The 72089-nt window shown below is 35.6% G+C and overlaps 2 protein-coding genes and 1 long non-coding RNA gene across 4 annotated transcripts; 2 read left to right on the top strand and 1 right to left on the bottom strand.

Moving 5' to 3' along the window:
• The first annotated feature begins 43406 nt into the window (after positions 1 to 43406).
• Positions 43407 to 45357, top strand: LOC107850241 (F-box protein At1g53790). The gene is made up of 2 exons (XM_016694643.2): positions 43407 to 43968; positions 44053 to 45357. Exons 1-2 carry the CDS (start codon positions 43797 to 43799, stop codon positions 44361 to 44363), a joined length of 483 nt encoding a protein of 160 aa, XP_016550129.1. The 5' UTR covers positions 43407 to 43796; the 3' UTR covers positions 44364 to 45357.
• Positions 44484 to 45233, top strand: LOC107862945 (F-box protein At4g22390-like). Its single transcript, XM_016708664.1, has one exon. The coding sequence runs from the start codon at positions 44484 to 44486 to the stop codon at positions 45231 to 45233; it is 750 nt and encodes a 249-aa protein (XP_016564150.1).
• Positions 45358 to 45914: 557 nt separating the features above from the next.
• On the bottom strand, positions 45915 to 47803 carry LOC124889528. 2 transcript variants are annotated; one of them, XR_007048594.1, is made up of 4 exons: positions 47271 to 47803; positions 46925 to 47111; positions 46412 to 46618; positions 45915 to 46194 (listed from the first exon to the last, which is right to left on the bottom strand). It is a non-coding gene; the product is annotated as an uncharacterized LOC124889528 (long non-coding RNA). The 2 variants fall into 2 exon arrangements; XR_007048590.1 differs by having other exon boundaries at positions 45915 to 46618.
• Positions 47804 to 72089: the final 24286 nt, after the last annotated feature.

Below are 72089 nucleotides of genomic sequence, written 5' to 3'. Positions count from 1 at the left end.
TTTATTTCTCTCTTGATTCCTTATGCTGAGAAAGACAAGTAGTGCCCAAAATGCGTCATCATATCCATTGTATGCTTAGTCTTAACATTCTCAAAGATTGATCTGAAGGTCTTTCTTTGGTTGTAACTTGGCTTTTGGATAGGGTTAGAAAGAAAGGATGGCATGAGGCCCAAACGACACTTGAAGTGGGTTAGAACTTACAACTTTTGGAATCGACTCAAACAAATGAGGATTAACTCATGCCCCAGTTTCTTTTGACCGGATGATTCTAAATTATTTATTTGCTTGGACCGAACCCTTAGTAGGGAAGCCTACGTATCTCACCCCCGAGAGAGGAGAATCAGGTCATGCGTAGTTCTGACAGCTTGTTCTTTTGCTTGATTCTGATTTCCTTTTCTTTTATTTTATTGACTCTCTTCTTTTTGAAATTTTTTGACTCTATTTTTCTTGACACTCTTCTTTTTTCTTCCTTTTTGACACATTTTCTCTTTTTTTTTTAGACATATTTTCTTTTTCTTCTCTTTTTTTTTTTTTAACATTTTCTGACTCTATTGGTTTGCTCGACACTTTTCTTTTGAGCTTTGCTAACTCTATCTTGATTCCAAAAGAGGGGTATGAAAGAAAATAGGACTAAAGCTCAAATGGGGTAAACAAAGGATGACATGATGTTTGGATAGCAGAATGAAATGCCTTCATCATATCAATCTTTGAAAATGCAAGTACATATCATGCAATATGGAAGTGAGAGATGAAGATCAATTGTGATATTTTTTAAGCATTATCTTTAACTGAGTCTGTGCTTCACTACTCTTGCACTTTGTTCAATATATCACTCCACTTTTTTGTACAATCCTCACATCGAATGACTCATGCTTTTGTGGAGTCGATTTTTCTGTCCCTCGGTATCACATACCCGCTATTTGATCTAATTGAGCCATGTTTTTCAATTGATGACCAAGTTATTCTTGTGATTCTCAAAATAATTACCTTAATTTTCAAAGAAGGCTTGAACTTGTCACCAAATGTCTCAGCACACTACCTATTTTCTCAGTTGCTCTCTTTTTCTAACTTTAACCCTCTGATTCAATGTTCATGCTTAAATTGAATTTTAAGATCAGGCTGAAAATTTTGCTAGCATGTCATATCACTAGAATTAACCTAAATGTACTATGTAAATAAAATAAACAAACAACACATTTAAAACACAAAGGAAAAAGGGACACTTCATTTAATTAAAATAAAAGATAGAAGGGTTTGAACATAACGACAAATGGACAAAACAAGATAGATCCTGAACTACAACCCTGGAACAATTCGGATAACAGAAAATAAAACAAAACAAACTACCAGACCTCTTCCTAGTAGGGAGAGGGGTAACTTCTCAATTGTCTCGGCCTGACATCTTAGCCACTGGTTTGTATATCAGCATGACTAGAGTTTTCCTCATCGTCAATGTTAGGCACCATAATCAATTTGTCTTGAATCATCTTTTCAATTTCTCTTTTCAAAGCACGACAATCTTTAATACTGTGACCCTGAACATCAGAATGATATGCACATCCTACATTAGGATCAAAACTTCTTGAATGTGGGTCAGGAGTATACCCAAGGGGAGGAGTGATCATGTCCTGCTGTCTCAATCTCTGGAACAAACTAGCATAGGACTCCCCAATAAGAGTGAAATTATCCTTTTCCTTCCTCCCCTTTCCGAACTCTGGCCTCGTATGAAACTTGGATTTAGAGGTTCCTTGTTAAATTCGTGGGGGTCGAGGACGATGTTGAGGGATAGGTGCATGCCATTGTGGATAAGAAGACAAAAACTGGCTTTACGATTTTGGTGGAAGACTCAAGGTATTTGCAGGGTCAAAGGTGGGGAACGGAGGTGGAGGCAGCCCACTGGCCCAAGCTCGGTACATTCCCATCATTTGTTGTCTAAGTCTCAAATTCTCTTCCTTTAAACTCTCAATTTCCTAGCTCCTTGTTTCATCCATGATGCTACTCTCTATATCTTTGTTGGACAAAACTAAACTTTCCTTGGATTTGGTGTGATATGGAGGAATACCAAGGAAGCCAAAAACCAACCACCTTAAACTAACTGAACAAGAGGCAACAAATATGTTAGAGTTCAACATTTTTCTTCAAAAACTTTTTTCTCTTAGAAAAGATCGCCGAACCCAAGAAAGGCGCCTACGTATCTCACCCCCGAAAGAGGAGAATCAGGTGTGCATAGTTCGTGAAGTTTTGCCAAAATAGCCAATTAAACTCTTATTTTTTGAAACATCAAAAATAACAAATTGTCAAAAGAATTGACAATTTTTTTTCAGGTTTAAACTCCCTATACAAAACAAAACTTTCGATTTTTGAATTTCATGTGAAAATAAAACTTGAACCTATTAAAGGAAAATCTTTTCGTTGTTTCCTTTTGAAGATGCATATGAAACCTACTCTAAATACAGAGTGAAGAAAAAATATTTTTGAATTTTTGAAATAAGATTCCCGAACCAACAATAGGCTGCCTACCTATCTCACTCCCAAGAGAGGAGAATCAGGGGTGCGTAGTTCGTCCAGATTGGACAATTAATGATTAACTAATAGATTGACCCTAACTTAAGAGACACAACCAAAGACAAACAAGTAAAATCTTTTTTTGGATTTTTAATTAGACACTTCAACTAAAACTAACACCAATAATTATGAAGGAAAATCTTTTTGGCATTTTCACTATATAAGAATGTACAAAGCTCCTATTGAGAGGAAAAAATATTTTTGAAGTTTTCGAATTATGAATGCTTACTAAAGAAATAAAAGAAATTTTTTTTAACGTTTTTGATTTTGTGAGAAATGAGTGCAAAAAGTAAAAAATATATTTTTTTTAATTTTTAAATTGTGAAAAATAAAAGCCATAAAGAACCCTAAAAACTACCAAATCTTTTTTTTTTCTTCACTCTTTTTTTCTTCTTTTTTTTCCAACAATTTCTTGCCTGCACACTTTGCTTCTAACTCATGTTTTTGCCCAAACTAGTCGGTCAAATAACCTTGTTACCCTCAAAGATGCAACATTTAGCACGTAGGGATGCCTTAGAGGTGAGTCTCCTACAAAGGACCAAGTGGGCCCTACTAGGTCTTCAATATGATGCTTATAAGCATGACCTAAAGGCTGACCTACGTTGGGGTTCACTAACAAGGCTGTTCGGGGGAGCGTATGGTCGATAGTGGCTGCTTTGCTTTCCACCTACTCCATAACACCGATGGCTTTCCCCCTAAAATAAGGGTGACTCAACTAAAGGTCGTGTACAACACGTGTACTACGGACTTGTTGCAGAAAGAAGGTCTGGGGGTAGACATATGATGCCAGATATAAAAAAGGTAACACATAGGATAAATACTGTACACAAAGAGCACAAAAACATTCCACAATGATAAAACAATAACACAAAACAACACAAACAAAATGTTTATATACCTATAGTGCCAAACAAAGCCGATACGACTCCAAAATAAGCTCGAATTCTGAACAAGTCTCCAGTAGAGTCGCCAGAGCTGTCACCCCCCTTTTTGACCAAAAAAAGATATGTATTTTAAGTTCGAGAGGGTTTTATTATTAAGGTGACAAAAATGAAAAAAATTTGTTTTGAAAAAAAAAGGATTATTTACATTATTTTTCTTATTCAGAGTCGCCACTTGGCATAATCTGGTGTGAAAAGTCACCTTTGGAAATCTTTTTTGAAATGGTTTGACTCTAAAAAACTGATCCGCGAACAAAGATTCCGGCTAAGGAATTCTGTTGACCGAGGGGAAGGTGTTAGGCACCCTTCGATCCCGTGGTTCGACCACGGTCGCTTGGTGGAGCGTATCGGCTAATTTGACATTACAAATGTACAAACCACATAAACACACAAAACAAGCAAAAAACAAATCACACAAAATTCAAAACAAACCAAAATAATGTTCAGTCCAAATTATACAATCCAAAATAAAAGAGGTGTTGAAATATAAAACCTATTCTATTCTAAACTAATCCTAAACTAAACTCCAACTGACGTTCCGGGCCTTGATCACGAGCCTCCTTTGCGTAAATGCTACTTCGGGTCATTCCCTGGATAAATCAATACAAATCCTTTAGGGTATTCCCTGGTCAAATGAGTACAATTTAAACTTTTTGTGCAATAAAGTAGAAAGTACAATTCACGCACATATTCAAACACTCCAACAAATCGTTATTCCTAAATTTGCCTACCCGGCCTACGTTTGCCTACCAAGTTCAATATATCACAATTCTATCATGTTCAACATTATCAGTACATCAAAATTAATCAATATTCATTTTCCTCCATTTTAATCCCCACCCTAATTCATTCTCAACCACATGATTAACCCATTTCAATACACAATCCACCGATCGAGAATAACAAAAATTCACCAATCATGCTAGCACATCACACACCCAAATGACACCAACAGTTCACATCAACAAACAAACCATGGTATCGAATCATACGCAATCACAATCACATAAGAATTAAATGAAAGAGAAGAAAGAATTGGACCTTAAATTTGAAGCTTTCAAACTCAATGTTATTCGAATAAAGAGAGTCCGCACCCGGAAACCTCGAGCCAAACCTTAACAGCAACAATCCAACTCGACAAATAATGATCCGTTCATCGTCATTTTTCACGTCGTTACTGTTCACCGGTACTGTTCACCAGTTACTGTTCACCAACGCCCTTTTTTTTTTGTTGTTATTGTTGTTGTTCTTGTGAGGAAGATTATTTTGTGATTGTTGTTATTGTGGAGAAGATGATGATCAAAGAATGGGCCCCCCTTTTTCCCTCTTAGAATTTTTCTTTTATAATGGGCGTGGATTTGTTATCATGTGGGAATTTTAGTGGGTCCCCTATATATTCTTTCTTTGTGGACAAGAAAAAGGAGGAGGGGATTATATGGGTAGTTAGGGTGGTGATGGTGATGTGTCATTTTTAATAGGGAGGGATTATTAGAAGAAGATAAAACTAGTTAGGAATTGTTATTTTTTATCTTTTGTTGAAGGGGTTATCACACGGGTGAGGGCACACACTAAGACGAGGATAAAATGGTAAGAATGCTTTCGGGGAGGGACAAAATTATGTGTCTACAGGTGTCAATACCACGCCACTGGTAAGGACAAGCTGTGAGTGACCCTTATATAATAGGTTACTTTAATGAGAATGGTGGGAACCATCATATAACAGGTTACGACACCTTATCTACCCTTATATAATAGGCTATAATGTCTTAACCTACTCTGGCTACGTAGTTCTAGAACACAAGGATTGCTTCTAAGAATCACACCCTCATAAAACAGATGAGTTCCCATCCTTGGATTCACTCGGTGCTAATTTCTACTCCCATCTTAATAGACACTGATCATGATTATACTGAACTAAGCATGGGCTGAGTTTACTGAATTCCGTTGACTGACGAAATGGTACTGATAATTGACTGAGTTCATGAGATCACTGAGATTTTCCTGAGTCATGAGACTGACTGAGTTTTACTAAACATCGCTTGACAGAGGGTATCGTGAAAACATGAATTGGCTTTAGGACATAGCTATATTTTGTTTCGGGTACAAGTACTCCTATGAATCGATAGAAGGAAACTGATAAGGCATGACGTTATTAAGTACATGACCAATATCAACTTTCTATAATATAGTAAATGGGGATTTTTATGAGTCACTTGATAATCATAATAACATCTCATGACATAAGCTTGAAGCACAATAATGACTATATGTCCATAATTCACTCACTAAGACATTTCATCATACAACTTGCATGCATTAACTTGTATACTATTGGGGAGTTCATGTTAACATGGTATAATAACATTATTCCATTCACATAGGCATGTTGTCAAACGTATTGGGAGCATGCTTTGGTTAAATCATAATCAATGCATAAAATCGGCATAGGTATACAAATAAACTTGCAAATTGAGGGGTTTATTATGAATATTATGTATATCATCACATACTAGGATTAATTATTGTAAACTTGCAATATAAACATGAATCAAACCCAACAACAACCTACCCACAAATTTCAATTTAAGAAAATCAGGAGAACTCATAAAAATACATTCTTTGTATTTTGAAAAGAGATTCTTGTGAATTAACACTGTGCATACCTTAGAAAGGAAACCTTGAAAGATTGATGGAGATTTCTTGTGATTTTTCCCCTTGAATTTGAGAGCTAGGGTTCTTGTTCTTAAAGAGAGTTGATTTATTTCTTGAGAGATGTGAGTAAACAATGAGATACTAGGTCTTTTAGGGGTTTAATTTAGTGTATATGATGACTAAGGGCCGTGGAAAAAGATTGAAATACCCTTGAATGAATTTTAAAACGGAAGATGAAAACTAGAAATCCCAATTTTTGGCCTTGGCACAACGCGCCAGGATCGCGAACCCTCACTGGAATTTGGACAATTAGGAATCTGCATTGTGGTGCGACTCAGAGCATCACGTTGCCACTTTGTTTACGACCTGGAAGTTTGGGTCAACGTGAGGACATCGTGGAGGCTCACTGGAAATTGATTATTATAATTTTAACGTGTGGCGTGATGCGCCACTGACTAAAATGATGTTGGTTTACGATTGGGACTTAAAATAGCCATAACTTCTTACCCGGTTATGGGATTTAGGCCAGTTTGGTATCAATGGAAAGCTTATTCAATTTTCCACATGACAAGAAGTAAAAATCTTGAAAATTCCATGTGTAAAATAGTGTATTCATCTTAAAAGAAAGTCTTTAACATTTTTGAGATGATTTTTAATCTCTGTAAAATACGAGGTATTACAATTTACCCCTGAAGACACGGAGGTCAAATACTGAAAAACTGGGCACAAAGGCAACACCTAGGGCGGCACCTTAGTTAGAGCCTTTTCTACCCTGGGTGGCGCCTTGGTTAGAGCCTTTGCTATTCTGGACGGCACCCCCCTTATAGCCTTTGGCTACTGGTTCGAAATCCAAACGTGCCCTAAATGAATTTTGAAAATTCCAAAACTCACCCAAGATGTACTCTTTCCTTGCCTCATCGCAATGCAACTTGAAAATTAGAAAATGGAGGTAGGAAAGGTTGCAATATAATTTATCAAAATTTGAAAGCTTAAGGAACGGAAAAGTTCCAACACTTAGCCAATTTTTTAAGTGTTAAGCTTCTCTTGGCATGTTTTAAAAGCTCTAACGACTAGAAAAATTTACGGGGTCTTACATGTCCTTCACAGTCCCAAGACTTAGTCAGAAATGTACAAGAGTTATCTACTACAACATGGACTGATAATAAAATAAAAAATACGAACACTAACATCAACCAGGATGAAAGTGCAGAAGATAGTGCTGAATATCGTCATCAATCTAGTAACTGCAAACTAATCTGCATCCAGTCTACACCACAAGAAGGAATGTAGACATGTAGGGTCAGTACAATCACACATACTGGTAGGCATCATCGTCCGACCATGTTAATCCATATAATCATAAAATAGAATTAAGGAAAATAAATCATGACATCTTGAATGGAATATAATTCAACTAAGGTTGTATAACATTATTATGTTACCTATATAACTTACATCATCGAAATACTCTTCCAACTCCATCAACATTATATTCACTAATAACATACTCTAGCCTCATTAATTCACACAATCAATCACAATCCAATGCTAATATATAACTATTCCTCTTTAATCAATAATATAGTTTTTGAGATTAAAGTTAAGTTTTTATGTCTTTATCTACCTCAACTCTATACCCACAGGCCCAGACATGTTTTTTTCCAATCAATTTTAAATTATGAAAATACAAAATGACACGAACTTCTACTCATTAAACCTAGCCTACCTAGACGCCAAGATTTTGGAAGAAACAAGCAGCAACAAAGATGTTCTTTCCTTTCCTTCATGCGTTGAAATAATCAATCATCTAAAATTGCTTAATTGTTTAACTCAAGTTTTATATCATTTCCTAAGTTCAATTAATCATTAATTATCTCTTTCAATCTTAACCCATCTCCATCAATGGAGTTTTTATGCTAAAAGACTCATCTTTATGGAATTTAAGGTTTCTAACCATCAAAATTCATAATCAAGTTTATGAAATTCATGATTTATATTTTAGAATCAGCTCTAGGTCATGTTAAAAACACCCATGAGAATTCCCTATAATAATTCCTCCATTAAAGGTTTTTTTAAGGATTCTAAAATGTTAAAGATTTAAAAGACAAAGAAAATAATGAAAAAACTTACCTCAACAAAGGAATTTAGTCTTAAGTTTTGGAAAATCACCTCTCTAGGGTTTGAGAATGAAATTTGGGGTTATTATACCAAAAGTATGGCTGATGATTTAAATATCATCAGAATTTTCGCTACAGTGAAATCCCGTTTTAGCTCGAACAGTGCTCAGTAAAACAGTCATAACGTTTTTCTCCATATTCGGAATGAAGAACGGTTTGTTGAGTTGGAAAGACAACTCACATATATTTTTTGGTAGGTATTGGGACTCATAACTCTTTATATTCTATGAGATATTATCGTTTGAAGTTGACCCTAATAGAACCCATATCGAAACTATATCGTAAAAAAAGTTTTATACTTATCTTTGTGTTAGGGGTATTGTACTACATTAATTCATACCTAAAGAACTTTCAACCTAAATTATTAATATTATCACTCATGAATAATTAAATATATCGGGCTTAATTCTATCTAGACACATCCGAAGGCTAAAATCTTCACTGGAAAGTTTGAGGTGACATAATAAATAAACTATTGGCTATTTTGGACACAAGTTAATATTGAGGAATGAAAATTAAGAATTTTCATGAATTTATTACGAATAATTTAGTAAAGAAATGGGTCATTATACTTGGGATTAGAGTTTATACACGTAGGAACGATAGTTCAAAGTCTAGCTCGAAAATACAGGTTTTAAAACTTTATTTTATTTTACTCGATTTTAAATTAAAAATTAAATAGAATAATACATCCAAGTAATTCATTTTTTTGGGGGAGGTTGGAGGATAATTGGAGTAAACACCATTAGATTGTATATTGCAAGTCATAGCAATACTTCTAGGTTGCAACTATTTGCAACTTAAAAAAATGAATCAATAGGACTTTTAAAACAAACAAAATTCTTCAAAAATATTTTTTCCAATTTTATTAATAAATATATCTTTTAAAATAGATGTTAGTAATTAATTAATGTCAATCACTCCTTATTTCTCTCAAAGAAACTCTTTTTATCCAAAAACGATTTTTTTCTTCTCAAAAAGTGACTTCTCCAAATATGATTTTTTTTCTTCAATTACTCCTAATTTTTTTTATCTTAATCATCGAATTTTTTTATTAAAGTACAGGTTTACACCTTTTTTTCTTTTTCCTCTAAAAATGAGAAATCAAATTCTGAGAGAAACCCAATATTATCCAAAAATTTTATCACAATCATCGAAAATAATTCATGAAAATACCAGTTTATATATTTTAATTGCAACATCGAAAAAAAAATTATCAAAATCATTGATGTTTATTTCAATACCACTTTCATCCACTAAAATTCTTAATAAATATGCATCATTCTTGTATATCATTTTATATATCAATTTCATAGATCAAAAATTATTTTGTCTATGATATTGGTAGGTAACATGGTTAAACTTAATTGAAAAAAAAATACTAAATGAAATATAAACTGATTTCTTATAAATATCATTCCTCATTTCAATATCATTTTCATATACAATTCATTTACTAAAATATGTACATATTTCTTGCATACTAACATGAGAAAATTGAAGGAAAGATGTCATTTAAGTCTTGAATGAAAGATTGGTGACATTGACCAACCTAAAGGGTCAAACATAATTAGGAAACTTGATTATTGTGGACTTGATTAGTATTTTCAAAACTTTCTAATCTTTTCAAAAATACAAATCAACTCACACCCCCTCCTCTCTAAATAAACTGTCTCTCCCCCCTCTCTCTCTCGACGTTTCTCAGAACCAATAATTTTGCAAATTTATCTTTTCAATCCCCAAAGACGTCAAACTCCGGTGATAAATAGTTGGGCTTTGAGTTCATTTTTGACTTTCAACCATCAATCGATGTGACAGTCTTGCTCTTCAGCCACAGCAGCTTCGAATTCTTCATTGTCCCTTTTCTTCTTTCACAGTTAAAAAATTATGGCATTATTACTTTTGAAGAAAATGAGGAACTTGAGCCAACTTCTCTTCTAGTATTGGTTAACAATTTTAATATTTGTTGCTTCAATTTGAAATGCAGTTTGAATAAAATCCTAATTTCTAGTATTTCTTCTCTTCTCTTTTCGGAGTGAATTATAATTGTTTGTTATATTTTTTTGAAGTTTGATTTTTGTTGTTTATGTTTATAAAAACAAAAAAATGATGTTGGTGTTTTTCATGTTGTGCCCATTGCTGGGTTAATTTGTTCTTGGTAACAATGGTGATATTATTGTTATTCTATTGAACAAAATCATGCTACAATATTTTTTTTAATAGATTAACCATCTGATGCAATAGATTAACCATCTGATGCAACAGATTAACTATCTAATATAATAGATTTAGCATATGATGAAATAGATTAACCATCTAATGCAATAGAGGAACCATCGAATTAAAAATCTGATGTAACAGATTAACCATATAATACAACAGATTAACCATCTAATACAATATATTAACCATATGTTGCAATATATTAACCATCTGATGCAACAGAGGAACCATCGAATAAAAATTTTGATGCAATAGATTAACCATTTGATGCAATATATTAACCATCTGATGCAATATATTAACCATATATTTGTAATGCCCCGAGAGTACACCCTGGGAGTCACACGGTGCTTATAGTACTGAGGGACCACAAGCTAACCCATGAGCTGGTACCTGCTACGAGCATTGAATAATATCATAATACATGCGAAAGAATAACTGTATAGCCATAAGGTTTTATTGCTGAATCAATACTGTAATATGAATCTAAAGTAACAACTATCTAAATCTGATGAACTATTGACAAATTGAATAACTAACTGACATGTCAACTGAAATCCGAATACTGAATAACGACTGTAAAGTCTGAAAAGCCTCTATACTATAAGACTGTGAGTTGATGGTACAACCCTAACTAACTCCAATTAATACTTGACTGAAAGCATGAAATAAAATAATCCATCCTCGAATGATAAAGACTCACCACTGCTATTGTACTGTTGATATCCTGAGAAGTCTAAGCGTGATCTGGAAACTAGGCGTCTGAACCTATGATATGATACATCATAGCTCAAGAGAAAGGTATGCAACCAGTACTTTTAATGTACAGGTACGCTAATATGCATAGTTTTATGAGCAAAAATAATAACTATCTGAATATACATGTAAGCATGGAGTACTGAATAGAGTGCATGAAATCTGAAGATACTAAAAATATGTGAAATCTGTAAATACTATGTATGCATAAAAGTCTGTAAATACTAAAGGTATGTAAAATCTGTAGATACTTAGGATGTATGACCAAGCATATAACCTGAAATGAGTAAAATCTATAAATTGAAAATACTGAAATAACTGATATCTGCAAGCTTTGGTCAAATAATACTGATATTGAATTATTGGTCTGATTATTAGATTGAGCTTGTGGGAGGTATCATCTAACCAAAATTCCCCAATCTAAGATAATTGGGATCCATCCTGTAACCCAAGTTGGAAGTGTTTTAATACCGTTTCACGGGTACTAATGCTGGCAATGTGGATCCACTAGTCTGGTATACTGGGTTGTCCCAAAGGACTAAGGGTGTCAAGCCTAATCTGACGGGTGACCCCTGCGAGATAGAAAAGCCTAAACTGACGGGTGACTTCTCATATCCTATGCTGGCTACGTAGTTCTGGAGTATAGGGACTGGTACTAATGACTAAGCCTATCTGACGGGGATATGTCATCTCTACACTCACTCGGTGCTAAATCCTACTTCCAGCTAAAAGACACTAAAATACTAGACTGTTCTGAGCCTTACTGATTATGATATCTGACTATTTTGAAAATGCTAATATTTAATCTGAAGTTGTTCTGAAAATACTGAGACTAGACTATGTAAATAGCTATGGTTTTTGGATATTCAATACCCCAGAACTCAAAATAATGAGAGTAAAATATAATAATTTAAGCTTGAAAGGACTTGGCATAGAAGCATTGTTCAATATTCCTCTTTGTAGGCATTCTATCAAACATTTCGTATGCATGGTTTAGTAAAATCATAGGAATAGTATAAAACTTGTAGCAATAGCAAGAATTCAACATGAATAGCACTAAATCATGATTTAATTCAAGGAATGATAACATTAAAACATGGGGAATTTAATAACAACACTAATTTCATTTATACATGGTGTAAAATCATAGTTCATGAAGATTCATGGGTGAAATCATAATTTAAAATCAAAACAACTTAAAAAGATCTTAAATTTGAAATTAAAATGGGATACTTGGATTCCATGGATGGAAGGAATCCATGGATGAACATCTAACATACCTGGGTTAAGGGATTTGAGATGATTGATGGCGAGTTCTTGAGATTTGACCTTGAATTTGAGAGCTAGGGTTCTTGTGTTCTTGAAAAGGATAGATCCCCTTTTTAGTAATTTGAGAATAATGAGCCTATTATGCCCTATTAGGCCTTAATTTAGTGTTTAGGATGAGTTTAGGGCTTGGGAAAATGACCAAATAGACCCTTGAAAAAATTAAAATCGGAGCTGGAAAACTGAAAGACTTGATTTTTGGCATTGGCGCGATGCGTCAGTATCGCACCAAGCCACTGGAATTGGACAATCGAGACCTTGAACTTCTCTGCGATGCGTATCCATCGTGGTAAGCCTTTGAAATGCCATTTTAACCACCTCCATGATGCGTCATTATCGCGGAGTCTTACTGGAAACTGCCAAATGCAAAATTGGCCTGCCCCTTGATGCGCCATGATCGTGGTACCTCACTGGAAACTGACAATTCCTATTTATACTGGCTCTGTGATGCGCCAATGGCTAAACTGATGGTGTTTAATTACTAAAACTTAAAATAGCCATAACTTCTTGCTCGGTTATCAGAATTAGGGAAATTTTATTTCATTGAAAAGCTAATTGAATTTCCTATGCAGTGGCAAGCTCTAAACTAAAAAATAATGAGTATTTTGAAAATTTTATATATGAATACTTATTTATTGGGACTTAAATCATGCTAGGGAAATACGAGGTATTACAATATCTCCCCCTTGGGATCATTCATCCTCAAATGAGACTGGTTAAGTTGAGGAAAACTGATGGACTGAGTTTACACACTGAACATTCATATCTGATGCATGGAATGCATGACTGAACTGATTCATGAATGCACGATTGACATGAACATGATGTACAACTGAAATTGAGCATGAAATAGAGAAATCTTAAGAATATTAGTACCTTATACCAAATCTGAATTCGTGGAGAAAAGATGAGGGTACTTGGTCCACATATCTTCTTCTGCTTCCCAAGTGGCTCCCTCAACGAACTGATTTAGCCAAAGAACTTTGACTAATGGAAATTTTTTGTTCCTTAGTCTACGAACTTGATGATCAAGAATTTTGAATGGAACTTCCTCATAGGAAAGTCTGTTTTAAACATCTACACTTTCTAAGGGAATAACTACAGCTGGATCACCAATACAATTCTTTAATAATGAAACATGGAACACTGGGTGTTTTGAAGCTAGATCTGAAGGCAACTCAAGCTCATAAGCTACTTTACCGAAGCGACTGAGAATTCTGAAGGGGCCGGTATATCGGGGACTGAGTTTCCCTTTCTTCCTGAATCTCTTCACTCCTTTCATGGGAGAGATTTTCAAGTACACAAAATCACCGACCTCAAACTCGAGATCTTTTCTCCTTACATTTGCATATGATTTCTGTCTGCTCTAGGCATCCCTAAGACTTTCTTTGATTAACTAAACCTTCTATAACACATCAAACAGCAAGTCAGGCCCTACTACTGTGGCCTCACCCACTTCAAACCAACCAATTGGAGATCTACATCTCTTACCACAAAGAGCTTCAAATAGAGCCATTTGGATACTGGAATAATAGTTGTTATTATAAACGAATTCAATTAAAGGCAGGTGGTCATCCTAACTACCCTTGAAATCAACAGTGCACGCTCTCGCATATCCTCAAGAGTCTGAATGGTCCTTTATGCTTGACTGTCTATCTGAGGCTGAACCAAGACCCATTTGAAATGCTTTCCAAAAGTGAGAGGTAAACTAGGTACCTCTATCTGAGATAATAGGTAAGGGAACACCATGCAACCTAACTAATTCTCTAAGATAGAGTTTGGTATAGTCTTTGACTGAATAAAAGGTATGAACTAGCACAAAGTGAGATAATTTTGTCATCCTGTCTATGATAACCCAAATATAATCATGTTGACGACGAGTATGAGGCAAACTCGTTACAAAGTACATGTCCAATTCTTCCCATTTCCATGTGGGAATATGGAACTCCTGCATGGACCCACTAGGCTTCTGGTGCTCAATTTTAACCTGTTGCCATATAGAGTACTTTGCTACAAACTCTACAATATCCCTCTTCATCCCACTCCACCAATATATCTCCCATAAATCATGGTACATCTTAGTGGCCCCTGGATAAATAGAGTAACGTGCACCATGCATCTCTGCAAGGATTCATTACCTCAAATCATCTACACCAGGCACACAATCTACCTTAACAATGCAACACACCTCCTATCCCTTGGGAGAAAACCTCCACTTTCTTATCTTTGGTTGATTATTTTAGCTCAACTAAACTGGGATCTCTACCCTGCTTTTCCTTCACCTCAGAAACTAGAGATGATTCTGAACTACTTTGTGCCTATACACTACCTTCTGCTAAATTGATTAAGTAGACAAATAGTCAGGCAAGCTGATGGATTTCCTAAGCTAACTTCTTCTTACCATCCTCAACCTGAGCTACACTACCCATAGACAGTCTACTGAGAGCATTAGCCACCATATTAGCTTTGCCTGGATGATACAGAACACTCACTTCATAATTCTTTAATAACTCCAACCATCTTCTCCCACGTAAATTCAAATCTTTCTGAGAGAACACATACTGAAGGCTTTGTGATCAGTGAACACATCAACATGCACCCCATACAAATAATGCCTCCATATCTTAAAGGCAAATACTACAACTGATAGCTCAAGGTCATGATTTGGATAATTTTTCTCATGGGGCTTAAGTTGTCTAGAGTCATAGGCTATGAACTTACCTCTCTGCATGAGGACACAACCCAATCCTACTCTAGAAGCATCACAGCATACAATAAACCTGTCTGAACTATTTGGCAAGGTAAGAACTGGGGCTGAGGTAAGTAGAGTCTTCAACTCCTAAAAACTCTTCTATCAGGAATCTGACCACTAAAACTTAACTTTTTCCAGAGTCAATATAGACATGGGGGATGCAATAGAAGAAAAATTTCAACAAACTGACGGTAATAGCCAGCTAAATCCAAGAAACTCCTGATATCTGATAGAGAGATGAGTCTAGGCTAGTTTCTCACCACCTCGGTCTTTTGAGGATCAATTCTAATGCCAACACCAGAAATAATATGGCATAGAAAAGCTACTAATCTTAGACAGAATTCAAACTTATTGAATTTAGTGAACAACTAATGAGCTCTAAGAGTCTGTAACACTATACTGAGATGGTCTGCATAATCATTTTTGCTATGAGAGTAAACAAGAATGTCATTAATAAACACTATAATGAACATGTCCAATTACTACTTGATCACTCGGTTCATTAAGTCCATACGGCATTTGTGAGACCAAAGGACATGACCAAAAATTTAAAGTGACCATACCGAGTTTGGAAAGATATTTTTGGAATGTCATGTTCCCTAAATCTGAGCTGATGATAGCCTGATCTGAGGTCTATCTTGAAAAAGTAGCTGGCACCCTGAAGTTGGTTAAACAAGTCATCGATTCTAGAAAGTGGATATTTATTCTTGACTGTGACTGTGTTCAAATAATGGTAGACAATACACATTATGAGAGAAGCGTCTTTCTTATACATGAATAAAAATGGTGCACCCTACGGAGAGACGATGGGTCTGATGAATCCCCTATCTAGGAGATCCTTCAACTGTTATTTTAGTTCTTTGAGTTCAGCTGGAGCCATTTTGTAAGGTAGAATAGATATGGGCTAGGTGTTTGGGAGAAGGTCTATTTTGAAGTCAATTTTCCTTTTGGGAGAAACTCCAGGAAGATCTTTAGAAAACATATCTGAGAATGCATTTACTAATAGAACTGACTCAGGACTAGGAGTCTCTAAACTAGAGTCTCTAACTTGTACAAGATAGTAGACACATCTCTTTGATATCATTTTTCTCGCTCTAAGGTATGAAATAAGTTAACCTCTAAGAGCTATGGTACTACCCCTCCATTCAAGGATTGGTTCATTTAGGAATTGAAAATGAACTATTTTATTTCTATAATCAACTGAGGCATAGCATGAGTGAAGTCAATCCACATTGAGAATGACATCAAAATTTGTTATCTCTAACTTCACGAGATCAAATGCGGTAATATTTGGAGATATTATGACTGGACAGTTCCTGTATACCTGTCTGGCTATAATGAAAACACCTACTGAGGTAGACACTGAAAGAGGCTCTACTAGAGTTTCAAGACTGACTCCAAAGTTGACAACTACATATGGAGTTATAAAAGAAATAGAAGCTCCATGTCTAGTAAAGAATAAATATGTAAGTGAAAGACTTGCAACATACCAGTAACTACACCAGGAGAATTTTCCTGATCTTGATGGAACTGAAGAGCATATAATCTATTCAGACATTGATGACTAGTAGCATTGGAAGCGACACCCTGCTGAGTTGGGCGATCATATGGAACTGACAACTGATGGAACTGGCCCTATTGGTGTAAATCCCTACCTTTCTGAGAAACTACTCGACACTCTCAAATCTAATGGCTTGTCTTGCCATACCCGAAGCACAATCACTACCCACTCTACACTCACCCAGATGGTGTCTGCCATATTTCTGACATAGAGGATTTGTATGGGCACTATTAACACTGACCTGGGACTTAGATCCAGGTGATATATCCCTATTATCATTTCTAAATTTGGGTATGGGGGCACTGGCTGAAGATGGTGTTGGGGATAAATACCTCTAATGAAACTGAGGACGATTAGCACCTTCTAACCTTGGCTAACTTAAGTAAAGCTACCTGTTCTAGCCCTCTTATTTCGTCTCTCTCTCTTTTCTTAATCTTATATTCCTCAATTTTTTGAGCATGGACCATCAACCTAGACAATTCCATCTAGCTAATCAGCATTGTGGTCCTACATTCCTTAACCAAACTATCAGATATACCAGACATAAACTTACTTATCTTGAATATATTATTAGCTACTATATGCGGATCATATATAACTAACTGAATAAACTTGAGAGAATACTCCCTCACGCTCATATTGCCCTATGTCAGGTTAATAAATTCTAACACCTTGGCTTTCCTCAGCTCCAATGGGAAAAATCTATCTAAGAAATTTGTGGCAAACTCTTTCCACTCTATATGCCCTGTATCAACACCTCTATCTATCTTTCACTACTTAAACTATGTATGGGCTATATCCCACAACTGATATGCAGCCAACTCAATACTCTTACTAGACATTACCCCCATAACATTCATTACCTTTTGAACTATATCAATGAATTTTTGTTGATTCTATTCAGACTTAGATCCCTTGAAAGAAGGAGGATTTATTCGGGGTAAAGTCCCAAATTTTGGTTGCAGTAGTATTGGCCAGTGGGTCACTGGAATAACAAATTATCATTTATTCTGTGCTGCTATAATATTGGCGAGAGTGGTGAGCACAACCCTAAATTTTGTGTGGGAGACATGCTCATCCAGAGGATCTGCCTGGACGGGCTGAGGGGCTGACTGGTTTCCCGTTCTTTTTTTGTTATTCTTTTTAAAAGACGTGTTCACTGTAAATGGAAGAAAGAAACGGATTAGACAGAGTGTTTAACTTGAGATCACGCTCACTCGCATGACATAAATACTGAAAGAAAGGAAACTTTTCCTAAACACCTTGTAGCCTCTCGTCCATAAGTGTGGTGCACTACACACCCATGAACAAGACTCTACTTGACATAGATTTCAGACTTTCTATGACACTTTAACACCTTAGGCTCTGATACCAAGTTTCTAATGCCCCGAGAGTAAACCCTGGACATCAGACGGTACTTACAGTACCGAGGGACCATAAGCTAACCCATGAGCTGGTACCTGCTGTAAGCACTAAATAATATCATAAAAAATATGGAAGAATAGCTGTATAGCCATAAGGTTTTATCACTAAATCAATATTGTAATATGAATCTAGAGTAATAACTGTCTAAATCTGATGAAGTACTGACAAACTGAATAACTAACTAACATATCAAATGAACTTTGAATACTAAATAACTGACTGTAATATCTGAAAAGCCTCTAAACTATAAGACTATGAGTTGATGGGATATGTCCCAACTAACTCCAACTAATACTAGACTGAAAGCATGAAATAAAATAATCCATCCTTGAATGATGAGGACTCACCACTGCTACTGTACTACTGATAGCCTGATAAGTCTCCAGAAATTGGGTGTCTGAACCTATAATATGATACATCATAGCGCAAGAGAAAGGTATGAGATCAGTACTTTAGATGTATTGGTATGCTAAATGAGGTAGGCTAATATGCATGGCTTCATGAGTGAAAATAATAATTGTTTGAATATATGTAAGCATGGAGTACTAAATAGAATGCATGAAATTTGAAGATACTAAAAACATTTGAAATCTGTAAATACTATATATGCATAAAAGTCTATAAATACTGAAGGTACATAAAATCTGTTGATACTGAGGATGTATGACCAAGCATGTAACCTAAAATGACTAAAATATGTAAACTAAAAATAATGAAATAACTAATATCTATAAGCTTTGGTCAAACAATAATGAGATTGAATTATTGGTCTGATTATTAAAATGAGATTGTAGGAGGTATCATCAAACTAACATTCCATAATATGAGCTAATTGGAGTCCAACTTGTAACCACAGTTGGAAGGGTCTTATTACAGTACCATGGGTACTAACGCTGTCTATGCAGATCCACTAGTCTTGTATACTATGTTGTCCTGAAGGACTAATGGTGTCAAGCCAAATCTGACGGATGACCCCAAAGAGATAGTCAAGCTTAAACTGATGAATGACTTTTTACATCATACACTGGCTATGTAGTTCTAGAGATAAGGATTGATACTAATGACTCTGCCTATCTGACAGGGAAGCTGCCATCCCTACACTCGCTCAGTGCTAAATCCTACTCCCAACTGAAAGACACTGAAATACTAGACTGTTTTGAGCCTAACTGATTATGATATCTGACTGTTCTGATAATGCTAATAGTGTAATCTGAAGTTCTGAATATACTAAGACTAGACTAAGTAAACAACTATGGTTTTTGGGTATTCAATACCCATAGGACTCAAAATAATGAGAGTAAAATATAATATTTTAAGCTTGAAAGGACTTGACATAGAAGCATTGTTCAATATTTCTCTTTGTAGGCATTTTATCAACCACTTGGTATGCATGGTTTAGTCAAATCATAGGAAAAGTATAAGACTTGTAGTAATAGCTAGAATTTAACATAAATAGCACTAAATAATGATTTAATTCAAGGAATGATAACATTAAACCATGGGCAACTGAATAACAACACTAATTTTATTTAAAGATGGTGTAAAATCATAGTTCATGGAAATTCATGGGTGAAATCATAATTTAAAATAAAAATAACTTAAAAAGATCTTAACTTTGAAATTAAAATGGGATTGTTTGACTCCATGGATGAAAAGAATCCATGGATGAACATCTAACATACCTGTGTTAAGGAATTTGAGATGATTAATGCTGAGTTCTTGTGATTTGACCATGAATTTGAGAGATAGGGTTCTTGTGTTCTTGAAAAGAATGGATACCCTTTTGAGTAATTTGAGAATAATGATCCTATTATGCCCTATTACGCTTTAGTTTAGCGTTTAGAACAAGTTTAGAGCTTAGAAAAATGACTAAACAGCCCCTTGAAAAAATTAAAATCGAAGCTGGAAAGCTGAAAAATCTAATTTTTGGCCTTGACGTGATGCACCACTATCGCGCCAAGCCACTTGAATTGGAAAATCGGAACCTGGAACTTCTTCATGATGCAGAGCCATTACGGTAAGCCTTTGAAATGCCATTTTGACCACCTCCACGACGCGCCGTTATCGCGGAGTCTTAATGAAAACTGCCAAATACGAAATTGTCCTACCCCATGACACGCCATGTTTATGGTATGTCACTGGAAACTGAAAATTGCTATTTATACTGGCTCCACGATGTGCTGATGGCTAAAATGATGGTGTTTAATGACTGAAACTTAAAATAGCCATAACTTTTTACCCAGTTATCGAATTCAGGTGAATTTTATATCGTTGGAAAGCTAACTGAATTTCCTACACAATGGCAGGCTCTAAATTGAAAAATAATGAGTGTTTAAAAAATTATATATATGAATGCTCATGTATTAGAACTTAAGTTATGCTAGGAAAATACGGGGTATTACAATGTTGTAATAGATTAACCACTGATACAATAGATTTACCATTGAATATAATACAGGAACCATCAAATTAAAAATCTAATGCAACAAAATAACCATTTGATGCAACAGAGAGACCATCAGATTAAAAATCTGATGCAACGGATGAACCTTCTGTTGGATAAAATCCTATCAACTATTCCAATAGGACATGTCTAAGACTTGATATTTTCAACTAATTATCCATCTAATGTGATAGACAACCCTTTTTTTGGAAGAAATCTAAACAATATTGATCGTTGATAACTGTTCCAACAAATCATTCATAAGTTGCAGCAGATATGTGATTTGTTGCATAGAACATTCATTTGTCTCAACTGATGAGTAATATGTTTTGCATTATTGCAACAAATTACTCATCCATTGCAACAGGTTAGTTCACTTTTCCAATAGATCACTCATATATTGCAACAGATGTGTGATTTATTGCATAGACCATTCCTTTGTCTTAACAGATGAGTGATATGTTTTGTATTATTGTAATAAATTACTCATCTATTGCAATAGGTTAGTTATTTCGTGTAATAGATAACCTACATAGTGCAATAGATGTGTGATCTATTGGAACTGTTATTTTTACTATTTTGTATGTTAGATTTACTATTATCCTTTTTTAACGATGCAATAATTAACTATAATCTATTTTATGTTTTTGTTAATGTTAGATATTATGGATCCCAAGAGAACAGAAACCGAATCAAGTCTAAGTAAAGGAGCAAATAAAGTGGCTAGGCTACATCTACGACTCTATGAGCTTGCTTTACAAGCATTATCTCAATCAGGAGCAGAATATGCTGAACACGGGGAGGAGGAATATTTCAAAAGAGATGATCCTAATTCTAATGGTCCTTCCACCAAAAAGTTGTTCAAAATGTTCAGCATTGATCATTATCTTATGAGAATGCAGTGTGATGGTGCCACAAATTTAACGAGTGATTTTTTGGCTACGTCAGCCATGGAAAAATCTTTCAATGCCTTCAGAAAAATACTTTGAGAATAAAAATTGGATGTTTATTTCAGGGACAACTACTTTAGGAAATATCTTAATTTGCCGGATAACAGTGCTCGTTTCCAAATAAAATGGTATATGATCTTCTCAAGCGTAGGTTTATATATGAAAACAAAGATAAGATGGCTGAGGTGTGGATAAATTACTGTGGCATGCCTGTTTGTTTTGGTTGGAAGGAGTTTCCCATAGTTACTAGACTAAAATGTTATCCTCCTTCTCCTTCTCAAGTTATACCTATTCTAACCCAAAAAAGCACCCTACAAACCCCAAAAAGGCAAAGTCAAGTCAAGTGATCGTGATAGCCTAGTGTCCATTGTTGGTCCAAGATTCAAAAACAAAAATTAGATAGAAGCGTTGGAAGGTAAAAGAATTTCAAAGAAGCAAAAGCAATCATTATACTTGGTTTGGTTTGTACATAATATTCTTTGGGCGAGAAACGTTAACAACAACTCAAATGTTTCTTTAATAAAGCTCTCCGAGGATCTTAAGGCATTTAACAGCTATCCTTGGGATTATGAAAGCTTCAAAATGACTGTCAAATATTTGTTGACTCCGTTAATGCCAAAGACAGTCAACTTATATGGCTTTTCATAGGCTTTCACGGTAAATGTTTCTTTTATTGTGATGTGATTCAGTTTTTTATTTAATAATGGTTTTGATTTATTGGCTTTATTTTATAGGCTTAGGCATTTGAAGTCATTCCTTATTTGAGACAATAAGTGAACTATTAGGAAGAAGTTTCCTGTCCAAGAATCTTGAGATGGTTGTCAGTCGAAACTAATAAAAATGCAAAATTTCTAGATCGATTCACCCCCTGAAGGATGCAGTGAGTATAATTATAATTCAATTTTTATTTTAATTAATGATTTTTTGAATGATCTAATCATCATTATAATATATGTAATGATTTATGTTAGATTGTGCATCCGTCACTTGTTTCGACCAATCGAGAGTTAAAGATGCCATTTTTCTTACTTTACGGTCTGTTCTAACTTTATCTGACCCTAAGGTCATTGACAGAATAAAAATAGAATTATTGAAGCAACAACCATAATAAGAAAAATAATTTTAGAGGGTGGTCTTCTTGTTGTTGATGGTCTTAGTGGTGCTATTGTTGGTGCTAATGATGTTCCTCTTACAGTTTTTAAAACAAACCATTATGAGTATGACCATTATGGTTATACAGATTTTGCCTCTTCTAGCGAATGTTCAGCATGCAAATGTCAAGATTGCAAGGTGAAACATAATATAGTGATTAATGCTATTAATTCATTAACTTCTTCTATAAAGGAATTGACATCTAAGAGGGGTGTCATTCCATCAAAGAGGATTTTATATCCATCCACTCCATTAGATATTAAGGTTAAGAAGAGAAGAAAAGTAATTTCCAAGGCATTATCAATCATTCAAAAAAGAAAAATTACAACTCTTCTATCCATGTTTTGATCTATTGAGCAATGTACAATGATCAAAGGAGAGCAGCACGAGCTGAATAAGGTGAATATATATTGTCTGTTCTAGATAACAAACAGATATGTATCTGTTTCAGCAGATGACACCTCTGCTGAAAATTATTAAGCAGATAAATACATCTGTTGTAATAGTTGACTAACCTATTGCATCAGATATAGATCTGTTGAAATATATGTCTCATTTGTTTTAGCAAATCAAACAGCTCTAAGTACCGCTTTTATTTGTACTAAAAGATGATCTATCTGCTACAATAGATGGGTCATATATTGGGACAAATTAAATTAAGACTTCCAATCATTTCAGTTTTTCCAAACAAATGAGTCATATATTGCAACATATAGTTCACCCTTTGGAAATTATCATATAGGTCTTCCTTATGCTATAATTTATCCCAATAGTTGATCCATCTATTGCAACATAAATATAATCTGCTTGAGATAGTTTAAAATAGGAGGAAGACCTGTTTGATTTGCTAAAATAGATGAGTTATCCTTATTCATTTTTTGTATCTTTGTGATTAACATAGACCAATTCTAGCTTTCCAGGTGGAAGCTACTGTAGAAGCTACTATTGAACAATAGTGACAATATACTACTCTTTTTATGGAAATACGGAGAACAGAAAGCACAAAAATCATACGCAAGCGACATTAAATATCCATGACGACCAAAACCGAATTTCATAGCACCATATGAAGAACAACTTGTCCATATTGAGTAGATATTTATAGCTTGAGTTTGTCAAAGTAATAAAACCATCCCTTCTTAGGAATTGTTGGCACCAAAACTTAAATTGTTGATTTATTAGTTGAGATCCGTACCCATAACATTTTTTTTTACATTTCATTTATTCGTTGATTTATTTCATGTAATTTCTGAAGTCTTCAATTTATTTTATTTTGTCTAAGAATTTTATTTTATCCTTAGATTTGAACTTATAGATTCAAATGGATACTAGATTCAAATATCTCAATAGATAAGGTATCTGTTGCAACCGACGACATAACAGTTTCAAAATATTAAACTGATTTATACGCATGTTGCAACTAGTAGGTAATCTATTGGAAATTATCAAACAGGCCTTCCTACTGTTGCAATAGATAGACTTAGATAGAAATATTGACATAATAAAATAGATGACCAACCATTACAATAGATGAACTATCTGTTAGAACAGGTAGAATATCTATTACAATAGATGGACAATCTATTGTATTATAAATATTCAACTTTCATTAGACATAAAAAAAAATTGCCACTACATGTAAAGTGAAGTGACATGAAATAAAAAAAGGTGGAACCCATCGACAGTGTTCATTTTAAACACCTAAAATAAAATACGCATCAAGTAGACAATGTTCATTTTAAACACCTAAAATAAAATAGGCATCAAATGTGTCAGTTTGACACTTTTTTATCTATTGGTAGCTCGCGTGTAATTCATACAGCCAAGGCTCGTTGAACCCTCATTTTTGCTGACTTGGCACCTGATTTGGCCCCCAATAGTTATTTCCCCCCATTTGATATGATAGAAACTTGGAAGACACGAAATCACTCAAAAACAGTCCACAAACACTCCAAAGCAGTCCACAAATCACTAAGATCCTTGGACCGATTGGAGACCTCTCTCGGATTCACAAATGCAACAAGAATACAAGGTGAAAAAGGTGTATTTCACACCAAAAATGCAACAATACATGAAGAACAAGATGAACACAAAAGAACAAGATTCAGATTTAATAATAACAACAAGAACACTAGATTACAACACAAACACTAAACACGATTACAGGAAAGTAAAGGGATAAATAGATAGACCACATGAAGGTATAGTATTAAGAACCCAAGAATGGAAACTCTTGGACCCTTAACACTACACACAATAATAAACCTATCTCTTACATGACAAAATATCGGATTGCACCTCTCTAGCATCAACGTTTCTAAGTAAGCAACAACAAAAGAGAAACCACCCTATTGTTGTATCCTAGTTTCAGTTGGTGGCTTTTCCAAGCCCTAACTATGGTGTTTCAAGTCTTACAAGACTTACAATAATATCCAAAAACTAAGTGAATAAACCCTAACATTTTCCTTATATATTACAAAACAAATAGAAGTTAAAATGACCAAAAAGGCACTTAAAGAATGGGCACCCATCTTGTGTAATTTATGGGCTGATTTGGGTGAATTTTGGGCCTCTTTTACACTTCAATTTCACATGCCAAGGCTCGGTACAACATGCACTCTCTAAGTCCATAACTGTGATTATTCCCGTATCATCCTCTCCATCTTGAGAGGAATTTGTTCACAAATTCATGGCTTCACCTCATTCAATTGGTCACGTCAAAGGAAACCTACTCAACACAATCAGCAAACAAGTCCCAAAAACAAGTCAAAAACAGTCCACAAAATCATAAAGAATCCAAAGGCTCAATAGCAACAAGTCTCAGCCAACATCTTCATTTTGAACCTCGGCTTCCTCTCCATCTTGAGCCTTGTTTTCAATCTCATCCGAAACAAGTATCCTACCATCATACAAGTATTGTAGTGGTCTCCATATCCTTCATGTTCCTTTCTACTATACTCCTCTATATGGATTTATCGATTTTGGTGAATTGAAGTTTCCATTGAGAGAAATGATTTGGTAAAGGGGAGCTTCGGTTGTAGAGCTTGGATGGGAGAAAATTGTCTTCCAAGTCCCTCTTGTTGGACTTGATCGAATTGAGGGGGAAGCGACTCATTTAGTTCTCAGGCTTGAGGACATTTGTTGTCTTGGCTTATGTCTATGTCATTTAGTGGTGCTCTTGGAGGGTTGATCATTTGAGGTAAAGCTTCAGGGGTAGAAACATGAGAGTTTCTTCGACTCTCCACTCGATCCAACCTCTCAAGTATAGTAGACATATCTGAGCCCAATTTTCCAAGACCCACATTCGCCTTAGCTATTTCTCGGGCAATAGCATCAAGGTGGACCAAAATAGTATCCATTATGTCAAAGGAGTTACCTACAAAAACATAAAACACATTAGTTGTACAAAAACATCCCCACTCTCTCTTTTTATTTCTTGACTCTCGGATCCCTCACACTCAATCTCACAAGTGTTGCAAGCTTGCTTGTACTCCGAGTGATGTTGAGAGGTGAATCCAACTTTGACAAAGGCTCCAAAGAGTAAGGAAAACACAAGGATGTATTACAATAACTCAAAATAATCAAGACTCACAAAGGAAAGTTAACACAAAGAACGGGTTCAAAACTAATTTACAATCTAGTAAATGATCACTAGCTTGTAAATTAGTATTGGAATCAACAAACGAAACCAAGAAAATATCAAATTGAAACTACAAGATAAAAAATGAGCTTAAAAATTGTCGTGTGAACAGTAAAATGTGATGTGGCAGCCACATATGGTTCAATTTTATCAAGTTGTTAATTTCAAAAGTTCAATTCTTGGTCAATTTTCAATTTGGACCTTTGGTGGAATTTGTTCAATGGAGGGAAATACAAACTAGACTTTGGAGCTTCTTTTCAATTCAAAATTCAAGACTCAGAAATCTTTGACTAGACTTGTACAACCCTTAAAACATGAACCCTTGTTTTATGAAAAAGTGGTGGAGATGTGATGTAGTCTTTTGGTGGTTGGGGGTCTTTCAAGACTTAACAAAAGTTCTACACCTTGTACTTCACCTTTTGAAGATCTAAGTTAACTTTAACATTAACAAGGTGATGAATATGGTGAAGAACTTCAAAAAATACAACAACCACAACAAGAACGGCCAACAACAATCTCCCAAGAACAACAACAATTCTAGAATAACAAGGTCAACTATAAACCTCCAACAACAATTCTATCGGCCAAGTCTTTAGTGTGGTATTTTTGGTTTTAACAAGAGATAAAGGTTGTGACGAGCTTCAAGAACAACAACAACATCCACCAAGAATTACAAAAACATCCACACGACCAACTTCAAATCCATAACAACAAGAACAACAGCAATGGGCCAAGTTTATGTTCACAACAAGTTTGAACAAGTTCAAACTTAAGTTTAGATCTAGACTCAAAGTGTTGGTGGACAAGAAAACTAACACTAAAAACAACAAAACAAACAAGAACACAACTAGATATAGACACACAACGAACAAATATTGGCCAAGACACAACAAGAACACAATTTTGGCCAAGAACACAAACACGGACAGATTGGTATATTTTTCTGGAATTTTCAGATTTTAATTTTTTTCAAGTGAGCTAGCCCAAGATTTGATCTTGTAGGAACAAGATCAAACCATGCTCTATTACCAAATGATACGATAGAAACTTGAAATACACGAAATTACTCAAAAACAGTCCACAAACATACTCCAAAATAGTCCACAAATCACTAAGATCTTTGGACCGATTAGAGACCTCTCTCGGATTCACAAATACAACAAGAATACAAGGTGAACAAGGTGTATTTCACACCAAAACAGAAATAATACGTGAAGAAAAATATGAACACAAAAGCACAAGATTCGGATTTAACAATAACAACAAGAACACAAGATTACAACACAAACACTAAACACGATTACAAGAAAGTAAAGGGATAGATAGATAGACCACATGAAGGTATAATCTTAAGAACCCAAGAATGGACACTCTTGGATCCTTAACACTACAAAAAATAATAAACCTATCTCTTACGTGACACAAGATCGGATTGCACCTCTCTAGCATCAACGTTTCCAAGAAAGCAACAACAAAAGAGAATCCACCCTATTGTTGTCTCCTAGTTTTAGTTGGTGGCTTTTCCAAGCCCTAAATATGGTGTTTCAAGTCTTACAAGACTTACAATAATATCCAAAAACTAAGTGAATAATCCCTAACATGTTCCTTATATATTACAAAACAAATAAAAGTTAAAATGACCAAAAAGGCACTTCAAGAATGGGCACCCATCTAGTGTAATTTATGGGCTGATTTGGGTGCATTTTGGGCCTTTTTTACACTTTAATTGCACATGCCAAGTTTCGGGTCCAACATGCACTCTCCTGATTCCATAACCGTGATTATTCCCGTATCACCATTGTCTTATATGTACACCATCTTCCTAAAATTTAATCCTAAATTCCCACATCTTCTTCTTCATCATCTTTTTTCTCTATCCAAATTTTTCAAATTATTTGTATTTGGTTTTTGTGCATATTTTTTTTATTTTTTCCAACTGATCTTGACAATGTTGAGCTCCTCTTTCGCTGTTTTTTGTGATAAAGATTTTATATATTATAAGTGTGGTTATAAAACTCTATTGAAGAATTCTTGGACTCAACATAATCCAGGTCATAGAGTTTTTACTTGTAAGATTCCAAAGGTAATATTTTTTTATGTAATTAGATGATTAATTATTGACTTGTAATTATTTTATAATTGTGGTCTTGTTTTTGTAGATGTTGGGTGGTTGTGATTACTTTGATTGGTATGAAGAATGACACTCTTCACAAGCAAATCATGTAATCTGCGATTTATTGAGGAAAGTCAAGGTTTTTGAAGAGAAACAAAATCGAGGAAGAAGATACTACATTGTTGGCGTTATTGCTACTGGTTTGGTGTTGTTGGGTACATGGATATTCAAGCCTAATTGCTGAAATTTTCATGGTGGTGTATTTGTATTTGTTACTGGTTTGGAGTTGTTAAGCACATGGATATTCAAGAATAATTATTGGAAAATATCAAACAGATTTAGACATATGTTGAAACATGTAGGTCATCTATCTGAAATTGTCAAATAGGTATTCCCACAGTTGCAACAAATAAGGCGTAGATAGAAACATCAGCAAAATGCAATAGATGGACAACCTATTGCAAAAGATAAACTATCTGTCAAAATAGATAGAATATATTTTACAACAGATGGACAATCTGTTGCATTGTAAAAAATAAACTTTCATCAGACAAAAAAAATTGTCACTACATGTATGTAAAGTATGTAATGTGAAGTGACTTGAAATAAAAATATTGTTATTTCACAGACCTTTATTTATACACAGGCTCCAATCATCCAGTTAGTATACCATAAGCCAAGACCTTTTGCATGTTTCCCACAACGTCGTCACATAGAAAGTTCATTGGTGCAGCAGTTTTTGTGTCGGACAACAAACATTCGATGTGTGTAAGAGCATGTTACCCGTATGCGGAAAGGTTTTTATTTTTTGAAAGGTCTATGTCCTTGTTTCGACCTTCAAAATCCCATGGTTACTTCATCAATACTTCTGTTGGCAAACGATCCATTAGTTTACTCTACCGCAATAAGATGGGAAATAACTCCAACAGTGGTTGCATGTGGGTAAAAAATCGGCCTCGTCCAAGGCCGGTAAGTTGCAGTCATAAACATTGATCTTTCCCTCCTCAATTAGTAGCTCAACAGGCCGATAATGTATGTCATCTACGTTTATGACTCTAAGAGTCCTCTTTACCTCGGTCCATCTCTTTCCGTATGAATTTGGCCTCTCCCCTCTAACATATTTTATCATTTCTTCATCCCATTAGATCCCAGAAAGTAACGAATCAAATCCTACTCTACCGGGAGTTAATGCTAGATTACTGAGATCATCGTACCTATCCTTGAGATTCCTGTTGAAGTTAAGGTCCACTATCCTATCAGCAATATCATAAGCTTTGAGGTACGCTAATTTCCTGCCCCTCACGAGGCATAGAATTTCTTCAACATACTGTGATATAAGAAGTTAATTTTAAAATAGGTTAGTAATTGCAAAGAAGGAAAACTTAGTGAAAAGATGCAATGGATGGTCCATCTATTGTAGAGGGTTCACTAAATCTGTTCACAGATTACCCATCTAATGTAAATTATATAAGAGATGGGTAATATGTTGCAACAGAATCACTACAATTTGCACCAGAATGCACATATGTTACAACAAATGACACATATGTTGCGTAGCTTCTTCTTCATGGAGTAGATTAGAAGTAAAGGTTGGGAAAATTAAACTTACCCTATCCACATACTGCATACGCATATATATCATACTTCTGAAGTCTTAGGCAGAAAAGGTATGGATGGATTCATCTTGTGCGCCTTGCTTGGAATTCTTGGCCCGTCGCAGATCCCTCTTCTCTTTGGCACCAAGTTCTGCGTATATGTCCACCTTCTTGAATAACCCCTGAACTTCAACAAATTTTGGAGAGAGAGGAGTTTTAATTTTTTTAGATTTCTGATTAGAGAGTACTTGGCTAATTGCTCTTTTCTTCCTCCCAACCGCTATTATAGGAGTGTATGGCTCCCTTACCTTCTTGGATAGTATGAGACCTCTTTTGGATTTTAATTCCTCAATAGTTTTAATGATAACCTCTACTTTTTCAAAGATTTTATCCTAGTTGTCCTTGCACTCTTTGCATTTGCAACGAGAATATGAGGGTGAAGAAGGGTAAGAGGGGCCGGTGTAAGGGTGAGAGGGACCTGTGAAAGAGGTGTTTTCAAATATATTTATTTTTTCTTAAGAATCAGCGTGCTCAACATCATGAATGGTAGTAGCATCAGCATGCCTTCTACCAACATCAATAACTCCACCAGCAATACCCCCATAAGAGGCACCCGAATCTGTTGTAGTAGGTTGGTCATGAAGAGCCTCAATATTAGGTTGACCTTACCTAACTGCTCTTCTTATGACTGTTGCTCCAGCCAATTTCTTCTTTATTAACTCGACTGTTGGGTCTGCTATTGTATCAACAACACCTAGAGTAATAAAAAAAGTCATCCCTAACTCCTGTTCAGTAGGCATGATTCATGTTAACATGGATAACTTATGCAACAGAGGATCTTTCTATTGTAACAGATGATCTATCTGTCATAATAGATTAATAATATATTGCATTAGATTACCCTTTTATTGCATAATTTGTAGTAGATGGGTAATCTATTGAGTCAGGTTCAGAGAACCAAATAAACAAATAGGTAATCTGATGCAAAATATCAATCATCTATCACAACAGATTACCCATCTGTTGTACCAGTTGCAGTGGATGGAACTTATCCAATAGATGATCTATCTATAACAATAGTTGATTTGTATGTCATAACAGATTAATAATATGTTGCATCAGATTACCCATTTATTGCATAATTTACAGTATATAGGTAATCTGTTGAGTTAGGATCAGAGAACCAAAGCAGCATATGGTTAATCTATTACAAAATATAGATCATCTATTGCAATAGATTACCCATCTATTGCACCAGTTCCAGTAGATGGGTAATCTTTTGCAACAGATGACCCATTTGTCATAACAGATGGCATATCTATTTTAATATTGTTCTTTGGGCCAAATTATTTTACTTGAAAGAAGATGTACTATATCATCCGGAGGGTTAAAGAGATCAAACTCCTTAATTCATATGTTGCTCTTTGCAGCCCACCACCTAAGGATCCTTGTATGAGAAACGTCATTTGGGTAATCCTTGACCTGCTTTCAAAGGTAAGGAATGTCTTCAAATTTCCAAGCCTAAGAAATGTAAACAGGAGGCAAGAATAAAAAGTCCTAATAATTATTCAATAAATTAATGGATGAGTAAACAAGTAACGATTAAATTTATCATGAAAGCCCAAGGAAAGCTATATATAGTGATCATCTTTAGGGATAACTTTGTCAGTAAATATTTGACAGTCAAGTAGTAGCTATCATATCCCCCGAGATGATTGTTTAATTTCTCAAAATCCTCAGCAAGATTTAACAAATCATATTCTATGACTTTGTTAATGTCTCTTGCCAATATAATGGAATAGGCAAACCAAACTAAGCACAAATTCTCCCTGTACTACTTTGGTATAGTTTTATCCTTGAGATATTTTATCAGTTTATTGGCTTTACACCCACGTCCAACAATGTCCAACAACCCATCTATTTTTTTCTTACTTTTTTTAGTTTTGGTGGGTGGTTTAGTTTTGGTAGGTGGTCACTAGGATAATGCCTTACCACTATTTGATTGTGGTGGTTTGGCCGTTCAGCTTGCCTTGGACCTTTTCTGTGGTGTTTCCTTGGTGAGAGGTTCTTTTGGATGATCACATCTTAAGCCCGTCACTATGGCAAACTCTTTCAAGCTAAAACTAACCGATATGCCACAGTAGTTGATCTAGATTTCATCCATCTTTTTCCCCCCTCCTTCGAATTTTTATCATCCTCTAGGTACTTGATCCTGTTCTTGAGAAGATCATATACCATGCTTATTTGGAAACAGGCAATGTGGTGCTCAGGCAGCACAAGAAAGTATCCAAAGCAGCTCTTCTTAAAAAATTTGTCTATGTTTTTATTCTTCATAATATTTCTAAATTCGTCAAAAGGTTTCCCCATCTGACATTTAAGTACAAGATCACCAGTTAGTTCTGCAGAGACATCTATCGGCATCGTAACTTGAAACCTGTCAATACTAATAGTTTTGATAGCCTCGTGATGGGACTTCGATCTTAATTCACGGCCTATTGGTGATGCATTATCGTCCTCTTTCTTACTTTCTTCTCCCTCCTCTTCTTGTTTATCTTTTTCTTCCTTCTTCTCACTTTCATTTTCCTATCACTATCTACAGACCCTTGTCCACCTCCCTCAACATTGTTTTCATAACTTTTCTGAGCTTTACTTTTCTCTGATTTAGATTGTTTAGGAAGCTCCTCCAAATCCCTCTGTACTGTAGCCTTTTTTGTTAGGTGGTCAGAAGTTGATTCACTTTCATTTTCTTTTCTTTTGGAAGACATGTTTTACCTACAAACAACAGAAAAAGAAAAATTACATTTCAATTGATGTATGTATAAATTTTAAAAAATACATTATAAACACAACCAATATTGACACCACCAATAGCCGCCACAAACACCACCAACTAATGCCACTAATACCACTACCAAGAGCCACCATAAAAACCACCAGTGCTACCACAATGACCATTAACACCAATACCATAACCAACAATACCACAAAAACCATCCAGCAATACCACGACAGTCAACAAAATATTGCAACAAAAACTAGAGTTTTCTCAAGTTTTTCCTACGATTTTACTATTAAAACTCAAAATTTTAAACCCATTCTTGAAGACAATACAAATAAAAGTCTTTTTTCATCATTAACTTAAAAACCCTGATTTTTAGAAAAAATAACAAATATAGAAATCTTATCGAACTCTTTTACCTTTGAAGACAGAGAAAACAATGGATACAAACAAGAATGAAGTCGAAAGTAACACCTATGTGATCAGAAATAGGAAGAAAATTGATCTATTGTGAGGGGTTGAGTAATTTTTTGAGTAGTTGTTGTTTGTATTATTGAGAGAGAGAAAAGAGCAAGAACTCGAGATTTAAAATGATGAAATATTTTTCTCGCAAATGAATGATTTGTATGGGGTTATTTGTATTTTGAAAAAGAATGACAAGTTTTGAAAATGTTAATTTGGTCCGAATTGATCTTGATTATTTTTTAAAATTTTAAAAGATATGTGTAATTTTTAACTGTCTCATCATAGTAAAGTGTATTAAGTTCAGTTGGAACAATAATGAATTTTAGGTATTAGCTTGATAATGAGGTAATAAGAATTGTTTCAACTTAGAGTGATCGATCGATGACTCAAGTCGGGAGGAACACAATACCAACATCATGCAATTGCCAAAAGACTCAATTGAAGCTATAGTTGACCCTATGAAGTCACCCTAGTTCTAGCTAAATCAATTTAGGTATTATCTTGACAATGAGGTAATAAGAATCATTTTAAATCAGAGTGATCGATCCACGACTCAGATCGGGAGGAATACAATGCCAACATCATGTAATATCCATAGACCCAATTGAAGTTGTAGTTGACCCTATGAACTCAACTCTAGTTCTAGCTTAATCAATGTATGTATTAGCTTGACAATAAGGTAATAAGAATCTTTTCCGCTCAGAGCGATCGATCGAGGACTTAGGTAAAAAAGAACTCAACATCAACATCATGCAATTGCCAAAGACTCAATTAAAGTTGTAGTTGACCTTATGAACTCACCCCTAGTTCTAGCTTAATCAATTTAGGTATTAGCTTGACAATGAGGTAATAAGAATCATTTCAACTCAGAATGATCGATCGATGACTCAAGTCAGGAGGAACGCAATACCAACATTATGTAATTGCCAAAGACTCAATTGAAGTTTTAGTTGACCCTATGAACTTACCTCTAGTTCTAGATTAATCAATTTAGGTATTAGCTTAATAATGAGGTAATAAAAATTGTTTTAACTCAGAGTAATTGATCGATGACTCAGATCGGGAAGAACACAATACCAGTATCATGCAATTGTCAAAGACTTAATTGAAGTTGTAGTTGAACCTATGAACTCACCCCTAGTTCTAGCTTAATCAATTGAAGTTATAGTTAAACATATGAACTCAATTGAAATTGAATAAAAATAAATGTTCAACCTGTTACAATAGATGACTTATCTGTTGGAATTTATCAAATAGATTAAGTCATTTGTTGTAACAGATTAACTATCTATTGTAAATTATTAACTAGGTGTTGTCGTCTGTTACGACAGATGACTGAGCCATTGGAAATTTTCAAATAAAAATTGTCATCTGTGGAAAGTATGACTTATATGTTTTAAGATTTTTTTTTAATTTTAAAGCAATTTCCTAATTTCATGTCCGAGATAAAAAAAAGATAAAATACTAAGGTGGTAAAAAGTATTACTTGGATAACTCAAAAATATCCTTATTGAGTAGACTTATCTTGTCTTTTCAATGTCACCGTCTCCTCATGCCCCTCAAGTTATTAATGAATATTTAAAACCTATATCTAAAATTCTCTCTCCTTCAGCCATAAATTAACTCAACTCATCTCTCTTCTTTATTCTAAATTCACTTTTTCTCCTCTTTGGGGTTATCACAATCGTCTCATTTTTTCCCTTTTTTTCTCTCCTCTTTCGCATGAGGATTCTTTCAGATCTCAATCGATCAATATTTTTTCTCGACTGAAATAGGTGTTCTGATTCCTTTTGTTTTTTAACAATGCAGCTATGGTTTCTCATCTCCTTCCTTTTTATGTTATTTAAATTATATATTTACATCTATTATTATTATTGATTTACCCATTACCAGTTTTCTATTTATTGAGAAAATTGAAGGAAAGGTGACTTTTAAGTCTTGAATGAACGAGCCATTGCTTTTATTAAAATATGTGAAAAAAGTCATCTGTTGGGAGAACTTACAAAGACTTATTGTCAGTATTATTTTTTATGTCTTTTGTTTGTTACTTTGGTGGTGGTGGTGTTTGGGGTGGTGATATTGTTGGAACATGTGGTGTTTATGTTGTTGATGGTGTAGGAACATATTGTGTTATTTCTTTATTGTTGATGATGTTGTTGATGTTGTTGTTGTTGGTGTAACAATCTCCTCAACTATTGTAATTGATGAATCAACTGTTGGAACAAACAAAACAACTGTTGGAAGAAATCAAACCAGTAGCAAGGCTGGTTTGATTTATTCGAATAGATGGCCCATTTATTGTAATATGTCATCTATCTGTTGCCATAGATGCATCATCTATTGCTACATATGACTTATCTATTGAACAGATGGGGAATCTATTGCATTATATGGGTCATCTGTTGATTCATTCAATTTGTGTTACCCTTTTATAATATTCTATTTGTTCTGCTCTTATTTGACATCAAATGTTTTTCTCTTATTTATAGATAAAATAAAGAGAAACTGGATCAACTTTTTCCCGACCAGCAGTAAAGTCTAGAGTAAGGATGGGTTCAGAGGAATAAGCTTCTAGCAGATGGAATCATTTCATATGTAGGAGGTATGTATTACTGATCAACCTATCATGAAAACACACATCCAGTACACTGATTTTGTTAATGTTGGTTCTTTACCTATTAGGTGTTAATTTTTCAAAAAAGATATGGCATTTTATAGTTGAGATTGTTAGGTTCAAACTGGTAAGGGTGAGGGACCAAGTAGGTAGTGTCTATACCCTGTTACAATTTAATAAAGATTTTGCTAATGTTTATGTGTCAAATTGGAGAAGGGTTCAAATTTTTAGTGACAGTGTAAATATTCAAATAGTGATTAGATTGATTTTAAGGGTTCAATGGACTTTTAAAAGGCCTTTAAAGACTCATACTTCTACAAAAAAGAATGGTAATGAACATAGTTATTGCTCTGGTCCAAATTTATATGGATGGGTTGCTCGAAGAGACTATTATATAGTAGAAGGTGATTTGGAAGAATACCTGTGCGGGAAAGGGGAAGTGGAGAAGACTATATATCAATTCAGACCTTATTAAAAAAGAAACACAGGTAGGAAGGAAAGTCTAGCAAAACTGGCTAATGAAATTGACATGAAAAATGAAAAAATTGAATGAGCTACAAATATGAAAGTGTATCCAAAAATGAAAATCCATCAGTCCATTTTGAAAAAAAAAAATGCTAAAATGGATTGGAGTTGTGCACTTTGTTAGGGAACTACAACTAGCTAGTTTGGCCAAAATAAAGACCCACAAAATGCAAGACTAGAACTCTAAGATTTTAGCTTTGCGAGCACCAATGGTGGTAAGATTGTCGGTCAGGAATGAATCCTGGACCAATAATTCCTGAAGTAAAAATACGGGATCAAGCCAAGGTGGCAATTTATCAAGATAAACTTGCATCCTATGCCTCCTATTTATGGCTTTGGTCTAGTCAAAGGTAGTGGAAATGACAAGGCATGGGATTTCTGCCCAACTTCAGACCTTTTTGTTTCTACTATAATTGACCCGATCAGAAACACAAATAGAAGGCATGGGATGCAAGTTAGACTTCAAAAATTAATGCTTTGGCTTTCCTTATTTTTACTTCTAGAGTTGTTGGTTTAGGTTTCATTCTTGATTGAAAATCTTACCAATCCTCTGTGCTCGTCATGCTGCTTCCTTAGAGTTCTGGTCCTACACTTTGTTGGTCTTTATTGAGGCCACGCTCGCTAATCGCAGTCCCTAGCAAAGTGTCCAGCTCCAGTCCTCTTGAGCATTTTTATTTTTCAAGAACAACTAACGGATTTTGATATTTGGATACACTTTCACATTTGAAGCTCATTCAGTTTTTTCATCTCTCAAGTCAATTTCATTTGCTAGATTCGCTAGAAGTTCCTTACTTGCTTTCTTATGTTTCCTCTTAAACAAGGTCTGAGGTGATATATGCTCTTCTTTACCTCCTCTTTCCCGCACAGGTATTCTCCCTAGCACCTTCTACTGTATAATAGTCTCCTCAAGCAACCTATCCATATAAATTTGGATCAGGGAAATTTCTATTGGTGTTCCATTCTTGTTTGCTGCAGTGCAAGGCTTCAGAGGCCTTTCAAAAGTCCATTGCATCATTAAAATTGATCCAATCACTATTGGATATTTATATTGCCGTCAAAACCTTGAACCCTTCTCCAAACTTGATATATAAACATGAGCAAAACCGTTATTAAAGTATAACAGGGTTCAACACCATTATCTTGGAACCCTTCAGCCTTATTAGTTTACACCTATCAAACTAAACTGTAGAATACAGGATCTTGTTTGAAAGATCAATGTATAATCAGTAAAAAACTACATTTACAAAATCATTGTACTTTATGTCTGTCTTTCACGATAGCCTGATCACTAATACATAACTCCCACATATAAAAGTGGGTCCATTCATCTGCACGCACCTTATTCTTCCTACCCCATCAATGTCAGATAGTGTTTATTCTTTACTTCCTATCGTTAAGTAGTGTACAAGACTTCGGAGGCTCAAAGGGTAACCATCTTCAATGTCATATGAAAAACAAGTTCTACAAGTCATGACTTTTAACCTTTTTTATTTTTAAATATATTTATATAATAAGTTACTAATTTGGATTAATTAGGGTATGTGATGTGTATTAAAAAAGAGGTGAATAGTCATAACTTTTTGTCTAACACATTTAAAACAGTTGATGAATCAAATTCCCCATATGTTGTAACTAATGAATCGAGTGTTAGAAGAAATAAAAATATCTCCTCCAACAGAAGGTCCATCTGTCGCAATAGATAATCCATATGTTGCAATAGATATCTCATCTATTGCACATACGGACCATCTGTTGCAATATATGGTAAATCTGTTGCGATAGTATGTTATCTATTGTGACAGATGAATGATCTATTGCAACAACTCAATAATAATTATTGTTATTAAGTCTCACACCATTTGGAAAAGTTGGAAAGTTTGAATGTAAAAGAAAAATTCGCAACTTTTCACAAAAAAACAAAAATCTAGCAGTTTGAATGTAATTAATACAATTGAGATGAACAGTTGTGCCTTTTGCCTAATACATTCAGATTCAATCCTCTATAAATAGGTCCCTCTTTAATCCTCATTCTGCTCCGCTTTTATTTATTTCTTGCATTTTGTCTTTTCGTATTACATCTTCAACCACTTCTATTAAAAGAGAATATTCCTTTCTCGTTGAGGTAAGCTTTTTTATATGTAAATCTATCAGTTGGTAGTATACATTGTATTACATTCAGACTTTTTTTTTTACTTTTGTATTTACGGTTTTTGTCAATTCATGTGTTTTCTATATATGGATGATACTGTTTGGGATATTGCTATTCTACGTGACACCGTGCGGGAACTTCAGAGGCATATTAACGACCAGCAGAGGGAGTTGGTCACTGTCAAAGCAAGAATGTTCAGAGAGATGTAGAGGCTAATGAGGGTCCTGCTTCTGCCGATTGACGATTGGTCAACTGGCAGTAATAATAATGATGATGATGATGATAATAGTTAGAATGAATCTTTTCTTTTAGCATATGTATTTTAATTTTTTTATATCAGATCTATACCTAATGTAGTTTATTTTTCGTTTAGTAAAAAAATTATTTTTGGCTGACTTTAGCTTTTTAATTTTTATTTAATTTCATTTTGTCTATTTCTTCTTCTAAATATGTTAACATGTCGACTGTTGGAGGTAAAGAGCAATTTTGAATCCAGTAGCAATAGCAATTTTGGCTTTTGAGGTCTTTCAACAGATGGACCATGTGTTGGAACAGATTGATCATCGGTTGGGTTTATGTCAATAGATTATCCATCCATTGTAACATATTTGTCATATATTGGAGGAAAATATTCCAGTTTGATGAACTGTATTGTGTTCTTCCATCTAAGTCCACCTGTTGCAACAGATGGGTAATCTGTTGAAAATAATTTTGTGGTCTGCTGTATTTAGTTCATATTTTGCCTCTTTTTATTGATGTACAAGTTATTAAAAAGTTATTTTATATAATAAATGACAACATTTACGTTCACAACAATGATTTAAATATATAAAAGTCCACAACAAATAACAATACAAGTTTTTGCAATTACAACGATCATGATGGATTACGATTCAAGTATGTAGTTCTTTTGTGGCCAGCGCTCTTACATACGGAGCACTTGTTTCTTCTTGATGGAAATAATTCTTTGACTCCATGTCCTCTCTTATATGGCCTTCTTCCCTGTTTGATATTGCTTAGGTCAATATATGAAGGAGGTATTAATCTCCCCAAAAGCTCTGCAGGAACAACCCAAGATTCTTTGGAAGGCACCGGAAGTAATATGCCCATTATATGTCATTGTATATTTTTCCACCGAGTAATATGGAGAGGAGTACTCATAAATTTTAGTTTCATATTTTGCACCGTATTGAGTTCAAAGCGCTATCATAGTATGTGGACAGGGCATTTTGTCCAAGTCAAAAAATTTGCATGTACAAGATCTTGTTTGAAGATCAACCGTGGCAACATCACCATGATTGTTGATATTGAACTTGTAATATACTATTTGATGAGATAATAACCTATTCTCCAGACTGATGTTCGTTGATATTATTTTTTCCGCTTCTAGAACAAATGAGGTTCCTGCATCCTCGAATTCCACACACCTTTTGTGAAAAAATTTGCCATATTTCTTGTTTATTATACAAACAGAGCCACGATGGGAAATTTTCCTTCATCACTAAATAATGAATTCACCAATTCAGCTATGTTTGACGTCATAATATAACACCTATACAAAAGAATCACTTAGTATGACATCATACTAAACTTGTAACTCAAACAAGACATTAAATTAATAAGAATGTACCTATTTGCCTGACAAAATGCCCGGTTCCATCTCTCAAAACCGATACGTATAAGATGTTCTGCTGCTTTGGATGCATATCTGCTATTTGATTGAAAAGGTCTAAAACAATCCTCTCTACTATATGCTTTAGCTGCTCTATAAAAAAGGGTCATGGCCCTTTCATTGAGAAAGTTGGTCCGAATGTTCTCTCCAAGATTCCTGATGCAACAACCAAAGTGAGCTGAAGTGAAGAAAATTGAACCCATCTTTGGAATACTTGGATGCGTATCCGAAACATAACGCAACTCTTCGGTATCTTCAACGCAGCTTCACAATTATTTAGAAAAATATTCATAAGAGGCAACACATTCCTTGTCCGCTACACAAAAAGAGACAGAAAAGATGTGATTCTCCGCATCCTGCTCCACTGCCGCTAGCAAAACTCCATTATACTTTCTCCTCAAGAAGATACCGTCGACGGTTATACCTTTTCTCAAATGTCAAAAACATTGAATCCAAGCATCATAGGATACAAAAAAAGTACTTAAACCTTCATTTTCATCAACATGTAATGTCGTCTTACTTTCGGGATTTGTGGACTCAAGCATGTAACAGTAGGCATCGAGGACTGCATACCCATGCTCGTGTGTCCCCCTAACCAAATCCTTGGCAATCCCCATAACCGCATATATCTTCCAATAACTGACCAGGACACCCAATTTCGTAAGGAGTTGATTGGCCATAACCCTTATAGAAGGGCCTTTGCCATCGGGGAATCTATTCTTTAAATATTCACCAAGGACCTTTGTCGTGGCATGAGGATTTTGGCCCGAAATGTGCTCCGAACCACATGTATGATACTTTTCATATTTATCAATGAAAAATCTATCAAAACTTAAGTACTTCACCGCTCTCAACCACCATTTGCAGTTTGGATTAGCACATTTGTAGCAAAAGACATAGCTCGAATTAACACCTTCATTGTTCTGAAATCTTTTTTCAAGCAAGAAATAAACAAAGTAGTAAATAGTTCTTTCTTTTCCTTAAATGACATTCCTTTGTGAAAGTCGTTCTCGTCGTCTTGACGATTGCTTGATTGTGTCTATCGATAAGAACTGCCCACCGTATTGGTCACATCAATGAACGTAGGTGTTTGATCATCATCTGAAATGTTCATGTCTAGATCATCCAACCTATCATCAAAGATGACTTTTTGTTCTTGTTTTTCTACATTCTAGTTCTCATTCTCTTTTGTCTTTTCAACCACGTACACCCTTAACACTAGCCTGGATGAATCACGAAGATAAACATGCAACCGAACCTAATCAGTAATCTTGAAAGGTAGTACTCTCTGATTTTCAAAGGAGTTGTGCATGTAGATGATAGCGAGTTCTTTCGGTTGACAATTCAGTCCACAATAGCTGATGATTAAGTTCACAAAATCATCATACGAAACATCACTTTGGACTGCCATAGCTATCGTCTTTAGCATTTCAACCTCCTTCCAATACCATACATATCGATTGTTCTTCTCGGTCCATTGACCATGACAATCCACCCCTATTGTTATTGATCCTTCCATTAGTGGTACCTAAATAAAGTTATTTGTTAAAAAAAGTTAATAGTAATTTCATAGTGTCATAACATGAATCCCAACAGATGTGTAATTTGTTGCAACAGGTAAGTGATCAGTCGCAATAGATTATTTACCTGTTGGGATTCATATTACGCTCCTGAAGCTGATTTCAACAGACGAGTCATCTGTTGTAACAGGTGAAACATATGCCACAACAGACTATACATCTATTGCAACAGACGACGCATTTATTGGAATCGAGTTCAGGTTCTGTTGCAACAGGTTATTAATCTGTTGCAACATATATTTACCCTGTTGCAACAGATGACACGCCTGTTGGAATTGAGTTCAGGTTCTGTTGCAATAGGTTACTAATCTGTTGCAACAAATATTTACCTGTTGCAACAGATGACCTATTTGTTTTATTCATATTACAACACTATAGAATCATAAACATGAATCCAACACATATCTTTCGTTGCAACAGATGGCTCATCTGTCGCAACAGATGATTGATCTATTTAAAAAGGTGTCTCTTATGTTGCATTCATGTTTGCGTGCTATTTGTTGTTGAAAAAACAACACAATAATAGTTACCTAAATGACAAATTCAACTAAAAATAATAATTTAACTTACCAAAGTCTCCTGTGAAGTAATACCAAAGTGGAAAGTGATGTATGAAACAAAATTTGTCCTAAGAAATTGGTCAAATAGTAGCAGTAGCGATAACAACAATGGTCAATAAGAAGAAGATGAAGATGATAATGAAATAGAAGTTGATAAATAAAGAAGCATCAACAATGAACAACAAAAATCGTTGAGAGAGAGAAAACAATAATGGATGAGAAGAGAGAGAAACACGTCTTTTTTTCCTTGCATTTTTCGTTATATTAGGTAAACATTTGAATTAAAGTATAAATTTAAAAACTTGGGGGCTATTCTCAAACTTACCCAACTTTCTTAATCCATAATAAAGTAATTGTCACATATACTCAATTATTAAGATTTGAGTTACCTACACCTCATTTTCTAACTCTTTTGTCACTTTTAGCTCAAAGCATCAACATATACAAATTTAAAAAATGTTCATTTTAATGCAAATTTCATACCCCAAATAAATAAAAGCACACCAAACTAGTTAGATATCATATTTTATACACAATCAATACATTAATTTTGTTTGTTTTTTAGACTAATACAGAAAAACATTAAGTAGAATAATATATATACACTCATTTCATACATATAAAAAATAAAACAAATTTAATAAATTCAATACAAATATATATTATAGCCGGTAAAGCAAATAATTGTAACTTTATCTGAAACAGATATTTAAGTAACGCTAATTGTAAATTCATAATTTAAGCCTACAAATTAGAACTATATATAGTTGGATAAATATAACACGATTAGTGAGGAGAAAAGAAAGAGATAAACGCAGAAAAATTAGGGGGAAATTTTGCAAATATATTTAAATATTTTTTAAAAAATATAAGATATTTTCCTTTATTTATTTTTTTTGGGCGTGGGGGTTGGGGTGTTGGGGGTTTCAAATAACTGAGGCCCGTCAACACTGGTAAAATGGTAGTTGGGTTTCAAATATACGGTGAGTTGGGTTTGGTAGTTGATGAGGTGCTTGTGCCATAATTGACCCGACCCGACCCGACCCGACCCGACCCGACCCGACAAGAGATGTAGCCGTAGCAAGTAAGTATTTCAGCCTTTGGATCTCTGTTTTTGCATATAAAAGGAGGATGAGGATTGAGGAGCTTAGGAATGGACAAGGAAGGGCAGTAGAAGAACGATGAAGAAGAATAACAATTCTAATCCACCGTTTGAGGGAAAATTAGCATATAATTCAAATTCTCAAAAGATACAGAAGAAGAAATCAATTGCAAAGACCGATGTTTTGAATCAAATTACCAGCAATGGAGGAGAAAAGAGTCAACTTAAGAAGAACATTGAAAAGGCCAAAGGTACAGTCTTTCTGCTTCTGCTTCTATATCTCTATGTGTGTGTCTGTTTTTACCAGCTAACTCATAACTTTAACTTTATTGCAGGCAAGTGCATTATGGACCCCTCAATTAACAGGGAGGAGCAAATGGATGTTGATCAGGTCACTTGTCATTTTAATTGCCCTTTCAAGGACGACATAATCATGGAGATCCTCTGCAGGTTACCTGTACGCTATCTTGTTCAATTCAAATGTGTTTCTAAATTGTGGAACGCGATAATTTCTGATCCTTACTTTGTCAACAAGCATCTCAATCATGCCAAGAATGATCCACATGCCCCAAAACTACTTTTTTGCGAAATTTCCCTTGCGGATTATACAACTTCCATCTATTCTTGTCCTTTATCGTCCGTTTGACTGGTTGACAAACTACAAAAACTTGACCCCCCTTCAAGCCCTGAAACCATAACCTGTTGTACTTACAATGGCTTGGTTGTTATCAGTGCTTTTAGTCAAACTATTCAACAATCCATACATATGTTGTGGAACCCCTCCACAAGAGAATCAATACTACTTCCTCAAACCAGAATTTCCAAGGCAGAATTTTTATCGTTTGGGATATTGGGTTATGACTCAACTATTGGTGACTATAAGATCCTAAAAATTGACATTCGCAGTCCCAATGAGGGAAGCAAAGTGCCTGGTGAGATTCTCACGTTGAAAAGTGGTTCCTGGAGAAATATTGACAAATTTCCTCATGGACTTATCACTTGGGCGTCTGGTATTGGTTCTTCTTTGGCATTAGTAAACAATGCCTTTCACTGGATCTGTGTGTCTGGAGAGTATTATGGAGTTTCAAGAACTTTCTGTCTGGTTTCATTTAGTATTTCAAATGAAGTGTACTCAGAGATACCGTTGCCAGAGCAATTATCATGCATAAAGGGCAATATCGATATTGGCATTTCTGAAGTGAAAGAAATGCTTTGTGCTTATTGTACTTATGTTCCTCAGCAGCAGCGCACTTTTAAGTTATGGATATTGAAAAACTATGGTGTCTATGAATCTTGGAATTCGGTGCTTAGTATAGTTGATCATGACCTTGTTAGAGCTATACCGAAATATTGGTTTGCTGATGGTGATGTGCTATTCTGGTCCTCATATTTGGCGGCTAAACCGAGATGTTCATTTAGGACAACATCCAGGGGGGCAATTGGACTATGTGATGATAACATTCGGAATGGATTTGTTTTTATGGAAAGCTTGATCTCTCCAAAGTCACTTATTTAGTGTTTGCTTATGTATGATCAAGGAAATCTTTTTCTTTTTCCAGTCTCCATGTTGTAACCACCTTGTACTCTTGTTATTTTATCAACCAGAGTGATTTTATTAATCCTTATGAATATTGCATTGACTGAACTTGTTGAGGATGTTCAGCTCTAAAGTCTTTAACATGGCATATGAGGAGGTTTCTTTGTTTTGTCAGAAGTAAAATGATTTATGCAAATAAGAGGCAGCAATCTCTTTTTCTGATTGGTTCTTGTCTTATCACCCCTACTCAATACTAAAACAAGAAAGAAGATGGGTGTATTGGATCTTCTCAAAAATAAGATCTTGTTTTAAACTAGTATGCTGGCATTGCATTTGCACCGGCCATTTAATGGTTAAATTTCAATGCTGGCTGATGAATTATTGCACGAAGAAGATGGAGAAGAGAATTCGGAAGCTGCTCTTGACAAAGTCATATCTTTCCGGTTTTGCCTTTCAAAAGGAAAATGATATATTCCTACCATGGACTCAAGTGCTAGGTTTCTCCCCTTTCTGCTTGTGCAATGCACAACTACAGTTTTTATGGTAAGGTCATCTTGAGTTATTCAAGTCTGACATTGACAAGCTTCAATTAAAAATATACACTGAAGCATCATTTCAGTTGCTACAGTGGGAAAACTATAAGAAACGTACAATATACTCTCAATCAGAAGTAGCCTTACATAGGAAGACGGTAGTACAAAAAGGTTGGACCCTTGAAGCCGGTGATTGCCCCATGAGAAGAGTCTCCTCCAGATCACTGTAAAGGAATATGTTTGTAGTGTCAAAATGTTTGAGATCCCATTTGACAGTGGAAAACTGATGTCGTACACAAACACAAGGACCTTATTAACACAAGTTCATGAGAAGACAACAATAGAGTATGATAGATGCCTATGGATTTGCAATCAATTTGCCTGTATTTCTTTCTCTGAAACAATTCCTGCCATCACATCTTTAGGTTAAAACATGTAAGTTTCAATCAATTGTCAAGAGAAAAAGAAATCAATTTCTTTAATAAAAGAATGATAGAAAGCAACAATAACAGTCTAAGACTTGAACCTAATCACAAATAATGCTAGTGGTGTTCTTGCATTTGTGGACACATCCGTCTATATTTTGCACAATAAATGAGGTTCTGAACACCGTACTATTCTCACCTTGAAGAGTTTTCACTGTAAACATACGAACACCCAGCATTTTGCCACAAAACAAATGTTGAAATTTTAATTCCTCACACTATCCGAATTTCAAAATGCAGCTGCTAGTTCTATGTGCCTCTTCAGATGCTAGCTAGGCGCAATCCATAACTTTTTTCCCCGAGAATACCAAAATTTTCAAAAGGGATAGTCTGATCCATAAATGACCTAAATTCATTTTCAACAAAATATCACCACCATTAGAAAGACGCCATTATGTCAGAAATAAAAAGAAGAGAAACACCCAAAAATCTATCATCTATTCAAATTCCCGTGTATGCAAGTGGTTATCCCTTTAAACTTGCATGAAAAAAGAAAAAACCCTATAAATAGCCATCTTTCATATTCCTCCTTTTAAATCTATATAATCTAAATTGAGATTCTATAACACGTCAGAGGAAAAATAGTACTCATCATAAACCCAAAAGGTCCTATTCAACTTGGATTTATGATGAAATTCGTCAGTTCACTGACCTGAAGAGATCCTAGTAATTTGTCACAGAGCAAATTAAAGCACATGAGTGGTTGAACAGGCGCAAGCAACACACAACAGTGTCGGATCCCTGCTCCAGTTCTGCACCGACACTTGTGAGATGAAAACAACCTTCATATTGCTTAGACAAATATGAGGAGAATTTACTTGCAACTCTGTTTCTTTATGCTGGTCATCCATATGGAAAAGAAAAGCACATTGAAATGAAATAAGGCAAAAGAATTCTAATCACCTAGAGATATTTTGTACATAAAGAAGATCATCAAAGTTTATCTCTACTATAAAGCTTCACATTCAAGAACAAAAAAGAAATTTCTGCTCACTGACCTGAAGAGCTTCAAAGAAACTTTTCATCGAGCACATTAGCGAGCAGCCAAGTCAGGCAAGATTCCTCGGGCGCCTGTGCAGGTTTCCTGCTCCCCTCGTGCACTTAAAATAAGCCAATCCGAATAGGCTCTTAATTGCTATTCAGAATCGTTGTAAATTTCACCATCATCAGAAAGCTTATCAAAAGCTTTAACATCAAGCTGGTAATAAGGAAGTTTTGGTAAAATAGACACTTTGAAAAACTAAATGTAATATTTAATGTCAAACTTTAAAAAAATGTAGTGGATAGACACATTCTTAAGGTTGGTTTTACTTTTTCCGTCATGGTGAACACGATAGTTGTAGATTCATTTACTATTTTTTAGCCTTCGGTGCTTGCATTAGGGGATTCACCCACATGAGAAAGGTTATTGTGGTCTAAACACTCATTTACGCAATAAGTATGAGGGCGTGATGGAAAGAGCGTTTGCATGGGATACAGAGAACCATACATATGCAATTTCTTTTTGCTTTGTTGATAAGGAGAATGATGTGTTTTGGACGTTCTTCTTTGAGAAACTAAAGGTTATAGTGGTCGATGAACCAAATTTGTTCTTTATGTTGGGTTCATTGTATATGAATGAAGTGTGAATGGAAAAAAATGAAAAGAAAAACGATGGAGAAGAGGAGATACCAATTTGGAAAGAGTACTCCCAAAATTAGTAAGTTTACTAATTCTCCCACATTGGTGGGAGAAGAGAACTTTGTAGTGTTTATATTAATGAACACTAACTCCACATGGATAGTGAGGCAAGAACTAGGTGATGCCTCGCGTCGTCGTCGTTGTTGCTTGCTCTGCTTGGCTTTGGATTTGGTCAAATGATCAATTGATGAGATTTATCTTTTTGGACAAATTTTATTTGACGAAAATCTGATCTGAAATATGTGTAAAATGTAGGAAATATTTTCTGTGATTTGAACTCCATTTATATGCATATCTATTGCAAAACGTTCAGTAGATGCAATGTGCACTATTTTTACGTGAACAGTAGCGCTGTTTACGTGAACAGTTGCACTGCTTCACGAACTGCTGCAACACTTCATTTAACTGACACACTTATTCACAAAATGACATGCCTGTTCAAGAACAGTCACACACCTCTAATATGAGCCAATGCCACCTTTTCAAAGGGGCATCTAGTGGCTATATAAACCTGGTTTCATCCACAGGTTTATGAGATAGAAAATACAGAAATTTTCAGATTAAAAACTTCTTCTTCTTGTCTTAAAAATACTCTAAGTGTGATCATTCAAACAGTGAGTGTGTTCGAAGAATCCGCCTATTTGTGGTATCTCTATAGTCGGATTGAAGGGCATTTTATCCTGGGAAGAAGATTCCATAACCTCGGCTACAGTGAGGGGAATTATTCCTTAAGGAAAATCCGTGAATTCGGACGACTTGGCCTTAATCATTTCTGTTTCATCTTTATTTTCTGAAAAAATAAATATACCTCTTGGAAAGGTCATTTTGATCTTGTGATGAGGGTATTTGATACTTCATTGTGTTCTTGTTCATACTTGAACTCGAGTTGAAGTTGTTGTTGCAATATACAGATTCTGCATACCCGAATATATTGTGGAAATAACAATCTTAAGGAATAAATTACAAAACCTGTATTACTTGTTTTTGGAGATTAAAGCTTAGGCTTTCTACTCTGCTTGAATTTAACTAGTGATTAGAAGATATAAAATCTTTATCACAAGTTAAGATTCACTCGGTTGATGATTCAAAGTAATAAAAACTTCACCGTTAACTAGAAACATAAAGAAGAAGAGTTTAAAGTTATTTAACTTTATTAATAGTATTATGAAAAATACTAATTTTCTGTCTTGTGGTGACAGGAAAAATGACAATTGAAAGTCAAATAATGGATGCGACAACGTCTATGGGGACAAATAATATTGCCACATTAAGTCGCACAAATGCTCCGCCAACGATGGCACCGGTGGAGAAGCCTGAAAAATTTTCTGGCATCGACTTCAAGCGGTGGCAACAAAAGATGTTCTTTTACCTCACCACTTTATGTCTACAACGGTTCACTAGCGAAGATGCTCTCGAGGTGCCCGAGGGAACCTCAGACAAGGACCGCTTCGTTATTGTAGAAGCTTGGAAACATTTGGATTTCCTTTGTAGGAACTATATTCTGAGTGATCTCCAAGACGACCTCTATAATGTCTATAGTGGAACCAAGACATCAAAAGAACTGTGGGGGGCACTTGAACGGAAATATAAAATGGAGGATGCGGGAATCAAGAAATTCCTTGTTGCACGGTTCTTGGACTTCAAAATGATTGACAACAAATCTGTTGTCTCTCAAGTACCGGAGTTTCAAGTCATCATACATGATCTCCTAGCAGAAGGTATATTTTTGAAAAATATCTTAGTTGAACAAATTAAAAATGTTCATAATACTCACATAAACTGTTTTGTAGGTTTAATTGTGAATGATGCTTTCCAAGTAGCAGCGATAGTTGAGAAGCTACCACCTTTGTGGAAAGACTTCAAAAACTACTTAAAGCATAAACGCAAGGAGATGACCGTTGAAGATCTTATTGTCCGACTTCGTATTGAAGAGGACAATAAAGCTGCCGAAAGAAGGTCAAAGGGAAATTCTACAATGAATGGATCACATATTGTAGAAGATGGCCAAAACAACTCGAAGAAAAGAAAGAAAGTTGAACATGGAAGCAATCAACCTAAGAAAAAGTTCAAGGGAAAATGGTTCAATTGTGGTAAAATTGGCCACAAGTCCACAGGTTGTCGAGCCCTGAAGAAAGGCAAGAAAAAGGACCAAGCGAATATGATTGAGTCCAACCAAGAATATGATGATTTGTGTGGTATGTTCACGAAATAAAACTTGGTGAGGAATCCACGCGAATAGTGGATGGATTCAGGTGCCACACGCCATGTTTGCGTAAACAAAGAGTTGTTCTCGTCATTTGCTCTGGCACAAGTAGAAGAAATGTTCTACATGGCCAACTCCACTACTGCTAAGGTGGAGAGAACAGGAAAAATTTGCCTAAAGATGACTTCCGGAAAGGTCTTGACACTGAACAATGTGCTATATGTTCCAGAGTTACGTAGGAACTTAATTTCTGTTTCACTCCTAGATAAGAACGGATTCAAATGTGTAACCGTTTCTGGGAAAATTATAGTTAGCAAAGGAGATATGTATGTAGGAAAAGGCTATCTCATAGAAGGTCTTTATAAGATGAATGTAATGACTGTTGAAATAAATAAAAGTTCGAATTTGTCTTATTTACTTGAGTCTTATGATTTATGGCATGAACATTTAGGCCATGTTAATTACAAAGCGTTATGAAAACTGATTAACTTAGAAGTTTTGCCAAACTTTGAGTGCAATAAATCAAAATGTCAAACATGTGTGGAATTGAAGTATGCAAAGCATCCTTATAAGTCTGTTGAAAGGAATTCAAATCCCTTAGACTTAATACACACTGACATTTCTAATATGAAGTCAACACCATCTCGTGGTGGGAAAAAGTATTTCATAACTTTTATTGACGATTGCACTAGATATTGTTAGTCTACTTGCTAAATAGTAAGGATAAAGAAATAGATGCATTTAGGCAATATAAAATTGAAGTTGAAAATCAGTTAGACAAAAAGATCAAAATGATAAGAAGTGATAGGGGCGGAGAATATGAATCTCCCTTTGCACAAATATGTGTAGAGAATGGAATAATCCATCAAACTACGGCCCCGTATTCACCTCAATCTAATGGAATTCGGAAAGGAAAAACTAAACTTTGAAAGAAATGATGAATGCCTTACTTATAAGTTCTGGTTTACCGCAAAACTTATGGGGGGAGGCCATCCTTACGGCTAATCGTATACTCAACAGAGTTCCCCATAGTAAGACACAATCAATTTCTTACGAAAAATGGAAAGGAAGAAAACCTAACTTGAAATATTTCAAAGTGTGGGGGTGTCTAGCGAAGGTTCAAGTTCCTATACCTAAAAGGATTAAGATAGGACCTAAAATGGTGGACTGCATGTTCATAGGATATGCTAAAAGTAGTAAAGCATGTCGATTTTTGGTTCATAAATCCGAACATCCGGATATTAATGAAAATACGGTAATTAAATCAGACAGTGTTGAATTCTTTGAAAACATTTACCCGTATAAAATTATACATGAACAGTCTAGCGGAGGATCTAAACGACCTCGAGATGAACCAAGTGAGAATATACATAATGAAGAAAATCCAAGACGTAGTACACGTCAAAGAACGTCAACTTCGTTTGGATCGGATTTTGTAACATTTCTCTAAGAAAATGAGCCTCAAATATTTAAAGAAGCGACGTCGTTGTCAAACTCATCTTTTTGAAAAGAGGCAGTCAATAGTGAGATTGATTCAATCTTAAACAACCATACATGGGAATTGGTTGACCTTTCTCCCGGAAATAAACCTTTAGGTTCTAAATGGATATTCAAAAGGAAAATAAAGGCGGATGGTACTATTGACAAATACAAGGCGAGACTTGTAGTAAAAGGCTTCAAACAGAAGGAAGGCCTTGATTACTTTGATACATACTTACTAGTAACAAGGATAACCTCGATTCGAATGTTGATTGCCTTGGCGGCAGTATATGATCTTCAAATCCATCAAATTGATATGAAAACCACATTCCTAAATGGAGATTTGGAGGAAGAAATTTACATAGAACAACCTGAGGGTTTTATGGTTCCAGGAAAGGAAAACAAGGTGTGTAAACTTATCAAGTCACTACATGGACTAAAGCAAGCACCAAAACAATGACATGCGAAGTTTGACCAAACCATGTTGGCAAACGAATTCAAAATAAATGAATGTGATAAATGTGTTTATATTAAAGACACTCCAAATCACCAAGTCATTCTATGTTTATATGTGGATGATATGTTGATCATCAGTAGAGACATTTCTGACATAAATGCAACAAAATGAATGCTCGAGAGCAAGTTTGATATGAAGGACGTTGGAGTTGCAGATGTGATCTTAGGTATAAGAATCCATCGAACTCCACAAGGGTTGGCATTGTAATAGTCTCATTATATCGAAAAGGTACTAGACAAGTTCAAGTATATGGAATTCGGTATTGCCAAGACTCCATTGGATGCGAGCTTTGCACTTCGAAAGAATAAAGGTGAAAGTGAATCGCAATTGGAGTACGCAAGAGTATTGGGATGTTTAATGTATATAATGAACTGTACACGACCAGAAATAGCATGCGCTATAGGTAAATTGAGTCGGTACACGAGTAATCCCAACAAAACTCACTGGATGGCAATAAAAAGAGTTTTGGGGTATCTTAAATACACTCAAAATTATGCTCTGCATTATAATAAATATCCTGTGGTACTTGAAGGATATAGTGATGGAAATTGGATCACCGGATCGATCGAAGTAAAATCCACAAGTGGATGTGTATTTACTATTGGTGGAGGAGCAGTTTCTTATAAATCATCCAAATAGACCTATATCACTCGCTCTACAATAGAATTTGAATTTATCGCTTTAGATAAAGACGGTGAAGAAGCAGAATGGCTCCGGAATTTCTTAGAAGATATTTCGTATTGGCCCAAGCCAGTGGCACCAGTATGTGTACACTGTGATAGCCAAGCGGCAATAGGTAGGGCAGGGAGCATGATGTATAACGGTAAATCTCGTCATATAAGACGAAGACATAATATTGTAAGAGAACTTCTCTCTAGAAGAATTATCACTGTAGACTATGTAAAGTCAAAGGATAATATATCGGATCCACTTACAAAAGGCCTATCTAGAGAAGAAATAGGAATGACATCCAAGGGAATGGGTTTAAGGCCTAGAATGAGTCAGCATGGCGGTAACTCTACCTAGCAGAATGGAGATCCCAAGAGCTAGATTCAAGGAGATCAAACAAAGTTGTGTCTGACAGGTTCAACATTGTTAATTACCCAACCCATTCTCATGATGTAGACAATGTATAGTAAACAAGGATAAGACTTAAGGTGAAAAGTATTTCAATGATTATCTAAATTTGGCAGATTTGACCAAATAGCTTAATCTATAGGATTGAATGTTTAGAAATCACCTATGTGTAGGCGAAGTGGAAGCCGCTTCAAAGAGAATGTTAGTAAAGGCCTATTCTCTAAGCTCTCATAAAAACCGGGACGTGTTCATAGCTGAAAAGAAAAAAACCGTAAGAACCATAAACGGTAAAAGACCGGTTGTGTGACATGTGTTGTATAGGTGTACATTAAAGCTCGTCGATTCAAACATATCAAATCTACCGATTGATCGAGTGTATCCAATGCATGTTCACTACGGAAAGTTCAAAGGAAAACCCATTTATCCAGATGCAATCAGTCTTTGCTTGATGATCACATACTTGTCTGTAAAAGTTTTATGAAAAATAGCCATTCCCCATTCATGTGGGGGATTGTTGGGTTCATAGTATATGAATGAAGTGTGAATGGAAAAAAATGGAGAGAAAAATGGTGGAGAAGAGGAGATACCAATTTGGAAAGAGTACTCCCAAAATTAGAAAGTTCACTAATTCTCCCACATTGGTGGGAGAAGAGAACTTTGTAGTGTTTATATTAATAAACACTAACTCCACATGGATAGTGAGGCAAGAACTACGTGATTCCTCGCGCCGTCTTCATCGTCGCTCGCTCAGATCGGCTTCAAATTTGAATTTGGATTTGGTCAAATAATCGATCGATGAGATCTATCTTTTTGGACAAATTTTATTTGATGAAAATCTGATCTGAATATGTGTAAAATGCAAGAAATATTTTCTGTGATTTGAACTCCATTTATATGCATATCTGTTGCAAAAAGTTCAGCAGATGCAATGTTTCAGAACCGAAGCACTGTTTTTACGTGAACGGTAGCGCTATTTTACGTGAACAGTAGCAGTGTTTACATGAACAGTTGCACTGCTTCACGAACTACTGCAACACTTCATTGAACTGACACACTTATTCACAAAATGACATGCCTATTCAAGAACAGTCACACATCTCTAATATGAACCAATGCCACATTTTCAAAGGGGCATCTAGTGGCTATATAAACCTGGTTTCATCCACAGGTTTATGAGATAGAAAATACAAAAATTTTCAGATTAAAAACTTCTTCTTTTTGTCTTCAAAATACTCTAAGTGTGATCATTCAAACCCGGAGTATGTTTAAAGAATCTGCCTATTTGAGGTACCTCTATAGTCGGATTGAAGACCATTTTATACTGGGAGAAAGATTCCATAACCTCGGGTACAGTGAGGGGAATTATACCTTAAGGAAAATCCATTAATTTAGACGACTTGGCCTTAATCATTTCTGTTTCATCTTTATTTTCTGAAAAAATAAATATATCTCTTGAAAAGGTCATTTTGATCTTGTGTTGAGGGTATTTGATACTTCATTGTATTCTTGTTCATACTTGAACTCAAGTTGAAGTTTTTGTTACAATATACAGATTCTGCATACCCGAATATATTGTGGAAATAACACTTTATCCCCGATAGTCATAAGATAATCACCAAACAACATTATAAGGGTTTATAACCGTGATCATCACAGGTATTACATATGGCACCTCGGTCAAAATCTCTAGTTAAATCACTAATGTTGAGATTATCTCTGTCTATTCCACCATGTGACAAAGGCATATTCTTTTGAGGAGTTTAGCGATCACTTTGTGAAATTCAAGAACTATTATTCTAAGAAAGCCTTTTTCCTCGAGCATGAACTTGGTTTTGAGAAGTGGAGCAGGGCACATTTCCCCAGCAATAGGTATGATTTAATGACCACAAATATTGTTGAGTTTTTTCAACGCAATGTTGATAGACGAAAGGGAGTACTTCGTGGCATTCGTATTCAATTCAATTGCGAAGAGTTTTTTAGAAATTCAGGGATAGACGTGTAAATGTCTTCAACTATAAGGAGAATGAATTTGTTCCTACCACCGAAAAGATTGCAAGGGACAGTATGAGCGAGGAAGACTCCTATGTAGAGAATGTAAATAGGGACGACAACCAATTCACCGTGTTTGACAGGGGTCCTACTGCAAAATTCAACCTACTAAAAAAGTCCTGTTCTTGTAGGAAGTATGACTTGGTCAAAGTACCATGTGCTCACACAATGGACTCTTTACGATCAAAGTACGGAGATGATTATGATTTGAGCATCTTGGAGTACTTTTCACCTATGTATAAAGTCAAAGCGTACCTCCTTGCATATTCGAAATCAATTAATGTTGTCCCTAAAGTTCGAATAGTGTGTGCCACAGGAATTGTTAAACGTGAATATTCTTCCACTCCCTGTCGATAACAAGCTCGGAAAAAAGAAAAGAAAATACATTAAGGGAGTGGGCGTGGCTTTCAAGACCAAGAGAAGGAATATGTGTTCGCTGTGCAGGAGACCCGGACACAAGAGAACCACATGTAATAACAAAAAATCCTAGATAGTCTTGTACCACTTTGTTTTTGTTAGTCAAGCTAATGTATTTTGAAAATGCTGCAGTTTGGTCTAATTAATGTCATGTCAATTTTATTGATTTTGGTTCGTTTCTAGTATCAAATGTCAACTTATATCATATATTGTGTGTATCGTCTATTAGGTTTATTATTTATATCCCACTTTATTTATTATCGATCACTTTTTAAGTCTATTGAAAAATTCAAAATATTTAATTGATCAAATGAATATGCGGGTATTTATTAAGGCTCAAAAAATCCATTGTACCTCTACTCAAATGCTTCGTTGATTGGGTATACGCTACCTACTCGACTTTCGTTCATCCATGGATCGATTAACCTTTGAACGGGCAGATCAAAGGCCTTCTATTTTGGTCTATATAAACATCTATTTATTCTACAAAACGTTAGTCTTCTTCAGCAAAAAAAATCAAGAAATCGAAGTAGATGCCGAGAATCACACTCTGACCTCTCAGGAGATTGCGTTTCAAGTGGTACCTTGACCTCTTCCTCCTCCGCAATGATTTGAATTGTATTTTCTACGATCTAGGTTAGGATTGTGAACACCTGCATCGAGAACTCCGTCGTATCACCTATTTTTAAGGGGCGATCATCGAGAGGCTAAATCTGGAGCCCAACAACTACAACCCCAATCATCCCATTAGCTTAGGATTTAGTTTTGATGTTTATAAAGTTTTACTTCATTGGAAAGAAGCTTCCATAATCAAAAATTTTGTTAGATGAAATTTTCTTCCTTTTTCCCTTTTCGACCATATGTTGGTTTTGATATTATGTTAAACTATGTAGAGTGAACTAATGAAATGAACTATTTTCTATTTTCTACATATTATATCTACTTGAATTTTGCAATTTTATTGTTGTTGAAATTTTTCAATTCTGTTGGAAGATGAATGGAACAGTCGTCATACTTCAACACACACACACACACATATTTGTAAAATTCATATATGGTCATAGAATATGAATCTGGTTTATTAACGATTATGTTGATTTATACCAAATTAATTGCTAGGTTGTTAAGAGTTTATGATTGACTAAGATCATTATGTATGCTAGACTGTCTATTTAATCGATGGATTTCATTATGTGGGATGGTGCAATGGTAAAGAAGACACTAGTACAAACCTAAAAATGTAAATAATAAAATAAAATAAATTAAATTGTGGGTCATCAATAGTGTCCAATACGTAAAAATAGACTACACGCTTTGTCAATAATATATCGGCTTAGTTTATTGTCCTTACTAGCATATTGTAAAATAAATAAATAATTAGTGGATCCACACAGCCAGTGTTAGCATCTGTGGCATGGTATTGACACCCTTCCTACTAAAGTTACAGGTTGGACCCCAATTTACCCTTATTGAGGCATGTCGGTTAGATGATAGCTCCTACAGTCTTAGTCTAGTATTCAGTTCAGAGTTTAGTTTCATAATTGATTGACCATGGCATACAATTATCAGTAATTAACTATCAGTATTTCAGTACTTTAGTTTACATATTATTTCGTTATCATGCTATAAGCTTGGTCCTGTATGCTCAGACTGTACAACTTTCACGTATACTATTATATTATTCATCTCATGCTAGCTAGTCAGTCATGTATCATTCATGTTAATGAATCCATGAATATGCATAACCTCATTTACAATACCAGTACATTCAAAGTACTGACCTCATACTCATTGTAACACCCCGAGTTTATACCCTGGATGCTACACGGCGCTTACAATCCCAAAAGACCACAAGCTAACCCAAGTCTGAAGTGAGTCAAGTTTTCAACTCCTGAAAACTCTTCTCATAGGAATCCAACCAAAGGAACTTCACTTTCTTTTGGGTCAGTCAGTTCATAGGAGACGCGATAGAAGAGAAGCCTTCAAGAAAGCGGCAGTAATAGCCAGCTAGACCCAAGAAACTTCTAAAGTCTGACGGAGAGATAGGTCTAGGCCAATTCTTTATAGCTTCTATCTTTTAGGGATCAACTCTAATGCCTTTGGCTGAAATAATATGACCCAAAAATGCTATTAACCTTAGAAAACATTCACACTTGCTGAATAAGAGTTTGCAAGATAATTCTAAGATAATCTGCATGGTCATCCTCACTACGGGAGTAAACAAGAATATCATCTATGAATACTATGACAAACATATCAAGATACTACATGAACACTCGGTTCGTGAGGTCCATGAAAGCCGCTGGAGCATTGGTTAGCCCGAAAGACATGACTAGAAACTCAAAATGGCCATAGCGAGTTCTAAAGGCTATCTTTGGAATGTCACACTCTCTTACTTTAAGCTGATGATATTCAGATCTAAGGTCTATATTTGAGAAATAACTTGCACCTTGAAATTGATAAAACATGTCATCAATTCTAGGAAGAGGGTACTCATTCTTGACTGTGACTTTATTAAGCTGACGATAGTCATTGCACATACGCAAAGAACCATCTTTCTTTCACACGAATAGGACAGGTGCACCCCAAGGAGAAATACTGGGACTTATGAAACCTTTATATAAAAGATCTTTGAGTTGCTCTTTCAACTCCTTAAGCTCTGCGGGTGCCATATGATACAAAGGAATAAAAAATATTGCATATTAGGGAGAAGATCAATCCCAAATTCTATCTCTCTATTGGGAGGAACCCCTGGGAGATCTTCTAGAAAAACATCAGGAAACTCATTAACTATACTGATTGATTGGATAGTTAGAGCCTCAAACTTAGTGTCTTTAACTCAAACTAGATGATAGATGCAACATTTGGAAATTAACTTTCTAGCTTTAAGGTAGGATATGAAATGACTCTTGAAAGATACAAAATTTTTGGACCATTCAAAGATTGGCACATTTGGAAATTGAAACTTAACCACACAGGTACGAAAGTCTATAGACGCATAATAAGAGTGAAGATAATCCATACCCAAAATAATATCAAATTCAATCATATCTAATTCTATCAAATCAGCGAACATGACTCTGTGAAGAACAGTGATAGGACACTTTTTATAAACTCGCTTAGCAATAATTGACTCACCTACTAGGGTAGAAACCAAGATAGGATTAGGGATCTTTTCAGAATTTATCTCAAAATTTAATGCACCAATGGTGTCACATAAGAAAAACTTGACCCAGGGTCAAACAATATATACACATCAAAATGAAAGACACAAAGCTTACCGGTAACAATATCTGGCAAATCCTCCTGCTCATGGTGAGATGGCAAATCATAGAATAGATTCTGGCACTAACTGCCAGCAGTACCGGATGAAGTGCTTTGAGGAAGGGTTGGATGGGCTAAAGGAGCTGGTGCACTGGTAGCCTAAGTCTGGGGTCAAACATCTCAGTTCCCCTGTCTAGCATGCAGACACTCTCTAAGTCAATGGCCTATCTTTCCACAACAAAAACAACCCCTCTGATCGGCTAAGCACTCACTGGGATGGTCCCTACCACACTTAGTACATAGAAGACAACGAGGTCTATTACTCACACTGTTCAGGAATCTAGACATCGAAGGCCTATTTCCCTGCTCCTGCCTGCTTTTAGGTGCAGAAGCACTGGCTGATGATAGTGCAGGCATAGACGAATGATTTTGAAACTGTGGACGATTCCCTCTATGGTATCTAGTCTGACTATACTCAAACTGCTCTAATCTTTCCCTTTTATTTCCCTTTACTCTATCTCTCTCTCTTACTTTGTCTACCTTAATCTACTAAGCATGCATCATCAGTCTGGAAAGATCCATATCCCTATTAAGAATAGCAGTCCTACACTCTTTCAACACCAATCCAGACACACCAGTCACGAACTCACTCATACTAGATTGGGTGTCAGCATCCAACTCAGGTGTACACTTAGCTAGATGGTTTAACTTAAGGCAATACTCCTTTACTATCATAGAGCCTTTCTTGAGGTTCATAAATTTCTCATCCTTTGCTTCCCTCATCTGTAATGGAAAGAACTTATCCAAGGATGCATCCTGGAACACCTGCCAAGTCATAGGAGTTGCATTCTCCCCTCTACTTTTCCTCACATCACCACCTAGTCATAAGTAATATATTTCAAATGATAAGAGGCCAGTTCTACACTCTCCTCCTAAGTCACCTGCATAACTTGGGTGATCTTTTCACCTCATCAAGATACAATTATGGGTCTTCACCTGCCTTAGACCCAAACAACTCTAGATAGTTTATTCTCATGAAGTCACGAAGTCTCGGTACAGCTGCATCACCCTCTTACTAATGCAGAGCAATAGCCTGATTATTGTCTTGTATAGTAGCAGTCACAGCTCGGGTTAATATCTGAAAAACACCCCAAAATTCGGCATGAGACTCATTCTCATTAAGGGATCAATAGGTTGAGGTGACTCGTTATTCCTATGGGGAGGCATTTTTTGTCATAAAAAACATGAGTCAATAGAAGATAGAGACAGACATAGGCACGATGGATTCTGAAAGAAAAAAATGACTTTTTCCTAAAATGCTTCATAGCCTCTTGCTCATAAATGTGGTGCGCTACACACCGATGATCAAGACTCTACGTAATGTAGCTTTACAGACTCCCTATGACTCTCTAAACCTTAGGCTCTGATATCAAGTTTGTAACGGCCCAAAATCCCATTGCGAGACGTCATACGGTGCTTAAGGCTACAAGTAGCCCTAAGCTAACCCTTTGAGCCTTCTACTACTTATGAAGCTTTTTTTGAGATGAATTAATCAAAACAATAGTATTGCCATATCATGTCTAAACTGCAATAACAAAGGAATACTATCTAAATAGCAAAATAATGATACGCCTGACAAAACAACTGATAATCTAGTCTTATAAAATCCTCTACTACTCAAGAAACTAGAGAGCCATTGGGACAAATTCCCAACCGACTCATACTTGACTGAAAGAGAATAAACCAACTACTATGAAGTCTGAAATCAAGTAAAACAGGCTCAACCATAAGGACTTACCAACTGTGGAAGTGTAGATCAAGGTACTCGAAGATTACTGTCGCTGTCGAGACTGAGCACCTAAACCTACATTATGAGACAATGTAACACATATACATTTATGTGGATCAACACTTTAAGGATGTACTAAGTATGTGGGGGTGTATGCATTTAAGTAAACAATATCATTACTCTTTATAAAAATCATGCATGCAAATATGAATGACTCCATAGCTTGAATACATCTGAAATATAATTCTCATAAATTATGAATAGTGAAACATGTAATATAAATCTCGTGAGTCATTATACTTAGTTCTAAAATCTGTATTCTCCTCTTATTCTCAAAACATGTAAGCTAAAGGAATATTTAAACAACACTTTTAAAACTCATGATTTTATCTTAAAGAGAGTAGAACTTCTTTGAAACTCAAGGACTTAAAACTTTAGGAACTTAAGACTTGGGAACTCTGGGAACTTTATGAATTTTTGGAAACTTGAGAGTTTCTTCTAACCAACATAAATCATGTGAGCTGACATTCAGTCTAACGTCTATCCCATGTTGGGGAGAGCAGTTCTACCCTTTTCATCAGAATAGAACCTCAACTTTAGTGATCACTAGCTCAGCCTTGGGCCCATAAATCTCAATCCTATGGTGGCACGTATTTTTGGGGCATAAGACCTTGGAATCATACCCAACTCGGTGCGAAATACTACTTCCATACTCAGGCTTAGAACTTTAAGGAAATCTACCTTAAAATAACTCAAGGGTCTATAATGAAGACCAAATTATCCTTGTCTTAGCTTTAAATAAAAAATACTGTGGACTCCTATCTTAGCTTAGTATCAAAACATCAAAACTCATACTTGGTTTTAAGCTTATACACATGCCCAAATAATCTCAATTTCATAATGAAGCTTAAATCTTGACATCAATCTTGGAAACACAATATTTAATTAGAGCTTAATGACCCATATGTCAAGCTCATGATAAATCATCAAAATAAACAAGCTTGGTACTGCAACATTCATAAACCAACTTAAAATCTGGAAATTTCAGCAATAAGCATGAAAGTATAAACATAATTATGTAATTCCACCTCTAAATCATGGGAAATCTTATAATCTTGCAAATAATGATAATGGGCATAAACCCTAACTTAAATTTCATTAGAAATCATAGAAATTGCAGGAAATTTGTAATTAAAATAAAGTTTTGGGCACAAGGATGAAAGGATTATCCTTGTTCAAACCCCACATACCTTAAATAGTAACTTGGATGAATACTTGCTCTTGGGACTCTATTTGGGACTTTAAAGGATGATTATTGAAGGTTCTTGAATGGTGATGCTTTGATTCTTGAAGTTCTTGAATCTTGTTCTTAGGGATTGATCTTTGAGAGAAACCCTAATTTGATGTTATAGATGAATAATGAAGTTGTGATCCCTGATATGATATAACTAGGTGTTAAAAAGGGTGGAAAAAGACCTAAAAACCCTTTTAAAAATGACTTTAATTCGCTGAATAAGGGTGTGGGATGGCTTGGGCGAGGTCCATCGCTAGCTCAAAAGTCCGTCGGTCCTGACCGTCGTGCTTAGCCAGTGAATGGTTATACTGGCTCATTGCGATGACTTTGGGCGATGGTCCATTGCTAGCTCGATGGTCCATCGGTCCTGACTGTCACACTTAGTCAGTGAATGGTTATACTGCCTCATTGAGACAACTTTAGGCAACGGTCCATTGCTAACTTGATGGTCCGTCGGCCTGCCCGTCGCACCTGGGTAGTTCAGACAACTTTTTATAAAACGTCAATAACTTTCCACCCTGATAACATATTTTGATGAATTTGGTATCGTTAGAAAGCTCATTCAATTTCCCATATGATAAAAATTCGATATAAGGGAAATTCTATACGGTTTAAACATTTCTCACTTAGGGAGTCAGCCCTTACTCTACTAAGGATGAAACTTGTCTTAAAGAAAGTTTGGGGTATTACAATATCTCCCCCTTGGAAACATTCGTCCTCGAATGTTACTAGTTAGGCTAAGAATACAGAGAAAACTAAGAATACAAAGCTGAAATAACTTGCTAAACCGACTCTACTTCATTCTAAACTTAAGTACTTCAAATAATGCGTGAACTCATGATAAGAATAGTTATATAGTTGAAAAGAAGGGCTGAATTTAGAAGAGGTAATACCTTCGTCTAGATCTGAATTTGCGAAAATGTGATGGGGGCACTTGGATCGCATATTGGCTTTTAATCCCAAGAGGCACCCTCAACTGACTGGTTTCGCCACAAAACTTTAACTAAGGGAATCTCTTTATTCCTTAGTCGACGGACTTGGTAATCTAGAATCTCAATTGGAATCTCATCATACGAAAGAATGTTCTGGACATCTGGGCTCTCTGAAGGATCTACAACAACGAAATCATCAATGGACTTATTAAGCATGGAGATGTGAAAGATAGGATGAACAACTGACAAATTTATGGGCAACTCAATCTCATAGGCTACCTTCCCAACACGGCTCAGAACTCTATAGGGGCCAACATAATGGGGACTAAGCTTCCCCTTTTTGCTAAATCTTTTCACCTCTTTCATGGGTGAAATTTTTAGATACACCAAGTCATCAACTTTGAACTCAGGATCTCTTCTTCTCACATCTGTATATGATTTATGATGACTCTAGGCGGTCTTCAACCTCTCTCTAATCAACTTAACCTTCTCTATAACTTCAAACATTGCATCAGGTCTAATCACAGCAGCTTCACCCACTTTAAACCATCCTATAGGTGATCTACATCTCCTCCCATACAAAGCCTTAAACGGGGCCATTCAAATGCTATCATGATAACTGTTGTTATAAGAAAACTCAATCAATGAAAAATGCTCATCCCAACTACCCATAAAATCAAAAGCACATGCCCTCAGCATATTTTCTAGAGTCTGGATGGTCCTTTTAGCCTGGCCATCTGTCGCGGATAAAAGACGGAACTAAGATGAACTTGGGTATGAAGACCTTCTAAAAAGCTCTCCAAAATTGAGAAGTAAACTGAGTACCCTTATCTGAGATGATAGACAAGGGAACTCCATACAACCTGACTAACTCTTGGATATACAACCTAGCAGAGTCCTTAGTTGAATAAAATGTATGCATTGGAAAGAAATATGTTGAATTAGCCTATGTACAACAACCCAAATCGAATCATGATGATGATGCAAAAAAGGTAAACCATTCACAAAATCCATACTCACTTCTTCCTACTTCCAAGTGGGAATGCCAAAATCTTGCATCTTACCACCAGGTCTTTGGTGTTCTAGCTTAAACTATTGGCAGGTTGGACACTTTGCCACAAACTCTGCTATATCTTTCTTCATACCACTCCACCAATAGATTTCCCGCAAATTGGGGTGCATCTTGGTAGTGCCGGGATGGACAGAATATCATATACCATGCATTTCAGCCATAATTCTCTGCCTCAACTCATAAACATAGGGAACACACTGTATACCCTGACATCTCAACACACCATCTCACCCTTGGGAGAAAACCTCTACCTTTTGGTCCTTAAATGACTCCTTCAGTTTGACCAAACTAGGATCCATATCTTGCTTCTCCTTTACTTTCGAAACAGAGAAGATTAAGAACTACTTTGAACCCATACATTCCCCTTAGCTGAATCAAGCAACCTAACACCCAGTCTAGCCAAACGATGCACTTCACGAGCTAATTCTTTCTTATCTTACCCTGCATAAGCAACACTACCCATAGAAAACCTGCTAAGGTTATCTGCCACTACATTGGCCTTTTTGGGATGATACAACATACTCATATCTCATATCATAGTCTTTTATCAACTCTAACCATTTTCTCTATCTAAGATTCAAATCCCTCTGAGTAAACACATACTGCAAACTTTTATGACCCATAAACACATCAACATGAACACCATATAGATAGGGTCTCCAAATTTTTAAGGCAAACACAACAACAGCTAGTTCCAGATCATGGGTTGGGTAATTCTTTTTATTTGGCTTAAACTGTCTAGAGGTATAGGCTATAACCTTACTTTTTTGCATCAACACATAACCCAAGTCAACTCTAGAGGCATCACAATACACCATAAAATCATCAATACCATCGGGAAAAGTTAACATAAGGGCTGAAGTAAGTTGAGTCTTCAACTCTTAAAAACTCTTCTCATAGGATGCCAACCAAAGGAACTTAAATTTTTGTTAGGTAAATCGGGTCATAGGAAACGCAATAGAAGAGAAACCTTAAAAAAAGTTACGGTAATAGCCAGCTCGACCCAAGAAACTTCTAATGTCTGATGGAGAGATAGGTCTAGGCCAATTCTTTATAGATTTATATTTTGGGGATCAACTCTAATGCCTTCGACTGAAATAATATGACCTAGAAAGGCTACTGACCTTAGCCAAAATTCACACTTGCAGAATTTGACAAACAATTGATAATCTCTAAGAGTTTGCAAGATAATTCTAAGATGATTTGCATGGTCATCCTCACTACGGTAGTAAACAATAATATCATCTATGAACATTATGACAAATATATCAAGATACTTGAACACTCAGTTCATGAGGTCCATGAAAGTCGCTGGAGCATTGTTTAGCGTAAAAGAAAAGACTAGAAACTCAAAATGACCATAACGGGTTTGGAAGGCTTTCTTTGGAATGTCACAGTCTCTTACTTTAAGATGATGATAGCTAGATCTAAAGTCTATCTTTTAGAAATAACTTGCACCTTGCAATTAATCAAACAGGTCATCAATTCTAGGAAGAGGGTACTTGTTCTTGACTATGACTTTATTAAGTTGACGATAGTCAATGCACATATGCAAAGAACCATCTTTCTTTCTCACGAATAGGATAGGTGATCCCCAAGGAGAAACACTAGGCCTTATGAAACCTTTATCCAGAAGATTATTGAGTTGATCTTTCAACTCCTTAAGATCTGTAGGTGTCATACGATACAGAGGAATAGAAATAGCCTGTGTGTTAGGGAGAAGATCAATCCCAAATTCTATCTCTCTCTCGGGAGGTACCCTTGGGAAATCTTTTGAAAAAACATCAGGAAACTTATAAACTATACTGACTAACTGGATAGTGGGAGCCTCAGACTTAGTGTATTTAACTCAAACTAGATGATAGATACAACCTTTGGAAATTAACTTTCTGGCTTTAAGGTAGGATATGAAATGACTCTTGGGAGATACAAAATTTTTGGACCACTCAAACACTGGCTCATCTGGGAACTGAAACTTAACCATATGGGTATGATAGTTTATAGACACATAACAAGAGTGAAGCCAATCGATACCCAGAATAATATTAAATTGAACCATATCTAATTCTATCAAATCAACGAATATGACTTTGTGAAGAACAGTGATAGGAAACTTTTTATAAACTCACTTGGAAATAACTAACTCACCTACTGGGGTAGAAATCAAGATAGGCTCAGGGATCTTGTCAGAGTTTATCTCAAAATTCACCGCAACCAAAGGCATCATATAAGAAAAATTTAACCCAGGGTCCAACAATACATACATATCAAAATGAAAGATGCGAAGCATATCGGTAACAACATCTAGCAAATCCTTCTGCTCATGGCGATATGGAAAAGTATAGAATCAATTCTAGTGCTGACCGCCAGCAGTAATGGATGAAGTGCCCTGAAGAGGGGCTGGACGGGCTAAAGGAGCTGGCATATTGGTAGCCTGAGTCTAGGGCCGAATATCTTGGTTCCTCTGTCTAACATGCGGACACTCTCTAAGTAAATGGCCTATCTTTCCAAAATGAAAACAACCCCTCTGATCGACTAAGCACTCACTGGGATGGTCCCAACCATACTTAATACATGGAGGATAACGGGGTCTTTTACTCACACTTTTTTGGGATCTAGACATCGAAGGCCTATTTCCCTGGTCCTGACTGCTTTTGGGTGCGGGAGCACTAGCTGAAAATGGTGCAGGAATAGATGAATGATTTTGAAACTGTGCACGGTTTTCTCCATCGGATCTAGTCTGACCATACTTAAACTGCTTTGATCTAGCCCTCTTATTTCCCCTTACTTAATCTCTGTCCCTTATCTTATCTTCCTTCATGTATTGAGCATGCATTATATCTGTAAAGATCCATATCCCTTTTGAGTATAGAAGTCCTACACTCCTTCAACACCAATCTAGACACACCAGTCATGAACTTACTCATACTAGATTGGGTATCAGCTATCAACTCAGGACATACTTGGCTAGCTAGTTGAACTTACGAAAATACTCCTTTACTGTCATAGAGCCTTGTCTCATGTTCATAAATTCCTCTACCTTCGCTTTCCTTATCTCTAACAAAAAGAACTTATCCAACAATGCATCCTGGAACACCTGCCAAGTCATAGGAGATGTATTCTCCTTTTTACTTTTCCTCTATATTATAACCAATCATAAGCAACATATTTTAAATGATAAAAGGCCAGTTCTACATTCTCCTCCTAATTCACATGCATAACTTTGGTGAGCTTTTCACCTTATCAAGATACAACTGTAGGTCTTCACCTGCCTTAGACCCAAAGAACTCTAGAGGGTTCATTCTTATGAAGTCACGAAGTCTGGGTATAGCTACGTCACCCTCTTGCTAACACAAAGTAGCATCCTAATTATTAGCTTGCATAGTAGCAGTCATAACTTGGGCTAATTTTTGAAAAGCAGCTCAAAATTCAGCATGAGAGACACTCTTATTCAGGAGATCCACAGGTTGAGGTGGCTCGTTATTCCTAAGGGCATTGGCTCTGCGGAGAACCATTTTTGTCAAAAAAGAGCACGATTCATTATAAGATAGAGACAAACATAGGCACAATGGATTCTAAAAGAAAGAAATGGCTTTTTCCTAAAATGCTTTATAGCCTCTTGCTCATGATATGGCACACTACACACAGATGATCAAGACTCTATGTAATACGGCTTGTCAGACTCCTTAAGACTCTCTAAAACTTAGGCTCTGATACCAAATTTGTAACACCTCAAAATCCCATATTGTAACACCCCGATTTTTTGAACCAGAGTGCTACACAATGCCCATGAATCCGAAGGACCATAAGCTAACCCATGACGGATATTTGTAACTGACTACTATAATATATATACATATACTATAAAATAATGCAAAATTAAGCTGTAAGGCCATAAGGTTTAAACTAAAATACAATTAATAAAAAAGTGTCTGATTAAGTTATAATAATACCGAAACTATAATAACTGTCTGAATATGTAGTCTGAAATCCTCAAACTATTTGAATAATCTGAATAAGTAGTTGATGGGACATATCCCCAACTAACTTCGTCTAATAAAGTATCTAAATACTGAAGTAATGAAGAAATCATGTCCTCACATGATGAGGACTCACCACTGACTCTGACTGCTAGAAGCTAAACTACTACTAAGGCTTTGGATCTCGTGTTGCTGAACCTATGGTATAGAAACACCATAGCGTGAATACGTCAGTAAGATTAAATGTACTGGTATGCTAGTGCGGTAGGGTGAAATGCATAGGGTTCATATGCATGAATTGCACTAACTGTCGAACATAAACGTGAGAATACATGCATGAATACGGAATTGTAACTAAAGTCGTGGTAGGACTAAATACTGAGTTCAGAATGCTAAGTCTACTGCTAACATAAATTTACAGATATCAGAGTTTACTAATACTGGGATATAGAATAACTGTATTACTAACAAATTGATAAGTGAGTTTACTAATACTAATAACTGAATACTGAATAACTAATAATATCTTACTGATAAAGAAGTAACTATTTCTAATAGTTCTAATTCTGAAGAATAGGTTTGATTGACTGTATCTGACAACCCTGAATCTGACTACTGATAACATGATTTTTATGGAACTGATACATAAGTGAATGTATTTGCCAGTCCTAATACTGACGAATATATCTGAGTTTTGTTCTAAGCTGAGTTGACTGTATCTAACAGTCTTAAAATTTGAAAATCTATTTGAGTTCTTTTACTGAGACTGATACTGATACTGTAACTATGGGAGAATTTATCTAACTGAAATGCCCCAAATGTGCTTTTATAGGTGATTTGGGGTCCAATCTGTAACCCCAATTGGAAGGTGTCAATACCGCGCTGCTGGTAAAGACAAGCTATGAATAATCCCTCATCTAGCAGGTACTCTAAGGAGAACGGTAGAAACCCTAATAAAACAGGTTAAGCCACCTCATATACCCTTATCTGGTAGGTTTGATGTCTCAAGCTACGCTGGCTACATAGTTTTGGAATGTAAGGATTGCTTCTAAGAATCACACCCTCATTTGGTAGGTGAGTTCCTATCCTTGGGTTCACTCGGTTTAAATCCTACTTGCATCTAAAAAGAAACTGATCATGGTTAACTAAACTAAATAGAGTTTACTAAATTCCATCAACTGACAAAATATTACTGAATCTTTTATATGACTGAGTTCATGAGATTTCTAAGAATACTACTAAGATTACTGATTTACTGAACTTACTGAATCACTGAGATTACTAAGAGTTTTCGTGAGTCCTGAGATTGATTGAGTTCTACTGATCATGACTCGATAGCAGGAAACTAACACTTCTTGACATATGAGTAGCCAACAATCCATTATATAATAAGTTGGGGATTTCATGAAGCACTTGATAATCATAATAATAACCTATGACATAAGTTTGAAGCACAACCATGACTATATGTCCATGATTTAATCATTCAGACATTTCATCAAACAACTTGCATGCATTAACTTGTACACTATATAGGGATTGCATATTATCATGCTACAATGACACTGTTCTATTCACATAGGCATTTTGTCAAACATGTGGGGAGCATGCTTTCGTCAAATCAAAATCAACAAATGGAAATGACATGGCTACACAATTCAACTTGCAATTAAGGGTTTATCATGAACACCATATAAATACCACATTATAGGATCAATAATTGGAACTTTGTAATCAAAACATGAATTAGAACTCATCAACAATATGATCATGAACATAAATTCACACATCTCATGGAAACTCATAGATTCACAATCTTTATTTTTGAAAACTCTATGGATGGAAGGGGTCCATAGATGAACACTTCGCATACCTTATTTCGTGATTTGAAGGAGATTGATGGATGAACTTCCTTGAAATTAAATCCCCATTTGAAACTATAACACACCGATTCGCTGAACCGAAATGCTACACAGTGCTCATGACCCTGAGGGACCACAAGTTAACCCATGACTGATATTTGTACCTGTATACTACAAATCATGATATAATAATGCGGAATACATAGAACTGTAAGGCCATAATGTTCAACTGAATACAATCATATGGGTGAAAATACCCAAAACAACTCAATCTAAAAGATAAGTCTGAATGTAAATCTGAACATAAATTTGAAAGCCTCTAAACTATCTGAATAAGAAGTTGAAGGAACATATCTCCAACTAACTCTGTAAAACTGAACTGAAGAAATAAATAAATATATCAAATCATATTGTCCTCGAATCAAAGAGGACTCACTGTGTCTCAACGACTGGAATGCTACCGCTACTACTGGATTGGAGCTCGTGTCTCGGAACCTATAGTGTAACATGAAAAGAAAGAACCATAGCGCAAATGCGTCAGTACAACTGTAGTACTGAGTATACGAGGAAGGTAGGATAAACATAAAGGGTTTCATGCATGAACAACACTGAATGACTAATATGAATGTGGGAGTGCAAACACACATATGTAGAAACTGGGACCATGAATACGTTATAGCATGACCTGTATGCTAATACATAGTTTACTGATAACTGTCATGACTAAGACTGAAACTGATAACATGGACGACTGTATCTAATAGTCCTGTATATACTAAAATTTGAAGAATGCCCTGAGTTATTTTATTCAGACTGATATTGAAACTGTGGGAAGTAGTGTTTAATCGACATGCCCTATGTATGCCGTTATGGCTAAGATGGGGTCCAATCTCTGCCCCAACTGGAGGGGTGTCAATACCGTGGCACAAGTAAGGACAGCCTGTGAGTGACCCTTATCTGGTGGGTACTCAATGAGAACGGTGGGAACCCTAAACTGATATGTTAAGCCTCCTCATTAACCCTAATTTGACAGGTTAAGATGTCTCAACCTACGCTAGCTATGTAGTTTTGGAACACAAGGATGACTACTAAGAATCACACCCTGAACTGGCGGGTGAGTTCCCATCCTTGGTTTCACTCGGTGCTAACCTCTACTCCCATCTGGACGGATTGGACATGAATAACTGACTGTGCATGACTTAATCTTACTGAATTCCATTGACTGGCGGAATGTTACTAATATCTGACAACTGACTAAGATCATGAGGTTTTCCTGAGTCACATGACTGACTGAAGTCTATGGAATCATAGCTTGAGTTCGGATATCATGAAACATGACATAGCTCTAGGCACACACTATAGTTTTTAGGTACAAGTACCCCCAGGACTCGATAGAAGGAAACTGACACACTTGACATGACTTGATCACAAGATTTGAGTCCACAATTCCCAATATCATAAGTAAGGCTTTCATAATAAGAATGATTCTCAACAAACTATCACATGATCGGGAATGCACACAACATGTATATACTTGCATGGCTTCAATAACATGGTCATTCCATATCGCAACAATATTATGAGCATCTCGTACAACTTCTTCAATTCAAGACAATAGCACGGGGATCACGTTGAACATAAACTTAGAACATGGAATAGTCATTTAGGACTTATTATGTCATAAAAGCATGATTTCTATTCCCTTAGGTATTTTCACAAACACCTTACATGCACATCTTAGGCATAGGTGGATTCATCAAGATTACAAATATTCAACCACTAATTTCATATATTTATACGTTAAATACCACCATATCCTCACAATAAACATACAAAGATCCCATCTTAGGCATCATCAAACTCCAACCACATGAACATCAAACACCAACAACATAAATATCATGATACAAAATTTAGAAGATGGTTCTTGAGCTTCATGGATGAAAGGAGTCCATGAATCAACTCACGCATACCTTAGAAGGAAGGTTATTGATGATTGACGGAGGAATTTCCTTGAAATCGGATCTTCAAGCTTAGTTACGCAACCCTAGTTGTTTTTCTCTTTTAGTGCTCTTGGATGATGAGCTTTGAGATGATAATTGGGTTGTAATATGTTTAAAAGCTATATATTTTGTAGGGTTAAGTTTAGGGACGTGTAAGGAGTGCTAAAAGACTTAATTACCCTTAAAATAACTCAAAATG

The sequence above is a fragment of the Capsicum annuum genome, chromosome 1, assembly GCF_002878395.1.
Source record: "Capsicum annuum cultivar UCD-10X-F1 chromosome 1, UCD10Xv1.1, whole genome shotgun sequence".
Taxonomy (NCBI): Eukaryota; Viridiplantae; Streptophyta; class Magnoliopsida; order Solanales; family Solanaceae; genus Capsicum; species Capsicum annuum.
The sequence above is the reverse complement of the archived record's forward strand: the minus strand, read 5'-3'. Positions and strand labels throughout refer to the sequence as shown.

Bases quoted from the DNA above. Each gene is read 5' to 3' on its own strand.
- LOC107862945 (XM_016708664.1), top strand. From the start codon at position 44,484: ATGTTGTGGAACCCCTCCACAAGAGAATCAATACTACTTCCTCAAACC.
- LOC107850241 (XM_016694643.2), top strand. From the start codon at position 43,797: ATGAAGAAGAATAACAATTCTAATCCACCGTTTGAGGGAAAATTAGCA. The intron at 43,969-44,052 runs GTACAGTCTTTC...ACTTTATTGCAG, and splicing joins GAACATTGAAAAGGCCAAAG to GCAAGTGCATTATGGACCCC.